Consider the following 72,089-nt stretch of genomic DNA (forward strand, 5'->3'; position numbering starts at 1 on the left):
ATGCTTCAACCAGTTGATTTTTAAAAAAAGGTCATAATCTTTGAAAAAGCTTTAACGCCTAAGGCCACCCGCCCCAGGTTGTCCATTGCTGGATTACAGGGCAGACAATGGACTGTGAGCCAGCTTCGGGGGCGATACCAGTGACGGCTCAGCAGCTTTTGATTGTGATTGGACGACAGGGGCTCTCATTGACCGCTTGCAGGGAAGCTCAGCTCAGCTCAGCTCGCCTTCTTTGAAGGAGTCCAAGTTTCCTCGAGGTTAATCGGTCTCTGGAAGGGATGGCAGGCGGAGCCCGAGGCGTGTTTCTGGCACGTCTGCTGTGTTTCTATCAGTTGCAAACAGCCCTGGCTGGTAAGTCCTCTTGTTGCGGCCGCTTTATTTAATGTCGACACGCACAAGACTCGTTTTATCGGATTATAGACTGCAACTGGCTGATGTTTTCAGTTTGAGGAATACTTTCTGTGCAAGTGAAGTGATTAACCCTACTCATTCTGTTGGGCCATTTTCTTCTATTTGCCCCACATTCCGATCGCGTGTGCGTGTGATGGTGCAACGTTTACCCTTGCTCCATGCGTAAAACTTGCATTTACATAGGGCCTTTCTCGGACGTCCCAAAGCTTCGGACCCGCAACATACATTATTCTGAAAATGTGAAATAGTACGTTACAGAGCGGTTCAAACTTGACATTGCAGGATTTGCCACGCAGGTGGCTTTCTTTGAGTACAGTGGGTACCGCACTATCGCCATTTCAGGTGATATTTACAATTTATATTTAAATTCCATTTCCAACATTTGTGGTGCATCCGCGCTGAAAGAGATTTAACTTCGGTGTAACCCCTTGGTGTGCGATGCAGGACCCTGACCCACGGAGTGGCTTCCCTTTTACAACCATTGGCGTGTTATTGAAGTGCACTCGCTGTTGTGATGTAAGGCAAGCAGCCAGCAATAGACCCAGTAATAACATTGCACTAACAGCCAGATAGTCTCTTAGTTGACGTCGTGTTTTTTTGCATTTCGGGGTGCGGGTGGCCTGTGATTTTAAATCCTCGGACATCGCCGGGTACAATGACTCTGGGAGCCCTTGTGGAGAGGGGACCTTCCCAGCACAAAGTCTCTCTCCCCCCCCGGAAGGAGAGACCCAATAACTGCTTTGAAATGCACAACATCGGACAGATTCAAGAACCAGGGGCTTCAGTACACTCCTACGCTCCAGCAGTGATAAAGCAGTATTTACCTTTTTCTCCAACTCAACATTCTTTTAGGCGAGAGAGTGATATCGCTACGGGGCTGTTTGCATTTCCCCTAACGCAAACTTTAAAGCTATGCAAATAGTTTCGTCTATTGTGACTGATTTGTTGTGATTAAGAATTGGCTGACTTTATATTCTCTCTTGTCAACACCATCTCTGGTCATCCTTCAAGTCTATGTGGATGTGGCACGTCCGGTTAGGGGGTCGCTGAGCAGTCGCACACAAGGTGCATCTCCTCTAGAGAGCTAGATATTAGGCACTTTTAACAGAAATTAGCCCGCAAAAACCGGACCAAGACACCCCCTCGCCCCTCTGCAACACAAGGACAGGAAGAAATGCCGTGAAGCAGGTGCTCTAGAGGTCGCAAAGAAACAAAAAGCAGCGGTACTGGACAGGAGAAGCGAGCGGGTCAGTGGACGCACGAGGTGGGGTCCAGCCCACACCCGAGAGAGGGAGATCAGCGACCCGAGCTCCCCTCTCCCCGCCGGAGGATGGTTACAAGAAGTTCCTCATGAAAGAGCTGAAGAAAACTAAAAGACAAAATCAAAGTCGAGATCAAGGCAGGGGTCAAGGTCACAGTAACGAATCGTCTCAACAAGGTAGAAGAGACTGGAGGCCCAGGGAAATACAAATAAAGACCTGAAAAAATAAAGAGGTTGGTGGCAACACTGAGGAACCTGAATGGGAAGGTGGAGGACCAGGAGAACTGGTCAAGGCATCAAACATCAGGATGGTGTGCCTGCCAGAGGGAACCAAGTGTAGGGACCCAACGGGCTATGTGGTCCAGTTGCTGGGAATCCTGGTGAGGAGGGACAGCTTCCCTAACGCACTGGAGATCAACAGCACCCATGGATCACATCATCCAAAATTCAAGGCTGGGGAGCAGCTGAGATCGATCATCGCCAAGCTAGAGCGGTACCAGGACCAGGAGAGAATCCTATGTTGGGCCAGCAAACAAAGGCCTGCAACCGGGGCAAGATCAAGGTGTAGCAGGACAATTGGGCAGACCTGGAAAAGCACGGGGCAGAATTTAATATAGTTGGCCCTGAACATGAGCGAAGTGAAGCTCGGGATGTTGTGCCCAGCCAGATTTTGGGTCATGTACCAAGGCAGGGAACATTATTTTACCACCCCTGCGTATGCAGATGAGTTCATCCGAAAGAATGGGCTGGGCAAACAGCAGCAGAGGCAGACGCCAGAAAGATGAAGAACAGTAAAAGGCCAATTTTTGTGGTCTGTACCGCCTCACTCTGAAACCGGGAACCAGTACACTGAAAGGAAGGGGCGACAGCAGCAGAGCACAGGAGAGGGTGAGGAGGAGACAGAGCAGAAATTAAGGCAGTGGGTGTAAGAGGGGGTTGGGCCAATCCCAGGACGGGGGTCACCACACTAGCAGGAAAGCTAGTGTCAGCAGGTTTGAATGAAGAGGGGGGTGGTGCATCCCCCATCAGGGAGGAGTGCCTGACATGGTGGAGGCAGAGAAATGGCTCCATAAACAGCCACTTTGGAGAATCCCCAAACAAAAGGAAAATCCGGAGTGCAGGGGTTCAACCACATGGCATACACATGGCCTTGTTGGATAGCTCCTGGACAAAGGAAAATCCCACAGCCAGGGGCCTGGCCTCATGGTGAGCACTGTGGCCTTGGCTGTTTTGGATGGTCCCTTAAAAAAAGGAAACCCTGGAGTTCAGGGGTTCACCCACACGGCATACATATTGATGGCAGCCATGTTGGGTGGTCCACGTAAAAAGGGAAACCCTGGAGCGCAGAGGTGTGGCCTCATGGTGAGTACGGTGACCAGGGCCATTTTGGATGGCCCCCTAACAAAAGGAAACCGTGGAGTGGAGGGGTGCATCCACAAGGTAAGTATGCTTCCCGTACCAGCCTCCCCGAACAGGCGCCGGAATGTGGCGACTAGGGGCTTTTCACAGTAACTTCATTTGAAGCCTACTTGTGACAAGCGATTTTCATTTAATTTAGATTCCGGAGGTGGCGGGGGGGGGGGACAAACCCCCCCTCCATCATAATAGTCACCTGGAATGTCAGGGGACTTAATGGACCAGTGAAAATATCCAGATTCTTTGTCCACCTGAAAAGTCTTCCTCCAAGAGACACAACTGCGGGAGAAGGATCGACTGCCCTTAAGAAAGGGCTGGTGGGACAGACTTACCATTCATGCTATGGGACGAGAGCTAGTGGGGTAGCCATACTGCTTAGTAAGAGGACAGCATTTACCAAGGCGAGGATGGTTACAGACCAGGGGGAACGGTACGTCGTGATTAGCGTGGTCCTGGTGAATGTGTATGTGCCCAACTGGGACGACATGGAATTTATAAAGATGGCCATGGCGGAAATCCCCAACATAAAAAACCCATAGACTAATCATAGAAGGGGGTGGACTTTAACTGTATACAGGACCCGCTGACACTGGTGAAAAAGGTGAAGACAGCAAACGTGGCAAGAGATCTAGGGACATTTATGGTGCAGTTGGGGGCAGTGGATCCATGGAGATTCAGGCATCCAGGGAGAAGGAGTTCTCATTCTTCTGACAGGTAGAGAGGGTCTATACTCATATTGAGTTCTTTGTGGTGGGGAAATTGGTGCTTCCAGGGATAGTAAGAATGGAATATTCCATGATCGCTGTCTCCGACCATGTTCCACACTGCAAAGATGTGAGGTTGGAGATGTGCCATGCCTAATGCCCATGGAGGTTGGACACAGCTCTCCTGGCCGACAAGGTCTTTTGCCAGAAAATATCACGGGCGATAGATGAGTACACAACTGACAACCAGAACAGAGAGGTCTCACCTCCACGTGCTCTCATCCCACGTACTCCCCGCATTGGAGATCTCTACTGCCTCCCGAAAATACATAAGGCCAACACACCAAGCCGCCCTATCGTTTCAGGCAATGGGACCCTGGGTGAGAACCTCTCTGGCTACATCTAGGGCATCTTGAAACCAATCGTACAAGGTACACCCAGCTTCTGTCGCGACACGACGGACTTCCGACAGAAACTCAGCACCCATGGACCAGTTGAACCAGGAACATTCCTCGTCACAATGGACGTCTCGGCACTCTACACCAGCATCCCCCATGACGACGGCATTGCGGCAACAGCCTCAGTACTCAACACCGACAACTGCCAATCTCCAGACGCAATTCTGCAACTCATCCGCTTCATTCTGGATCACAACGTCTTCACCATCGACAACAAGTTCTTCATCCAGACGCACGGAACAGCCATGGGGACCAAATTCGCACCCCAATACGCCAACATCTTCATGCACAAGTTTGAACAGGACCTACTCACCGCACAGGACCTTCAACCGACGTTATACACCAGATACATCGATGACATTTTTTTCCTTTGGACCCACGGTGAAGAATCACTGAAACGACTACATGATGACATTAATAAGTTCCATCCATCAATCAGACTCACCATGGACCACTCTCCAAAATCAGTTGCATTCTTGGACACACTCATCTCCATCAAGGACGGTCACCTCAGCACTTCGCTTTACCGCAAACCCACGGATAACCTCATGATGCTCCACTTCTCCAGCTTCCACCCTAAACACATTAAAGAAGCCATCCCCTATGGACAAGCGCTCCGTATACACAGGATCTGCTCAGACGAGGAGGAGCGTAACAGACATCTACAGACGTTGAAAGATGCCCTCGTACGAACGGGATATGGCACTCGACTCATCGATCGACAGTTCCAACGCGCCACAGCGAAAAACCGGACCGACCTCCTCAGAAGACTAACATGGGACACAACCGACAGAATACCCTTCGTCGTCCAGTACTTCCCTGGCGCGGAGAAACTACGTCATCTTCTTCACAGCCTTCAACACGTCATTGATGACGATGAACATCTTGCCAAGGTCATCCCCACACCCCCACTACTTGCCTTCAAACAACCACGCAACCTCAAACGAACCATTGTTTGCAGCAAACTACCCAGTCTTCAGAACAGTGACCTCGACACCACACAACCCTGTCATGGCAATCTCTGCAAGACGTGCCAGATCATCGACATGGATACCACTATTACACGTGAGAACACCACCCACCAGGTACGCGGTACATACTCGTGCGACTCGGCCAATGTTGTCTACCTCATACGCTGCAGGAAAGGATGTCCCGAAACGTGGTACATTGGCGAGACCATGCAGACGCTGCGACAACGAATGAACGGACATCGCGCAACAATCACCAGGCAGGAATGTTCCCTTCCAGTCGGGGAACACTTCAGTAGTCAAGGGCATTCAGCCTCTGATCTCCGGGTAAGCGTTCTCCAAGGCGGCCTTCAGGACCCGCGACAACGCAGAATCGCCGAGCAGAAACTTATAGCCAAGTTCCGCACACATGAGTGCGGCCTCAACCGGGACCTGGGATTCATGTCACATTACATTCATCCCCCACCATCTGGCCTGCAAAATCCTACCAACTGTCCTGGCTTGATACAATTCACACCTCTTTAAAAACCATCTCTGGATCTGTAAAGATTTAATCACCTACTAATGCTCGCATTCCTAGCATTGTTTGGCATCTTTGAATTTGTCTATATATGTGTTTCTGGAACAGACCTCTTCATTCACCTGAGGAAGGAGCAGCGCTCCGAAAGCTAGTGACATCGAAACAAACCTGTTGGACTTTAACCTGGTGTTGTAAGACTTCGTACTGTGCTCACCCCAGTCCAACGCCGGCATCTCCACATCATGCCTTCCACATTTAGGGATGCACTTAAGTCGGTGATCAAGGGTGAGATTATCACTTACAAAGTGTGCCGGGAGAGGGAAGACACCGAAGTTGATTATTTCTCTGGATGCAGAAAAGGCCTGTGACACAGTTGAGTGGAAGTACCTCATTGAGGTACTAGAGCCGTTTGCGCTGAGAACTGGGTTCACCTCATTGGTGAAACTCCTTTACAATGCCTACATGGCGAGCGTTTGGACCAACACCACCCTCTCTGAATACTTCCCGCTGCACAGAAGCACAAGGCATGGATACCTGCTATCCCCGCTCCTATTCACCCAGTCAATTGAGCCTCGATCGCCCTCAGAACAGCAATAAAAGGGAATCCAGAGAGGGGACAGAGATCCGAGTCTCACTCTATGCAGATTATGCTATCTGGGGACCCAAATTGCTCACGCTGGATACAGATCCACAAATGGAACCTGATCAATCTGGTGGAGGAAGTAAAAAAGTTCCTGCAGAGGTGGGACACACTCCGTAGCAGGGAGGGTGCCGATGATCAAGATGAGCATTCTGCCCAGGTTCCTCTTTAATCAATATCGATCGACATGCCCAAGGCCTTCTTCAACACAGTTGACAAAATGATCATGGTGGCTGGAGGGGGAGGGGGAGGGGAAGAATCCAAGTATCCCCAAAAAGGTCTTACAGAGGAAAGGAAGCTTGATATCAGTGGGGTTTGATTGAGTGGGCAGGGAAGTGGCTAATATAATTTAATCCAGAAAAAGCGATTTGTTGTGCATTTAGCGACGGCAAATAGGAGAGGGAGGGAGTGTTATACGACATTGGGTGGGGGAGGGGGTAGAGGGCTATTCCGATGTAAATGTATGGTCCTTTTATAAACTCTGTAAAAAGACCCACAAAAATCTCAATACAAATATTTAAAAATCCGTATGTGGGTGTGATCTGTATCTAGCCTCAACTACAAGTTTCCATTGTTCAACGGTGGTTAGCACTGCAGCCTCACAGCGTCGGGGGCCCGGGTTAAATTCCAACCTTGGCTGACTGTCTTTTTGAAGTTTGCCTTTCCTCCGGATGCTCTGGTTTCCTCCCACACTCCACAAAGGTGTGCAGGTTGGGTGAACTGGTCATAATCAATTGTTCTTTTGTACCAAAGGTGTGCCAGATGGACTGGCCGAGATCAATTGTTCCTTTGGTGTCGAAAGATATGAAGTTTAGACGGGGTTATGGGGCTAGAGCGGGGGAGTGGCCTGGAAAGGGTGCTCTTTCCGACGCTTGGTGCAGATTTGATGGCCAAATGCTCCTTCTGTGCTTTCAAAGAACAAAGAAATGTACAGCACAGGAACAGGCCCTTCGGCCCTCCAAGCCCGTGCCGACCATGCTGCCCGACTAAACTACAATCTTCTACACTTCCTGGGTCCGTTTCCCTCTATTCCCATCCTATTCATGTATTTGTCAAGATGCCCCTTAAATGTCACTATCGTCCCTGCTTCCACCACCTCCTCAGGTAGCGAGTTCCAGGCACCCACTACCCTCTGCGTAAAAAAACTTGCCTCGTACATCTACTCTAAACCTTGCCCCTCTCACCTTAAACCTATGCCCCCTAGTAATTGACCCCTCTACCCTGGGGAAAAGCCTCTGACTATCCACTCTGTCTATGCCCCTCATAATTTTGTAGACCTCTGTCAGGTCTCCCCTCAACCTCCTTCGTTCCAGTGAGAACAAACCGAGTTTATTCAACCGCTCCTCATAGCCCTCCATACCAGGCAACATTCTGGTAAATCTCTTCTGCACCCTCTCTAAAGCCTCCACATCCTTCTGGTAGTGTGGCGACCAGAATTGAACACTATACTCCAAGTGTGGCCTAACTAAGGTTCTATACAGCTGCAACATGACTTGCCAATTCTTATACTCAATGCCCCGGCCAATGAAGGCAAGCATGCCGTATGCCTTCTTGACTACCTTCTCCACCTGTGTTGCCCCTTTCGATAACCTGTGGACCTGTACTCCTAGATCTCTTTGACTTTCAATACTCTTGAGGGTTCTACCATTCACTGTATATTCCCTACCTACATTAGACCTTCCAAAATGCATTACCTCACATTTTTTTTCGGAATTGTATGGGAATGATTCTGTCAAAATGATCATCTTTAGCAGAGGTGCACATACATACCGCAAACTGTGGTCTAATCATTGAACAATGGTCGCGAGGCACAAAGGCAGATATGAAACTGTGGGCCTGACTAACTATCACTGTGGCAACCAGCTTTGAGGGATGCAGTACTGAATTAGAGGGATTTCACGAGATCTGTGGTAGCCAGCAGAATGCAAAGAGAGAGGCCCCATTTATCGAGGGGGATTTTCTGCATTCTCTGGGTGGCTGCCAGCAAGCATACATGCGGCAGGTCGACTGGCAGAAACTCCAATTAGATGTTTTCTTAACTTTCAGTGTCATCAGAATGGGCATTTCCCTGGCTGGTCACTAAACCTGAGGCACACATTTAACATCAAATTCACATGGGTGGCTAGATTGGGAAATTTGCAGATGACACACAAATTGTAAGCTGATAGTGAAAAAGATAGCTGTCATTTCCAGTGTGATATCAATGGATTTTGGTTGAGTGGGCAGAGCAGTGGCTAATGTAATTTGATCCAGAAAAAGCGCTTTGTTATGCATTCAGGGAGGGCAAACAAAGCATAGGAATACTGAGTAAATGGGAAGATGCTGAGGAAATGCATGTCCACAAGTCCTTGAAGGTGGCAGGGCAGGTCGACAACATGGGCAGGAAAGCACATGGAAGCTTTCCTTTGTTAGGTGAGGTATTGAACACAAATAGCGATGTAACGGTGAGACTGTATAGGACACTCGCTCGGCCACTGCTGGAGTTTCGTGTACAGTTCTGGTCATCACATTACAGGAAAAGCATAATTAGTCTGGAGAGGGTGTAGAGGTGATTTCCAAGAACGTTGCCAGAGCTTTAAAATTGCAGCTATGAGGAGAGATTGGGTAAGCTAATGGGTTCTTGTCCTTGGAACAGAGCCTCCTAAAGTTTGATCTAATTGAGGTATACTAAATGATGAGGGGCCTAGACAGGGTGAACAGGAAAGACTTGGATCCCTCTAGCTCCAGGGTCAATTGCAGAGGGCATTAAGTTTAAGGTGATTGCTAGAAAGATTTTACTTCAGGTAGTAACAGACATGCTGGACATCTACATTAAATATTGACAATGCAGAAAGTGCAGACAGAGAGGTTTGCTGATATTGAGAAAATGAGAAAAGAAAGACTTTCCCTTTTTGTCTTTTTGTTATTCACAGTTTCACATCTCAATTCTTGCAGTTGAGATCTGGGGCAGGATTTCTGATCCTGAGGCTAAGTGTTGACGCCGTCGTAAATGCCGTTGCATTTCCCGACAGCGTAAACATGGCCTCAGGATCAGCAATTCCGACCCCTACAGGGGGCCAGCAGGGCACTGGAGTGACCCACACTGCTCCAGCTGCCGATCCCAGTGTCAACTGGGCACTGTGGTGTCCGCGCATGCACAGTGGCACCGGCGCCAACGCGCGCATGTGCAGTGGCTCCCTTCTCCGCGCTGGCCCCGACGCAGCATGGCGTAGGGCTACAGGTACCGGCGCGGAACAAAGGAGGCCCCCAGCCCGAGAGGCCAGCCAGCTGATCAGTGGGCCCCGATCGCGGGCAGGCCACAGCGGAGGCCCCCCCCGGGGTCGAGCCACCCACTCCCCTCACAGGCCGCCCCTGGACCCTTCCACACTGATGTTGTGCTGGGTAAGACTAGGTTAGAACAGCACCGGTGGGACTCAGGATTTTTTGGTACGGCCACTCGGCCCATCCCGGGAGGTGAATCGCCGGGGCGGCCCGTAGAGCGGCCCCTGGCTGGAGCCGCGCTGACCGCTCTGCAGAGAGTCGCGTCGGGGTGGCGTGGCGCGATTCATGCCAGTCGCGGCGATTCTCCGTCCTGGCCCCGGGCTGAGAGAATCCCGCCCCTACCTCTGGTAGGAACCTCCTCCATTCTCATTATTGATTTGAATTCACCCACCTGAAACTTTCTTCCTCTACAGATGTTGCCAGACCTTCTGACCCTTCCATAAGACATAGGGGCAGAAATGGGCCATTCAGCCCATTGGGTGTGCTCCACTGTTCAATCATTGCCGATATATTTCACGTCTCCATTCTCTTGCCTTTCCCCCATAACCCTCTATTCCCTTATTAATCAAGAACCTATCTATCTCTGTCTTAAAGTCACTTAGTGACTCGGCCTCCACAGCTTCTGTGGCAATGAGCTCCACAGATTCACTACCCTCTTGCTGAAGAAATTCCTCCTCGTCTCTGTTTTAACAAATCGTCCCTTCAGTCTGAGGCTGTGCCCTCAGGTTCTAGTATCTTCTGTTAGTGGAAACATCCTCTCCGCGCTCACTCTATCTAGCCCTCTCAGTATTCTGTAGGTTTTGATGAGATCACGTCTCATCCTTTGAAACTCCATCTATTACAGACCCAGAGTCCTCAACCATTCCTCATATGACAATTTCTTCATTCCAGGTATCATTCCTGTGCACCTCCTCTGGACCCTTTCCAATGAGCTCATTGCCTTTCCAAGGCCAGCACTTCCCAGCATTTGCTGTTTATATTTCTGCTCTGTTGCTTTCTGCTGCACTTTTTTCCTTTTAACTAGTGAAAAAATTGCATTGGTTTGCCTTCATATCAAACAGCAAGCACCCTTCTTAAGGTTGTACAAGGACTAGACAACCCTGATAGATTGCAGGAGGTTAATATCCAGTAAGGTTTCTGGAGTAGCTCCAAGATATTGACCACTCACAGGCTAATCCCATGCATGGTGTATGAGATTGCTACATGCAATGTTAATGTCGCTGGTCTACTAATCCAGGGACCCAGAGTAATGCTCTGTGGGGAGCGTGTGTCCGAATCCCTCCAGGGCAGATGGTGAAATATGAATTAAATGAAAAACTTGATTAAAAGTCCAATGACCATGAAACCATTGTCAATTGTCGTAAAAGCCCATCTGGTTCACTAATATCCTTCAGGGAAGGAAAACTTCTGTCCATACCTGGTCTGGCCTAGATGTGACTCCAGACCCAGAGCAATGTGGGTGACTCTTGCATTCTGGCCCAGCCAACGATTCCCACATAAGAGAATGTTGAGATGTATTTCTGCTGTAGGTGGATTGAGCACAGATTGATACATTTCTGATTAACAGTGAGGTAGAGAGGTAGTGGGGGTAAAAGTCATTGAAGTGTCTGATCAGCCATGATGCTACGAAATGGAATGGTCTCCTGTTGCTATGTTCCGAACAAGAGTCCACAGACGCACGGCTTTCTTTAGGGAGCACCTGTACATTGTTGGGGGCGCTGTGTTTGTGCATATTATTGAACTAGTGACCCCCCTCCATTCCCAACTTCTGGACTAAGAGTCCAGGCACTAGTAGTGTGTGTGGCAATCTGAGAATTAGAATTAAAAAAAACTACATTCTGAAGTGAAAGTGTGAAGTTCTGGTTTGCATAAAAAACAAAGTGCTCTGTTGCTTTCTGCTGCACTTTTTTCCTTTTAACTAGTGAACAAATTGCATTAGTTTGCCTTCATATCAAACAGCAAGCACCCTTCTTAGTGCTCCTGCCTCTGTGTCTCTGACTTCCATCGTTGTATCGGTCTCTCTTTTTCCGCGATTGGCGGTATTTTTCGACATCAGGATGGTGCGTGGTCTGGAGGGAAACTTTCAGACAGTGATGTTCCAATACTTCTGCTTTATAAATGGGAGGGACCACGGGGTTAGTCAGTTGCTGGAGTGCATCTTTAATATGGTGTACACGTCATCGCTGCTGGAGGATGAGAGTGTTAAGGGTACAATCAAACTTTGTACTGGGTGGTGTCGGGCTTCTTGTTGGAGCTGCACTCATCCAGGCGTGGAGAATATTCCATCACACTCCTGACTTGTGCCTTGGCGATGGTGGTCTGGAGTTACTCACCATAGGTTCCCAGCCGCTGACCTGCTCTGGTAGCCACAGTATTTGTATAGTTAGTCAAGTCCAGTTTCTGCTCATTGGTAGCACCTAATTATTGATGGTGAGCGATTTAGTGATTGAAATTGCATTGAATGTGAAGGGTGGGGTTGTTAAATTCCTTCTTGCTGGAGAGGGCCATTGTCTGGCTTTTGTATGTAGGGTGAACGTTACTCCAGTTATTAGCCCAATCCTGTAGATTGTGCAGGCCTTACTACATCTGTATCTGGGCTGTTTCTGTATCGCAGAGGCAAGGATTCAGATGCAAAGAGAGAGATAGAGATGGGGAGAGAGAGAGGAAGAAGAGTAATAGGGGCATGGAAAGATATGGTGTCAGAGGTAAAAGGAGTTACAGAGCGAGAGATGGACATCGAACTAGACAATGAAAGAGATCCATCTACACAATGATAGAGAAAGAGAGAGAGGGTGAACGTGATCAAACACACACATATGCCACATTCTCCCTCCCACACAAACACACGCACCCTCTCACATACACTCACACAGAGACACACTCTGTCACACACACACACACAAACTCACACACTCACTCATGCCACAAGACCATAAGATATAGGAGCAGAATGAGGCCAGTTGGCCCATCTAGTCTGTTCCACCATTCGATCATAACTGATATGTACATCATTCCCATTCTTCTGCCTTCTTCCCATAACCCATGATCCTCTTTATAACCAAGAAATCACCTTATTGATCAAGAGCACCAGATTTGTGCTTGTGGTACTGTTACCTACAGGGCTACAGACCAAGAGTTGCAAGGTGGAATTAGACAAAATAATTGTTTCGTAGAGCATAAGAAAGTAAGAACAAAAAGCAGGAGTAGGAATTTAGCCCCTTGAGCCTGCACCACCATTCAGTACAATCACTGCAGATCTCACCATGCCTCAACTCCACCATCCTGCTCATTCTCCCTAATCTTTCGACCCATCACTATTAAAAATGTGTCTAACTCCTTAAATTTACTCACGGTCCCAGCATTCACTACACGCTGCAATAGCAAATTCACAGATTCACGACCCTTTGGGGAAGTAGTTTCTCATCTGTTCTAAATTTGCTACCCCTTATCATGAGACTATGACCTCTTGTTCTAGAACGCCCTACAAGAGGGAACATCTGCTCCACGTCTACTTTATCCATTTATAATCTAATGTACCTCAATTTGATCTCCCCTCATTCTTCTAAACTCGAGAGAGTATAGACCTAAACTTCATGCATGCGCACACACACTATCTCATACACACGCTCACACAAACACATTCATGCACGCACACACATACACATTCACACACATACACACACTCATGCACACATATACGCACACTCACATACACCACCTATATAGACACACTAATGTGCACACACACTCACATGTGTAAGAAACCTCTTTTAAATCTTTGTGTGATCCTGGTTTCCCTTTTTAATTCCAGTCCTGCTGGCTGATTCAATATTGCAGATTTTGGTTTTAATCTGAAACACCCTGGTCTAAGTTGTAATTTAGACTGGCCCAGGACATCCCCTCGGTGCAATGTGGCAGGGCCCTGTGATGTAATTTTGATGGACTTCGCTACCAGCCAATCAGCTCTTCTGAATTTGGGATTTATTAAATTCTTGATTTTGGTTGGTAGAGCCCTTTAGTAGGTTCTGGAAAACATAACATGCAAGCTCCATTTTGCAAAGTTTAACTTTTCAGTTTTGTACAACCTTGGAGAGCAGCAATAAGAAGGTTTAAAACACTCTCCCTCTATCAGCGCTCTGCCTGGCAATTTAAATGCTTTCAGCCAGCCTATGAAAGTAACTCCTAATTGAAATGCTGCAAGCAGTTTCCAAGCCTGTGAAAGTTTAATTATCTGTTTGAAAGGTTGGGAAAAGCCCAGTCTGATACATCTCTCCTGAGAACCCTAGAAGTGTCCCGAAGACTAAGCCCTTCTCTGTCCCTCTTCATAACACAGCTGGAAATCCTGCACAAAGGATAGACAAGCAGTTGAAAGGTAGAGTGGGCAGAGAACCTGCTGTAAACTCTTAGGTAGATAATCCCAATGTTGACTCAGTGGGGGTGGTAGTCTATCTGGTGGACGCAAATTTGAACTGCACCGACCTGAGGGGAATCTTCTCTGCGAATCTCCAGGTCAGTAGAAGTGAAGCTGACTCTCAGATGAAGCCTTATAGATTGAGAGTTCTAATTGATGGTTCCAGTTCTAACCCAATTGGTAGTTTCAGCACTTCATGTCCTGAGAAGACCGTCACCTACAAAGACCACAACCTCAACAAATCTTGTGCCTGTAAGTCATTGGAGCAGTTGAGGGTCAAAGATCGCAGGAAAATATACAAATTACTGGTTAATTCACTGACATTGGGACTCCGGGGCTTGTGTGGCTGGAATTAACCGCACACTAGCCAGGGTGTCAGAACACCTGCGCGCACACACACACATGCACACACACATTCTCTCATGTGCACACTCTCACATACATTCACATGCACCCTCACACACAAACACATTCTTTTCCTACCACTCTGATCCTCCCAACAATTTCAAGTTTTCCTTTGCTCATGAACAGTTATTTTTCAACCCCACCCCTCCACTCTCTTCCCATTTCACCCCTTAATCACCTCATTCACTCCATCCCTCCTCCTCCTCTCCCTCACTCTTCACACTTCACACTTCTCTCTCCTTTGACTGTGCCTCTTGCATCTCCTTCACCTTTTAATTCTCTGTCTCTCCTCTTCAATGTCTGATTGTGTTTATGCTACCCTTCATCTCCACCCTTCTCTTCCGCTCACTCTGCCTCCACGATGCTTCTCCTCCGCTGTCCCTCTTCTCCACAGCACCTCTACTCTTATTTCCCATCCCTCAAATGTGAAATGTACCAGGGTAATTTTCAATCAAGTCTAAAGGAGGGAGACAGCAGAGAAAGAGGCACACGGGGAGAAAGAAAAAGATGTGAGAAAGCAAAATGATCGAGATAGCACCCAGGCCAAAGCAGCCCATTCGATTGACCCCCCTTCTACAAACACACCTTCCACAAACATTCACTCACTCCACCACCAGTGCACAGTAGTAGCATTGTGAACCATCGACAAGATGGTCTGCAGGAACCCACCAAGCCTCCTTAGGCAGTAAGTTGCAAACTCACAGCCGCTACTATCCAGAAGGACAAGGCCAGCAGATATATGGGAACACCATCACTTGGAAGTTCCCCTCCAAGTCTCTCACCACTCTGACACAATTCCTTCCCTGTCGCTGGGTCACAATTGTAGAACTCCCTCCCTAATAGCATAGTGGGTGTATCTAAACCATGTGGACTGCAGCAGTTTAAGAAGGCAGCTTACCACCACATTCCTGAGGGTGATTGGGGATGGGCAATACATTCTGGCCAAGCTGGCGAAGCCCACATCCTGAAAACATGAATTTAAAAAAGTAATACAGAAACCGAGAGAGAGAGAGAGAGAGAGCACAAGGAACAGAAGGTGAATGCAAGATGCAGGAAGAGAGGTGAAGTGACAATGACACAAGGATAGAGAAAGATCAAAGCACATGAAGTCAGGGGATAAGTGGTAGAATGGACAGCACGTTGCCTACAACGCAGAAAATGAGTAGGGTTCAAATGTGGTTATTCTGATTGCTGGAAGGTGGGAAGCAGTACTTCACTGCGATCAGTGCTGGGGTCACTACCAATTCACTATCTAAACCAACGTTTTGTACAATTTCGTTTTCTTAAGTTTAAAGTACCCAATTCTTTTTTGTCTAATTAAGGGGCAATTTAGCGTGGCCAACCCACCTACCCTGCACATCTTTGGGTTGTGAGAGTGAGACCCACGCAAACACTGGGAGAATGTGCAAACTCCACATGGAAAGTGACCTGGGCCTGGGATGGAACCCGGGTCCTCAGCGCGGTGAGGCAACAGCACCACCGTGCTGCCCAGTTTTGGGCAATTTCAACATTTGCCGATTATATCAAATTGGGGTTAAAGGTATTATTGAGGAATAATGTGGAATATGATTACATGTGGAGCAACTGGGCTCTAGCATCAATTTTTTTAAAAATGATGAGATAAACAAGTACATGCTCAATGCAGGAATACAAGGATCGTACTAACAAGGTTTGATTAAATAGCTCTCTATACTTTTTTTTGAAGAATGTTTTTATTGGGTTTTTATTGGGTTTTATACATGGTATATTTACAGATGTACACACAGCGAAACCAAAAAGAAATAACAAAAGCTAAAAAAACAAGGGGAGGGAATATAAAACAGGGGAGGTGTATACACAGAGAAGCAACAAACAGAAAATATAATTATACATGTCAATTGGGAGGGGGGGGGCAATTGGGGGGCTTTCTCCTCCCCCTTCTTTACTGTTTTAAAATATATATATATATATATATAATACAACAGAACAAGCAAAACAGAACTGGGTGGGCGGGGTGCCTGGACAGCTCCCCTGATGTTACTTGCTTCTCCCAATCAGTTTTTGCTGTTGTGTGTTTACCTCAGCCTCGGCCGTCTGTCGTTCCTTCCTCCGTACTTTCTTACTCTCTTTTGCCCTGCTGTGTTTGTTGTGGTCATTGTCGTTTCCCATGCTCTCCTTCCAGTTTGTGTTCCCTCATCTTTCCTCCCCTCTCGCTCCCCTCCATTATTCTCGTTCCCTTTCCACCCCTCCCCTCCTCTCCCTCTCTGCAGCTCCCCTTTCTTTTCAGCTGTGTTCGACTACCCCCACCCTTGGTAACCTCCCTTCCTTCCCTCTCTTTCCTCATGTCTTGGCTACTTTCCCCTGGCTCTTGGCTACTTGTTTGTTTGTTCATTGGCCACGAACAGGTCCCAGAACTGTTGGGTGAATGGCTCCCATGCCCTGAGGAAGCCATCATCTGACTCCCGGATGGTGAATTTGCTTTTCTCCATTTGGAGGAATTCCAATAGGTCGGACAGCCAGTCTGCAGCTTTGGGTGGTGCTGCTGATCGCCAGCAAAGCAGGATTCTACGGCAGGCGATCAGGGAGGCAAAGGCAAGGGCATCCGCCCTCCTCCCCATGAAGAGATCTGGCTGGTCTGAAAACCTGAAGACCGCCACTTTCGGGCATGGCTTCACCCTCATCTCCACCACTTTGGACATTGCCTCAAAAAAGGTTGTCCAGTACCCAGCAAGTCTGGGGCAAGACTAGAACATGTGAGCGTGGTTGGCTGGGCCTCCTTGGCACCGTTCACATCTGTCCTGCTCTCTATAATTTTCAAGTGTCTCACTGAATTCTGCGCGAGTGAACTTCAAGGAAATGTGTGATGAATGTGTAGGTATTTCAGAAATATTGTATTATATTTATTTGGTGCAGTAAGAATTAAAAGACTTGCTTCGTGCATGTATGACTATTGGAGGAGTGTTTTTTAAAAATCCTGTTTAACAAGACCGCTCGGCTGTTTGGGAGCCAGAGGTGAAAATAACGCTTTGTAAAAAATTTGGCTAATTTTTTTTTTATCTTGAGAGGGTTTCCTGTGGAGTAGTTAATTAAAAACGCTGTGTTCAGTTTAATGAGATGATGTAGTTAATGGGAGGAACCAAGGGATTAATCAGTCAGATGTTAAGGTGTTACAGAGTTAGTTGTGGTTGGAACTTTCTGAATAAATACCTCCAGAGATCCTGCATTTCTCTGACAGGGTTCAGGCCTACCTTTTCAAACAGTCTCAAAATACCTGTCTGTACAGCAGTCATTCCTGAGTGCTAACTGTGTTTAAATGTGGATTGGGATCTGAGGTGGTTTTGTTGTTTAAGTGGAAATAAAGGTAGCATTTAAGGGTTATTGTGTCACGATATTCATTAGCATTGTTTAAGAGGTATTGTAAGCAATTTTCTCATGTGATATTAAAGACATTTTAAAACTGTGTTCGTAATAAAGTTTTTTTTACTATACCCTGATGCTTTTTGAAATCACTCCATGAGTGAGGTATTCTTTCCTCACAGTCTTACAAAATTAAAATAAAATATTGGGGTTTCTGTCCAGTATCCTAGCCACTGTTGGGGTCAGGTCCGGGGTTGTCATAAATGAAAGACACACAGAGACAGGGAGACAGCATTCCACATTCTCGCATTACATTGAGTGAACAAGCTATTCCTCCAGCGAAATTGAACTGGCCTAGATTAAAATTCTCCATTTATGAAAATCAATTTCATTTAATTTTGGGACATTTTTGACTGTGGAAGAAAATGCACATAAAAGTCCGTTTCTTGCAAGGAAACATACTGGTGCAAAGTTGTCTGGGTGCAAGATCAACAAGCAAAGCAGGCTAATCAATATTGTCACGTGGATGCTGATTAACAAAGCAATCTATTGACATACGGAGCTATACCATAATACAATTCACTAGATTCGTGACTGGTCAATGTTCTGTTTGGGAGTAGCATTTAGTGTGTCGTTTTCCAGGTTTTGTTTCCCTGGCCCCTGTTTGATTTTTTTTTTTAAACGCACAAGATGGACATACCCTATAGCTATGAAATTCGAATCCATGTTTACAGGACACAGTCATCCCTCAGTGTTCCATTGATATCCAGTTCAGATTGATGGGAAGACGGTCTCTTTGCTGTCACTGCATGAGTTCCATTCTATCGATAAGTTATGTTCGCCCCGATTAACACCTATTCCTCAAAACATCAGAGTGAGTACATTTCAGGCTAAAAGTTGGCAAAATTGTCATCCCTAATCCAGTGGTGGTCATGGAGATTTCATCCTTCCACCTCCGGGGGACACAATCCATTGGGAGCATATGCACGACATTCAGCTGCTTAGATACCATGTTCAGGAAATAATATGTCCCTCTGCTATAATTGTTTCCTAATGAAAGAGATATATTCGTTTTTCAAGTAAATGAAGCATATAATATAAATGGTGAGAGGTCGCAGTGTTCTGAGGTGCAGATTGCTTTGGGTATCGTAGTGCATGAATCATTAAAGGCCGGTATACAGGTACAGCAAATAATTAGAAATGCTACTATATGTTATCACTTATTGTGATGAGAATTGATTGCAAAGATAGTGAGGTTGTGTTTCAGTTGTACAAGGAATTGATGAGACCACATCTGGAGTATTGTGTGCAGTATTGGTCACCTTGTTCATGGAAAGATATAAGTGCATTCGAAACAGTTCAGAGAAGATTTGCTAGACTGATAACAGGGTTGTCTAATGAGAAAATGTTGGATTGGGTAGGTTTGTATCATGTAACATGAGAGTTCAGATGAGAAAGAAATGACTTGATGGAAACCTTTCAGATCTTGAGGGGTATTGGCAGGGTGGATGTGGAGAGGATGTTTCCTCTTGTCAGAGAATCTAGAACTAGGGTTCATTGTTTAAAAATAAGGGGGCGCTCATGTAAGACTGAGGCAAAAAAAAATTCTCTCAGAGGGTAGTGAGGCTCTGGAACTCTCTTCCTGAAAAGTGGCGGGAACAGAGTCTTGGAATATTTTTAAGACAGAGCGAGATAGATTCTTGATTAACAACGGAGCAAAATGTTACGTGGGGATGCAGGGAGGAGGGTTAGGAGGAATTAATGTTGAAGTTACAGTCAGATCGGCCACATTCCTATTCATAATTTGTACGTAATACCTGTTGGATTATATGAATGGTCAGGCCCTGGTTGAAGAATACAAGGTGGCAAATGAATGAATGTCGAGATGATGTAGGTTGCCACCTTCTGATGAAGATTGTACGGTTCGATGGTAGTTCTTGCGATTAACACGCATCCTTGTGCAGTGAATTGCATTCTTGGTGGTTTGTTGAGAACAACCTCCAGAGAACTCTCACTAACGTCATAAAAATTAATGTGACGAAGTTACTGACATGGCCAAGAAGGGATTTTCTATGAATGTTATTTACACTGACTTCTAGAAGGTACGAGGACAGTTCCATGTAGAAGGCCATTGACAGAAAACAAAATCTTGCAGATTGCAAACAATTGGAGGATTGTGCAGCAAATTAGTGAGGAGGTAGGAATCCGACAAGAAATCTTACAAATAGCCAAGGACATGATGAGTGGAAGCTAAACTCTTTGATGATAGCTAAACCTGAAAGACTAGAATGATACATCAATGCATTTTTCAATTACTCCATTTTGGGGGTCGTCTGTTTAGTAAATAGCAACATAAATTTATTAAAATACATTGATAGACTAAGTGAAAGTGCAGATCTATGGCGGGTAGAACAATCTTTTTTTTTAAATGCTTCTAAGTGTCCAAAGGTTAGGTGGGGTTACAGGGTATAATTGATAATCTAGAAAGATGTGTCATTTGAAACATGGAAGTCTGGAAATACCTGATTTAAGAAACCTGAGAGGATACAGGGAAAGATCCCATGAAGGGTTAACAGCAGATGCAAAGAGCAGGATTATAAAATGCAGATTCCTTCTCACAAACAGGCTTAGCAAACAAACAGGATTTTTGTATGAAGCTAAAAACAATGGTTCACACCTTCATTGAAATTAACTATCTTAGTAAGCATCTGGAAAAGCGTGGATGAGGGTTTCAGTTAAGTTAGGTGATAAATGTAAACCTTTCATGTTATAAGCAAGTGGATTTTTAGCATTACGCTAAAAGCAATGATTCACACCTTCATTGAAGTAAAATCAGCAGATGGAAAAGAATGACTAGGGAGACAAATATATAGATGTGAAGCTCTGCAGAAATCAGGTAAATTAAAGAAAATTGGAGACAAGCTGTCTACAAGAACACAAATTATACCCAAATCAAAGTCAAAATTATGAGCTGGGGACACAATTCGATAATAAAACTATAGAAATGACAGGAATTAAAAGTAACACCCCTTTGAAATCAAAGCATTTTGAACATCACAAAGGAAACAATGTAATCAGAGACCTGAGAGGTGAGGTCAACTCAAAATGAATACTTAATCGTGTTAGAAAAATTCAGATTAAAGGTACCTTTTACAATCCAAATGAAATAAAAGTTACTTTACAATAAAGTCATAAAAACTTAATAACTGTTAGAAAAATATATAAACCTGAAGAAAAGGGGACAGCCAGCAGAGCCAGCTCTCTCAGCTCGGTACATGGGAAAGATAGGACATAGCAACCGAGCAGAACAGTGAATACATCTAAAGAAGACCAGATTTTAAAAAGAAGATTGATTGTCAAATTGGGCCTGAAGGTTCCTTCAACCAACCAGAAGGAAGATCTTTTTACTTTTCTGTAAAGTCCGTGCTTGCATCTTTTAAAAGAAAAAAATATATAATAATAAAATAACTTAAAAGTTTTAACCTGAAACAGTGGTTATTAGCCTACTTTACTTACTTAGCAACGCAGGACCCAGGATATCAATGCTACTAAGTGATAAGTAGGTAAAATTCTTCTGTGAAGGTATGGGTTATATCGGGGGATAACTTGAAAACATAGTTTGACCTGAATAGCACCCACTGAAGCCTGCATAGGAGTCAGGGAGTGAGAATCCCTGTTCAGCATTTAGAATATCAACCCTTTTTGGTATAGGGGGAATTCTAAGACTAGTAGTGAGTTTTTAACTTCAAGGGTTATGAGGATAGAGTGGGGGATTGGGCCTGGGGGGGGCTCTTTTGGAGGGTCGATGCAGACTCGATGGGCCAAATGACCTCCTTCTGCACTGTAAGAATTCTATTATTCTATGAATACAAGTATGTGGTTATCCACCTGGGACATAGATAAGATAGAACAGAGTGTGAAATGGCAAGTAGCTGGATCTGAGCATAATAGAGAGAATTAGAAAGTAGCATGAGAAGTACATAAATTGCTAAAAAATGGTAAAGATATACAAATAATAATTAAAGAGGTTACTGGACCTTTATGTCATGATAGCTGGAAAACAAAGAGATGGTTAAAATGCTTGAAATACTGAACAGACTAAGTAAAATCTGTATAGAAATGAACAGGTTTAATTTATCAGGTCCATAACCTTTCTTCAGAATTGTTGCTGCCTGTCTGTTGATTATTTCCAGCAATTTCTTTTAATTTCAGATTTCCAGTATCTTCAGTGTTTTGCTTTTGCAAGTCATAATTATGCCACAGTTCTATTGGGTACATTAGGTTTGCAGTAATGCAATCAATTCTGGGCACTACAGCTCCAGAAGGCAGGGCCCCAACACATTTAAAAATGGGAGACCGAGTTCACGGTCTGAAGTTGCTAAACTCACTTTTGAATCTGGGAGGCTGTAAAACGCTTCACTGGAAGGTGCGGTGCTGTGCCTCCAGTTTGTGTTCGGTTTCGCTGAAACGTTGAAGCAGGTCAAGGACAGAAATGTGAGCATGAAAGCACGATGATGAACTGAAATGGCAAAGGGCCAGAGGGTCAGGTTATCTCTGTAGACTGAGCGAATTATGGAGATTGATCACCCACAAGTCTGCATTTGGTCTCCCCGATATAGAGTAGACCACATTGTGAGCAGGGAACCAGAACAGTGGGCCATTAAGTGTCGTGATTGGGGGGGACTGAGCTGGAAATAAACACAGCGCAGAGTAATAGCAGGCAGAGGAAAGAGCAGAAAAATAAATCGTAGCAATTGTGGGCGTATGAAGGAGAAAGATTAATAGTTGCCTATCCGCATCCAGTGCCCTGATTTTAAGTACAGTAAGAAGTCTTACAACCAGGTTAAAGTCCAACAGATTTGTTTCGAATCACTAGCTTTCGGAGCACTGCTCCTTCCTCAGCTGAACGGCCGATTTTTAAACTTTGAGCTTTCGAACCGGCGTTTGCGGCCACGTGGCAGCCTCCAGCTTCACCCACCCCCTTGGAGACCCTTCGCGTACCTCAGTTTGGGAACTCCTGCTCTATGGCTTAGTATGATAAAACTGGGCGCATTGCCACTCTAAGTCAATAGAATCTCCCCATATCTGAGCTATGAAGGTAGACAAATTAGACTGTCATAACTTATTCGAACCACCGTATTCATCGTTGTTATCTTAGAAATGTAAATATTATTGAAAGTGAGTAGAATTTTCTATATCCGGGCCGTTAATATATTGACTCATCACGCGAGTGCAGACATTTTTTTGGTGTAAATTATTCGGATTTGACTCATTTGAAGCTCTTTCCCAAGTTGTCCCTCAAGCTGATGTTTCTCTGTTTGATCTGTCAATGATAATTGTGTCCTTTTTAAAAACAATATTTGTCCTAGCGTCTCACTCGCTCCTCTATCAGTACATCCTGAACCATGGGGTTGCGGATCTCCCGGAGTACAGTGTCATGGGAGTTTTGGATGGCTGCGAGGCAGACTATTATGACAAAAATATGAACACAACTGTTCCAAGGCAAACATGGATGGCGGAAGCGTTTGACCAGCACTACTGGGGCGAGTGCACCATCACTGCAGCTGGTTTCCACGGACTCATTAAGGGACAGCTGGATAGATGGTTGCAGAAGGAAAACCAAACAGCAAGTGAGTCAAATAGTTTGAAGTCAATGGAGTGAGTGACAAGGGTATGTTTTTTTAAAACTTTTGGGGAGAGTGGGCCGTCCATTGTACTCCCTGCCTGAATGTCCATGCCTTTGACGTTAAGGCGCCCTCGTTTGCTTCTCACAGAATTGTTATTGTAAGAAAGGAGGCTCTTTGGGCCAGCTTGTCCGCACCAGCGCTCCGATTGAGCAACTCATCCTTTACCAATCCCCCGCCTTCTCCCCGTAACCCTGCACTCGCCTCCTTTTCCGAAGACAGTCTCATTCCTTTTTTGAAGAACCTGCCTCCACCACATTCTCGGGCAGATCGCTGCCTGAGGAGAAAGGTTTTTCTCATATCACTTTTGCTCCTTTTCCTAATTACTTTAAATCTGTGCACGCTCCTTTTGGATTCATCCACCAGTGGGAACAGCTTCTCCCTATTCTACTCCGCCCAGGCCCCTCGTGATTTGGAAAAGTTCTATCAAGTTTACACTTGACCCTTTTCGTCGGGTGAACTGTTGTAACTCATCCCAATCTGTCTTCATAATTGAAGCTCCTCGTCCATCAAGTTATTCTTGTAAATGTTTTCTGCACCTTCTCCAATGTCATCAAATGCTGCCCACAGTGTGGTGTCAGAACTGGACGCAGTGCTCTCGCTGATGCCGAACTGGTTCCATATTCATATTCATATTCAACATAACCTCTTTTATTCTACCCCCCGCCACTAATAAAGCACAGGACGGCCTGCATTCTCCAACTTTCCTGCCACCTTTAAATAACTGTCACACATCTACACCTAGACCTTTCCGGTCCCCTTTTAGAGTCATTTCCTTTATCTTATACTGTCTCCTCATATTCTTCCTGCGAAAATGATCACTTCACATTTCTTTCCATTGTACCTCACCTTCATTTAAATTCACTTCCAGGCATAATGGCCCTGGGGTACAACTGATGGGTTTCCGGCTACCTGTCGTTTTGTAACCCAACTGAATTGGAGCTTTATTCCAGGAGAAATGTTCAGTACCGACAGCAAGTGAAATACAGACGGCCGTTCAACAGACTGCTTTACACACCAGTCATTAATTGGGCATACGGGTATTGCATATGGCGGTGCCTTAAGGGAGACATTGGCTGGGATGGTGTTAGTTGCTTATAGTTTTGAGTACCCATTACAGCTTTAATAGCCATCGGAAGGCGATGCACGAGAATGAGCTTTAATATTTATGAAAACAGACTCGAAAATAGTACATTTTTACAGTTACAGACAAGGTTCATGGAGGTCGTGAGAGGCTTTCGAAGTTAGGAAGGAGAGTTAGCAATGAATGTTTTCCGTGAATTGTTAATAATGGGCACAGAGGTACAGGAAAATGAAAGGTCGAAATTGGGATTTCCCCCATTATAATCCGCGATGTCATAGATTCATAGTATTTACAGTGCAGAGGAGGCCATTCGGTGCATCGAGTCTGCACCGGCCCTTGGAACGAGCACAGTACTCGGGTCCACGTCTCCACTCTATCCCCGTTACCCAGTAACCCCACCTAACATTATGGACACGAAGGGGCAATTTAGCATGGCCAGTCCACCTAACCTGCACACCTTTGGACCGTTTATTTTAGAATGGAGTTTAATACATACATGAGAAGTAAGATTATCTAATGAAATGAGCATAAGCAGAGAAACAAACAATGATTGGAGCTAACAATCATTTTGAGTTTAACTTGTGATAAATGTAGGAATTTTTGGATATATTGTATTACAGGTATTTGCTGCAGTTAGGGTTAAAGGCCTGGGTTAGTGCGTGTATGACTGTTGCAGAAGTGCTTTTAAAGAATTCTGGTTTGAAAGGTTTCGGGAGCCAGAGGTGCAATGACTGCATCATAAGCAGCGTGGGTCAAAGGAATTTTGTTTGGATTAAGGGGATCCCTGAGGAGGTAACTAGATTTCAGCTATGTGAGATGATGTAATTACAGAGAGGAGCTAAGATATCAGGCACTTTGTAGAAAAGCCGTTTCAGTTGAGTTTTACATTGAGAGGTGAGCAGAGGTCAAACATCTGCTCTCATCAGTTCGGATAAAGATATGTCTGTGGACAGATGACCAGTTTCTTTACAAGCAGTTCAGAATTGTGTGATTGGAAGGTGAGGTGAAACAAGCCGTGAAGTAGCTTCTGAAAAAAATACAGCCAGTAATAATCCAGCCAGACTTACTGTGTGGTTCTGACATTTTTCTTTTAAAAATATTTTTATTCTCCTTTTTCACATTTTCTCGCAACTTTGCACCCACCAACAATAAACAATAAGCAGTAACGAATATAATCCCCATATCAATAACAACAATCCCATTCTCCCACCAACCCCCAAACAAGTGCTTGCATGCTAACATAAACAAAATAACAAAAGGCAATCAGGAATCGCCCATAGTCGCCATTAATACACACCGACTCCCTCCAACTAATGTTCGCTGTTATCCAATTCTTGAAACTACATAATGAATAACACTCATGAATTGTAGAACCCCTCCATCCTTCCGCTCAGGTGGGTGAACTTGCAGCATGTGTTGGTACCTGGGACTTCGATGTTGTGGCCATTTCGGTGACATGGATAGAGCAGGGACAGGGATGGTTGTTGCAGGTGCCGGGGTTTAGATATTTTAGTAAGCTCAGGGAAGGTGGTAAAAGAGAGGGAGGGGTAGCATTGTTAGTCAAGGACAGTATTACGGTGGCAGAAAGGACGCTTGATGACGACTCGTCTACTGAGGTAGTATGGGCTGAGGTTAGAAACAGGAAAGGAGAGGTCACCCCGTTAGGGGTTTTCTATAGGTCTCCAAAAAGTTCCAGAGATGTAGAGGAAAGGATTGCAAAGAAGATTCTGGATAGGAGTGAAGGCAACAGGGTAGTTGTTATCGGGGACTTTAACTTTCCAAATATTGACTGGAAACGTTATAGTTCGAGTACTTTAGATGGGTCCGTTTTTGTCCAATGTGCGCAGGAGGGTTTCCTGACACAGTATGTAGATAGGCCAACGAGAGGTGAGGCCATATTGGATTTGGTACTGGGTAATGAACCAGGATAGGTGTTAGATTTGGAGGTAGGTGAGCACTTTGGTGATAGTGACCACAATTTGATTACGTTTACTTTAGTGATGGAAAGGGATAGGTATATACTGCAGGGCAAGAGTTATATCTGGGGGAAAGGCAATTATGATGCGATAAGGCAAGACATAGTATGCATCGGATGGAGAGGAAAACTGCAGGGGATGGGCACAATGGAAATGTGGAGCTTGTTCAAGGAACAGCTGCTGCGTGTCCTTGATAAGTACCTGTCAGGCAGGGAGGAAGTGGTCGAGCGAGGGAACCGTGGTTTACTAAAGCAGTCGAAACACTTGTCAAGAGGAAGAAGGAGGCTTACGTAAAGATGAGACATGAAGGTTCAGTTAGGGCGCTCGAGAGTTACAGGTTAGCTGGGAAGGACCTAAAGAGAGAGCTAAGAAGAGCCAGGAGGGGACATGAGAAGTCTTTGGCAGGTAGGATCAAGGATAACCCTAAAGCTTTCTATGGATATGTCAGGAACAAAAGGAGGACTCGGGTAAGAGTAGGGTCAGTCAAGGACAGTAGTGGGAACTTGTGCGTGGAGTCCGAGGAGATAGGAGCGGTGCTAAATGATTTTTTTTCGTCAGTATTCACACAGGAAAAAGACAATGTTGTCGAGGAGAATACTGAGATTCAGGCTACTAGACTAGAAGGGCTTGAGGTTCATAAGGAGGAGGTGTTAGCAATTCTGGAAAGTGTGAAAATAGAGAAGTCCCCTGGGCCAGATGGGATTTATCCTAGGATTCTCTGGGAAGCGAGGGAGGAGATTGCTGAGCCTTTGGCTTTGATCTTTCAGTCATCTTTGTCTACAGGAATAGTGCCAGAAGACTGGAGGATAGCAAATGTTGTCCCCTTGTTCAAGAAGGGGAGTAGAGACAACCCCGGTAACTACAGACCAGTGAGCCTTACTTCTGTGGTGGGCAAAGTCTTGTAAAGGTTTATAAGAGATAGGATGTATAATCATCTGGAAAGGAATAATTTGATTAGAGATAGTCAACACGGTTTTGTGAAGGGTAGGTTGTGCCTCACAAACCTTATTGAATTCTTTGAGAAGGTGACCAAACAGGTGGATGACGGTTAAGAAGTTGATGTGGTGTATATGGATTTCAGTAAAGTGTTTGATAAGGTTCCCCACAGTAGGCTACTGCAGAATATACGGAGGCATGGGATGCAGGGTGATTTAGCAGTTTGGATCAGAAATTGGCTAGCTGGAAGAAGACAAAGGGTGGAGGTTGATGGGAAATGTTCAGACTGGAGTCCAGTTACTAGTGGTGTACCACAAGGATCTGTTTTGGGGCCACTGCTGTTTGTCATTTTTATAAATGACCTGGAGGATGGCGTAGAAGGATGGGTGAGTAAATTTGCATATGACACTAAAGTCGGTGAAGTTGTGGACAGTGCGGAAGGATGTTACAAGTTACAGAGGGACATAGATAAGCTGCAGCGCTGGGCTGAGAGGTGGCAAATGATGTTTAATGCAGAAAAGTGTGAGGTGATTCATTTTGGAAGTAATAACAGAAAGACAGAGTACTGGGCTAATGGTAAAATTCTTGGTAGTGTGGATGAGCAGAGAGATCCCCGTGTCCATGTACATAGATCCCTGAAAGTTGCCACCCAGGTTCAGAGGGTTGTTAAGAAGGTGTGCGGTGTGTTAGCTTTTATTGGTAGAGGGATTGAGTTTCGGAGCCATGAGGTCATGTTGCAGCTGTACAAAAAACTCTGGTGCGGCCGCATTTGGAGTATTGCATGCAATTCTGGTCGCCGCATTATAGGAAGGACGTGGAAGCATTGGAAAGGGTGCAGAGGAGATTTACCAGAATGTTGCCTGGTATGGAGGGGAGATCTTATGAGGGAAGGCTGAGGGACCTGAGGCTGTTTTCATTAGAGAGGAGAAGGTTAAGAGGTGACTTAATTGAGGCATACAAGATGATCAGAGGATTGGATAGGGTGGACAGTGAGAACCTTTTTCCTCGGATGGTGCTGTCTAGCACAAGGGGACATAGCTTTAAATTGAGGGGAGATAGATATACGACAGATGTCAGAGGTAGGTTCTTTACTCAGAGAGTAGTAAGGGCGTGGAATGCCCTGCCTGCAACAGTAGTGGACTCGCCAACACTAAGGGCATTCAAATGGTCATTGTATAGACATATGGACGATAAGGGAATAGTGTAGATGGGCTTTAGAGTAGTTTCACAGGTTGGCGCAACATCGAGGGCTGAAGGGCCTGTACTGCGCTGTTATGTTCTATGTTCAGTTCAAACTTAACTTTCTCAAGAGTCAAGAATTCCAACAGATCCCCCCGCCACGCCAAGGCACAAGGTGGAGAGGTTGCTCTCCATCCCAACAGGATCGGCCTTCGGGCGATCAATGAGGCGAAGGCTCATCTGTCTCTGCACCTGTTTCCAACCCCGGCTGCTCCGACACCCCGAATATGGCCTCCCGAGGGCCCAGGTCCAGTTTCATGTGCACCACTTTAGAGATTACCCTAAAAACCTCCTTCCAGTAATCCTCCAGCTTGGGACAGGACCAAAACATATGAACGTGCTTTGCAGCCACCCGCAACTTTCACACACATCTTCTACCCTCTCAAAGAATCGGCTCATCCTCGCCCTTGTGAGTTGTGCTCTACATACCAACTTCAGCTATATCAGCCCCAACGAGGTGGAGGCATTCACTCTCCAGAGCACCTCCCGCCAGAACCCCTCCTCCATACCCTCTCCCAACACTTCCTCCCACTTTGTTTTGATCCCTTCCAGTGGTGCTTTCTCCTCTTCCAAAATAGCCCCATAAACCGCTGACCCAACCCCCTTCTCCAGTCCCACTGTCGTCAGCACCTCCTCCAGCAATGTGGAGGTCGGCTCCACCGGGAAGCTCTGTATCTCCTTCCTGACAAAATATCGAACCTGCATGTATCTAAACATTTCCCGCTGCTCCAGCGCACCTTTGCTTCCAGCTCCTTCAATCCTGCAAACCCAAGAAACAAATCTTTTAGTGTCTTTATCCCCTTCGCCTCCCATTTCTGAAAATTTCTGTCCCACTTCCCTGGCTCAAATCTGTGGTTCCCCTGAATCGGCATTTCCCTTGACCCTGCCCCCAACCCGAAGTGTTGGCAAAGCTGCCTCCAAGTTCTCAATTAAGCTATTATTACCGGACTCCCTGAGTATTTCCCCGGGGCCATCGGGAGCGGCACTGTTGCTCGCACCTTCAATCCCGACCCCCTGCACAAACTCTCCTCCATTATGACCCATTGGGAATCAGCCCCTCTGACCCAGCTCTGCACCTTCTCCACATTCGCCACCCAATAATAATACATCGGGTTCGGAAGACCCAAACCCCCTGCCTTCCCCTCTGTAGCAGCACCTTTCTAACACTTGAGTGTGGTTCTGCCATGATTCAGGTCTTTTCTTTAAAGCAGTGTCACGATGGCACAGTGGTTAGCACTTCTGTCTCACAGTGCCAGGGACCCTGGTTCGATTCTAGTCTTGGATGACTGTGGGGAGTTTCACGTTCTCCCCTTGTCTGCGTGTGCTCGAGTTTCCTCCCACAGTTTAAAGATGAGCAGGTTAGGTGGATTGGCCATGCTAAATTGCCCCTTCGTACCTTTAAAAAATAGGTATGGTTATAGGAATAGGTTAGGGGCATGGGCTGAGGTAGGGTGCTCTTTCATTGGATCGGTGCAGGCTCAATGGGCTGAAATGTCCCCTTCTGCACTGTAGGTATTCTATGGTTCCATTCTAAAAATCTCTCTTTCTCAAAGTAGAGTATTGAGATATCTCTGTACAGCAGGTATTCTTGAATGTTAGTTGTATTTGAAAGTGGATTGAGAACTGGGACGGTTTTTTTGTTGTTTGAGTGGGAAAATAGATAGCAGTTAGGGATTATTTTGCTACATAGAACAACTGTTTTGATTAGTTTAGTTCAACTGGCTGGACAACTGTTTCATGATGTAACGTTATTCATGAAGCTTGTCCCTCGCCTGAGGTGTAGTGAACCTCAGGTTAAATCACTACCAGTCAGCTCTCCCTGTAAAAGGGGAAAGCAGCCTATGGTCATCTGGGACTCTGGCGACTTTACCGTTTTATCTTTACTAAATTAAAATTACACATTGGGATTGATGTCCAGCATCCTAACCACTGTTGGGATCCAGTGATCGTAAGATCTGTTCTGTAAATTCAACCTCCCCATTTATTGAGACGTGTTTTCTGCACTTTGCTTAAATTCTACCGACAGCAATGAATGGATTCGATGGGAGGTTGAAGCGAGGAGAAATTCTCAAATTTGCTGTGGATAGATGTGGTAAATGTCAAAACATCGATGGACTGAATTGATATTTCAGGTACCCATTTCGTACAAGGACTGTTTGGCTGTGAACTGAATGGTACCAAACCCAGTGGCTGGATTCTGAAGTTAGCTTACGATGGGATTTATGTTCTGAGCTTTGATAAAAACACATTGGTTTGGACTGCACATCAACCAATCGCTCAGGAAATGAAAGAGAAGTGGAATAGAGAAACAAAGATGAACCTTTATTTCAAGAGCCTGCTAGAAAAGGACTGTGTGAATCTATGGTGGACGTATTATGCCGTTGGAAATACATCCCTCATCAGGAAAGGTAAGTTGAGGACAATGTGGAGGTTATTTTCAAGCCTGTCGTAAAGAATGCAATGGTTCCATATATTGGCCCTTATTCTGTCGGAGGCCTTTTCGTGCTCAAATCTCTTTAACTGGGGCTGATTCGTTGCTGCCTGAGATAAACTTGTGGCAAAAAGCTATGCTTCCCTCATAGCTTTATAACCATGATTTGCGTTGACCGTGAAACTAACTGTCATTATGCCATCCAGTTATTCCCGAGGTCTCGGTCAGTGCCAGGGATGGGTCAGGTTGGTGTCTCCAGTGCACCGTGCGTGGATTTTACCCACAGTCCATCGATGTGACCTGGCTGAAGAATGGGGAACACGTTCCCGAGACCAGATCGACTGGCTTGCTGCCCAATGAAGATGGGACATATCAACTGACGACAGTCCTCCAATTTGACCCATATGACGGGAAGCAGTATTCTTGCCACATTGAGCACAGCAGCTTGCCGGATGGGAAGACTGTCCCTTGGGGTAAGAGCAATTTCCTGATGTTGTAGTCCAGCATATGCCAGACTCACTTGTTTCTTTGTTGTTGTTGTTGGATATATTGCTTTATGTCTTAGGTATACAAGTTTGATCATCAAATAAACACCTTTTCCTATATTAAACAACTTGTCCCATAAACCGTGAATAGTCAAATCCCCTGATAATTCACTAACAGTTGCATAAGGTTATGGAATAACATGAAGAGTCAGGCATGTCTGTGAGTTGACCTTACTCCTTCTTGGGCAAGGCAATTTTGAAAAGTTTCTGGACAACATAATACTGTACCCTCAACAGTGAGGCCCATGACTAACCCGTGGAGCACTTCGTCCACCTCGCCACCTTTTTAAATGCACCGGCATCCCATTTACTGCCTGGAATATCTTCTGATTCTCGGGAACCTTGTTCTCCGGTCACCTCTAGGCTGTCGTGCTGAATGTCCCTTGTGAAAGTTGCTGAAAAGCCTGCATTTCCAGGCCCCCAAACCTTCCATCAAGTAATCCCATTCACCGGCTCATTAAAGAGCTGCCCATGAGAGCTGCTCATTGAGCTGCTTCCTCCACACTTTCATCTTTATTTCCGCATGTCGGTCACCCTATCTTAAAAATGGGGAGCGCAGTCACGATTTCAGAATTGCTGCACCAAATAGTCAACGTAACATTATTGTGACAGATTGACTGCGATAGGGTGGGCACCTAATGTTGCATCACAGCACAAAATGTCTTTTAGCATTATGTTCTATGTCAGTACAATACTGAACAACACAAAACTGACCAGCCTCCTGCACCTATCCCAACCCCTCCATGACCCCCAAAGTCACTAGAGCCACCAAGCAGAGTAACTCGCCTTCTCTCCCCTTGACCGTCATGAATATTTTTATAGAATCCCTATAATGCAGAAGGAGGCAATTCGGCTTATCAAGTCAGCACCAATCCCATAAAGAGCACCCTATCTCTGCCCACTCCCCCGCCTGACCCCTGTAACCTACGCACATCTCTGGACTCTAAGGAACAATTTTAGCATGGCCAATTTACCTAACCTGGACATCTTTGGACACTAAGGGGCAATTTAGTGTGGCCAATACACTTAACATTGATAGATGCAGGAGGCGGGTCAGAATTGCTGTTCAGTATTCAACATAATGCTAAAAGTTGCTTTGTGCTGTGATGCAACATTAGGTGCCCACCTTGTACACTAAGGGCCAATTAGCCTGGTCAATTCACCTAAACTGCACATCCTTGGACTGTGGGAGGAAACTGGAGCACATGGAGGAAGCCTACGCAGATACAGGGAAAATGTGCAAACTCCACACAGTCACCCAGGACTGGAATTGAACCCGGCAACAGTGCTACCACTGACACTATACTGTGCAGACTGAGCAGAGCTGTGGATGACTTAAGCTGACCATGTCCCAGCATTGAGTAGAGAAACATTTCCTGATCAATTCAATCTTACCTTTTCTATCTCCCTTCCTTCTAGCCATCTTTCCCTACTCCCTCCTACTGATTCATAGACAGGTTCATAGACGTTACAGCACATGAAAGAGGCCATTCGGCCCATCCTATCCACTCCAGTCAACAAAGATCAACCACACTAAACCCATTTTCCAGTGCCTGGCCTACAACCCTGGAGATTGTGGCAGTGCAAGTGAATATCTAAATGATTTGTAAATGTTACGAATGCTTCCATTCTAAAAGCTACCCACACTGGTTCCTCATCCTTGACACTGATACCAATGGGCTTGTGGAGTACGCTCGTAATCGTCCCATTAACTTTCCTAAAATATGTCTAGGGCACAAAGATCAGCAGGTTCTGAAACACAAACAGATGCATCAGCAACACCTCATTTTTACTCTCTGGACCCGACCAGCCAATGACAATGGCAGCATATCCTACATCTTAAAGTCTGCCAACCGCGCAAAATTCAACTTTCGCAGCTGGGCCAAACTACACACCACTTATATTCCAGGATAACATTTCCACACCCCTACCAGGCGAAGCCGCAACCTCACAACTCCTCCGCTGTGCCCAGGCATTAATTGGGAGTATCTCATATTTTCCCATGTTGAGCTTATACCCTGAAGGGAGACCAAACTCCCCCAAAATCTCCTTGGTCCTGTCAAAGCTCCCGACCGTGTCCGAAATATACAACACGGAGTCATCCCCATACAAAGAAACTAGGTGCTCTGCCCCCCTCTCCCCACTCAAAACCCCTCCACCCTCCTTGAGACACTAATTGCCATTCCCAATGGCTCAATTGCTGGGGCAAAGAGCAGCAGGAGAGCAGACACCCTTGCCTTGTCCCCCAGTGTAACCAAGAAATACTCCAAGCTGAACCTGTTAGTCCGAACACTCGCCTCAGATGCCCTATACAACAACGGACCCAGTCCACGAATCCCTGTCGAAACTCAACTCCCCCCCCCCCCCCACCCCCAGCACCTCGAATAAGTATGCCCACGCAATCAAAAGCTTTCTCCCTGTCCATCGCCACCACCAATTCCACTTCTCATCCCTCCGAGAGCATCATAATTACATTCAGTAACCTCAGGATACTCATTGACATTGACTGTCGTCCCTTCACAAAACCCTTCTGGTCCTCACCTATCATCCCCGGTACACTATTGTCTCTCCATGTCGCCAGTACCTTCGCCAATAACTTTGCATCCACATTTAGCAGTGAAATTGGGTATAGGACACACTGTTCTGGGACATTATCTTTCTTTAAAATGAGTGATATCGAAGGCTGAGACAACATGTGTGGGGGCACGGGCCTGGTGGAGCTCTCCCCTCGCCATCAACTCCGTATACATCTCCACTAACACGGGCCTCAGATCTGACCCAAATTTCTTGTAGAACCCAGCTAGGAATCCATCTGGACCTGGGGCCTTCCACAACAGCATCAACTCCATGCAATGCCTTACCTTCCTACACCCGATCGGGGCCCCCAGTCTCTGCACCTTCACTTCCAACATCCTTGGGAACCCCAGTCCATCCAAAACCGTCTCATACCCTCGTGCTCCACCAGAGGCTCTGAACTATACAGTTCCCAGTAAAAAGCCTTGAACACCCCATTTACCTCCTCCGGATCCATTACCACAGTACCCCCGCCATCTCACATCCTCCCAATTTCCTCTGCCACTGCCTGCCTCCTCAGCTGATGCACAAACATCTTGCTGGCTTTCTCCCTATTTTCATATACTGCCCCTGGCCTTCCGCAGTTACTCCACTGCCTTTCCTGTTGTCACAAGCCCAACTCCATCTGGAGCTTCTGTCTCTCCTTCAACAGAGCCTCCTCAGGTACTGCTGAGTACCTCCGGGCAACCCTCAGAATGTCCTCCACCAGCCTCAATTGCTCACACTGCTCTATCCTCTCCTTGAGAGCCCGGATCGAGGTAAACTCTCTCCTTACCACTGCCTTCAGCGTCTCCCACAACGTCCCTCGTATTGTACTGCTCCATGGTTCTGGCTAGCCACCCTTATCTTTTCGCAAACCTCCTGAGACGCCAATAACCCCACTTCCGACCTCTTCTGCGGCCTTTGGGGACTCGCAATTCTACACAATGCGGCACAGGGTCAGACACCACAATCGCCAAATACTCCAATCCAATCCCCCCACCAACAGCGCCTTGTCCAGGACAAAGATGTCATCCAGGAGTACACCTGGTGGACATGCGAGAAGTACAAATATTCCTTCTCCCTCGGCACCATATGGTGATGGGATACTATTCATATTAAACCATGTATCAACGTATGGCATTGGGTGTCATAAAGGAATGCCTATCTGTATGTCCATAGAATATCTACAGAGCAGAAGGAGGCCATTCGGCCCATCGAATTTACACTGACCCTCTGAAAGAGCCCCCTATCTAGGTCCTCTCCTGCACCCTATTCCTGTAACCCCAACTAACCTGCATATCTTTGGATATGCAGACACAATTTTTAGCATTGCCAATCCACCTAACCTGTACATCCAGAATGAAACCCTCTTTGCAATATATTGCAGAAGGAAAGATGAAGAAAGACAGACACGTGGGGCTGATTGTCGCGGGTGTAGTGGTGTCGCTGGCAATCATTATTCTAATATATCTAAAATGGAGAAGGCAAAGAGGTAAGACGAGGGCATTTAAAAAATATCGCACAGCAACTTTGCACAACAAATTTTCTCACCCGGACCCATGGTTAGATTTGATTTGTGAATATTAGTTATAGCAGAGTCAATTAGCCCATGGCTTAAATTGCATAAGAACTGCAATATCATCACTGAACTGTTTCCTGTTGGGATCCTGGGTGTCATCCAAAGAAATGTAGAATATGAAAGTCATGAAGTAATGACGAATCTGCGTGTAAGCTTCATACGAGCTCAGTTAGAACACTGTTTGCAGTGTTGAACTTCCCATGGCAGGGGCACATTGAGCTTCAGGAAAGTGACAGACAGGATTCACTGTGATAATGCCTACCGAATGGTGTGCACTGTCTTAAGTAGCTGATGTCTCAATAACAAAGCCCATCCACAACAGGTAAAATTATTTAGACAGAGACGAGGAGTGAAAAAAAACTTGAGGCAGGGCCTCTGCCAACATTTAAAGAAGTGCTCCAGGAATGAAAAACTTCAGTTATCAGCATAGATTGGAGACTTTGCGAATATTTTCCTTCGAGAGAAGAAGGCAAAGAGGGGATTTGATGGAGATGTTCAAAATCATGAGGAGGCTGGACAGAGTAGATCGAGGAAAACTGTTCCTGCTCCTAAAAGTATCAAGAACGACTGGGCACAGATTTAAAATGATTTGCAAAAGCAGAAAATGTGATGCGAGAAAAAGCTTTTTCATAGCGAGTGGTTCAAATCAAGGCATTCAAGAGGGCATTACATGATTATTTGTTGTGCAGGGGTACGGAGAAAAGGCAGGGAAAATGGCACCAAGTCATAATGCTCATTCGTAGAGCTGGTACAGACACATTGGGCCAAATGGCCTCCTTCTGTGTCATAACAGTTCTGTGATCCTGTGATTTAAGATTAGATTGGTCAGATGATGAAGGAAAAAGTAGTTGAAGGAATATCAGAACAGGGTCAATGCGATTGGGAATATTTGCTCACCTGAAGAAAACATGACTGTACAATTGATGGGGCTGAAGAATGTCCCGTGTTTAAGTGGGTAATTTGGAATCTTTGTGGTCTATGTACAGTGATTTTGCGATTAAATTCTTTATCAACGGATTCAGGATGTGAAATTGATCTTGGTTGCGAATGCAACATGCCAGCTAATGACTCGGTCGATCTAATTCATTAATCAATCGAACGAGAGCGGGAAATCTGTAAAAGTGGCGATTGGGGGAGGCATGAGGGAATTTTACTATTTAGTCACAGTGCAAAACGGACGATTTTCCACCGGCCCTGTATTAACTTTTATTTTGTGCACTTGACAACAAGTCTGAAACCAGGCCAGGTATGGCAAATATGTGGTCATTAGTGACACGACAGTAAATCGGGCAATAGTTAATGGCCGGAAAGTTGGCAAGAGTAAAAAGAAACATTCATTGGAAGTCGGCCAGCACTTATTAAACTGAGTGACGTCCTGGGTAATTTAACAGTCAACCACATTAATAAGGATCTGGAGTCCCATGGAGATCAGACCAGGTCAGGATGGCAGAGTTAGCTGACCGGCAGTTACCGGAGAGGGATGAAGCTGGCTTGTCTGTTCAGACTGGATGAATGGAGAGTGCCACTTTCTCTGGGGCTCACTGGTGTGTTCTTATTTCTGAATTTGCCGTTGACACAAAACTCAGAAATATTGCGCACTGCAATGGTCATTCTGATGGACTTTGAATGGACGTGGCGAAGTTGGTGGAATAGGCGAACTAGAGGCAGAGAAATTCTAAAGCAGAGAAGCGGGAAGTTGGTCAAAAGATTTGGAAAGGCAATGTCAATTATTTGGTTCAATGTTGAAGCGGGTTCAGGAACCTTGGAACACGTGCCAAAAATATTGAAGCTGACAGGGCTGATAGAAAGTAAAAGCTTAAAAATGTTGTGCTTTCCAAATCGAGGCAGGAAAGTATAAATCAAGAAGTCTGCAAGGTGGTGGCGTAGTGAGGTAGTCATTTGACTCTGGGTTCGAACCCCACCAGGGCCGATGGTCGATATGAATGAATCTAATAAAAGTCTGGAAGTACAAGTTAATGGTGACCACAAACAATCAGCTGTCATCAAAATCCATCTGGTTCACTAGAAATCTGTCATCTTTACCTAATCTGGCCTGCACGTGACTCCCGACCCACAGCAATGTGATTAAACCTTAAATGGCTTCTCAATTCAAGTGCAACACATGAAAAAATATTTGGAACAATTATGATGAACATTTATAAAAACGCGTCGCCTGCAACGGGAGTATCCAATTCTAGTCTCCGCACCTTAGGAAGGATGTCACAGCTCCATCGAGATTTACAAGAACGGTTCCAAGATTGTTAGCTTGCAGAAACTGTGGGTGTTTCAAATGAAGGTTTGAAAGGGGATTGTATAGAATTATTCAAAATCATGCAGTTTGGCCGGGAGAAACTGTCCTAAGTATGCAAGGGGTGAAGACCAGATGACATCAATTAAAAAAATAATCGATTAGCAACACAGCAGCACAAGTGGCTTGGAATGCAGGAGCGGAGAATGTGGTGGAGACCGATTTAATCGTGGTTTTCAAAAACGAATTTAGGTAAACCCCTTCAGAGAAAAAATAATCAGTGCCGGATAGCATGAATAGCCCAGCTGTTCTAACAGAGCCAATCGCCTGCTGCTGCGCTCTAACCCTTCTGTGATTTGACAACTCTATGCAGTTATAGCCTCATGTCGGAAGGATGCTAACATCAAACTGGGGTGTTGAAAAATCTGCCTCTAAATCTATATACTACCACAATTCTTTCTTAATCTGGGTTGGTGTTACATTTGTCTCGTGAACTCTGCCGTTGCAGGCCCAATTCTGCCCCAATGCTAACAACACGTTGGGCTTAGACGAGGACAATAGTTCATGCCAACGGGTGTGGCTAACCTGATGGCCTCGAATATCGAAGTATTTTAGAATCAGTAATTTCACACCCGCAATGATTATGCTTCAATTAAGCTTGAAATTATTGAACGACCTGGTGGCCATTCACTAGTGTCCAATCGAATCTTCATTCCCCTGCTGCGTGATGCAGATTGTTTTCAGTAACTTTCTTTAATATCGCACCATGGGGGCTACGAACGAGACATTGCCAGTTGAAAATCCGTGTGAGGTGCTAAGATGTCTCTGACTCAACTGAAACTTCCATTCGACCCGCAGCAGGGATAGTGAACTCCATGGAACGGGCTTTTTCTGATCACTTTCTTATTTTCCTGGGGCAACCTGATAGTTAGTTACCAGGGACTTGTAACCTTCATCCATCCGCTCGAAAGAGACACGCATCGGGCAAATTTTATGGATCCTGTAAGAGCTGGAGTAGGGTGACTGAATTAGGCGGGATGCAGATTTACAATTTCCTGACCATGGGGTGAGCTGCACGGATTAAGTCAAAACGGACGTGTTGGACCTTATGCCATCGTGTGGCGGGTTGACTATTCATGAACGTGAAGCTTTAAAACAATACATCCTGCCTATAATGGGACCAACGAGAATCCTTTGCAATCTGGCTCAGCCTCTCTTCAATGTGGCATGCCCTTTGAAATTAGTAAAACAAAACTTATCTGTCCAACTCCATTTTCATTGACATAAAACTTGAGGAAACAAAGGTGACACAGGTGATCTTCAAATGTATGCAGTTGTGTCTGAGGTCAGCGGGGTTCCTTGTTGAACTCTGTGGAGGGGAGCAGTAAAACCACAGCTTTCATGGAGATATGTAATTGGAAAGTGCGAGTTAGGATGCTGGTTGATAGTTAGGGGCTCGGGTGAATGGTGGAATGGAAAAGTGTTCCAAGGGGTGCAAGATGATGGGGTTGATGGAATGGACAAGAGAAGAGGGAAGGACTTGATATTCGGATTGTTGTGGGGACAATGAAGTGAAGCATTGCGGGGTCTAAGAGGGTAGGGTGTACGGATGTTCACAAATGTGGGTCTATATCAGGGTGATGGCTGGCAGAGTCGTCACAGGCTAGTGAATCCATTTACGTTTCAGTGATCCCCAATGAGAGAGATCTCAGGCTAACTCCTCACACGGTCAGCGGAACCTGCGGATTTAGTCATATCCCATGAGTGACGAATACAACACTGGAGTGACGAACATGAACGCTCAATCTGGAGATGAACATGAACACTCAATAAAGAATGAACAAAAACACATGGTTTCTTTCAGAATGGAGGAAATGTTGCCAACTCCCCTGTACCTGTCATCAACGCATGCTATCCATGAGACACACATTTAGATCTTTGACTAAGTTCCTTTCATTAAATAGCGCATTAAATTCCTCTCATTAAATAACATATGAACGAATTGAAGCCAATGCAATATGAAGTATTTACAAGTGCATTTTAAATGTGCAGATCACAAGCGCTACCTTTAATAGGTCTTTTGTTAAATGACAATGGACTTGGAGAGTAAGATTTATTTTGGCTCTGATGCAGGACCTCCTCAACGGAGGCTCTTTTCTAGTCCAGCTGAAGCTATAGTATTGTCAACTGATGGCGGCTTTCGAAACTCCCTCTCCGCAGAATCATAGAATCTACAGTGCAGAAGGAGGCCATTCGGCCCATCGAGTCTGCACCGGCCCTTAGAAATCGTTCCCCACTAAAGCCTACACCCGTAACCCAACCTAACCTCTTTTTTTGGACACGAAGGACAATTTAACATAGCCAATCCACCTAACCTGCACATCTTTAGACTGTGGGAGGAAACCAGAGCACCCTGGGGAAACCCACACAGACACTAGAAGAATGTGCGGAGTCTGCACAGTCAGCGACCCAAGCCCGGAATCGAACGTGGGACCATGGAGCTGTGGAGCAACTGTGCTCACCACTGTGCTACCGTGTCGCCCACTCACACCCATTGCACTTTACATTTGAAATGTAATCAGATTGGGAAGGCGAAAAAAACAAGGGGTGTGGAGGTAGAACACTTCCGGTTCTACCAATAGTGCGTCACCGGTAGAATTCCCCAGACACTTGCCGATATGACTTCCGACATGTCTCATCAGGCCACAGTAATCACTGACTGGTTATCAGGAACTGCATCTCAATCAGTTGTACCCCTCTTAAGCCCCAAGCTCCATGTCTAATATCAGCTTCCTGACAACCAATCCAGCGGTCAACCACTGCACCCAGACATTCCCTCTACGTCATGGCTCAGTAGGAGTAAGGCGGGATCCGCTTCTCGCTCATATTTGTAAAGAATAAATCCCGCTGCAATCTTTGCACTGATTAGAAACCCTTGTTAGAATGCGGGCGTCCAACTGGCAGAAGGTGACAGGTTGTAGGGAAGTATTGGTGAAGGACAGGACAGGTTAATTCATCACGTTTAAGCAGAAGCTGCGAGTTAAAGATTGCCAGATGTTCCATCAGAGATGGCGATCGGCACATGGTCACTGAACGCAAATTAGAAATTAAATTATCCAACTTACTGCAGCCGAATTGACAGAAAAATTGGGAAATGGCTATTTGTAGTTGCACTCGTGCAGTTGACCAAGGAGCTATCTATAGTGGAAACATCAAGAAATGGAAATTACCAAGTGACTTCATTCACCAGACTGCTCTGCGCTACTTCCACTGGGTTATCTAACACTTATTTTTCACCCCCTAGATTACAATACCGTTTAAGACATACTTGCAAGAGGGTTAAACTCCAGACTTGAACTGGAACCAAAGACACATCGATAACAGAGAATCAATCGTTTTTTGAGGAAATCGAATGCACTTCTAGGAACATCTTACGCATGCTTTAATGGTTTTATTAACGGATTGCTCCATTGCTTAATGTCAAAGACACTTGTACAATTGCATAAATTGTACATCAGAATTAACATGTCAGATTACACAACATATTACACAACGATATTGCGGAACCAATCCATTCCTGGCAATTAAAATATGATTCGTGAATATTGGTTTCCTAATTCGCAGAAGCTTGAACATGGGTCTGATGTGTTAAAACAATGGATATCGAAATTCTCTTTATTCACTGAATTTACAACGGAGCACGATCCTTCCCACATCCTCACAGTTCGTCAGCTGCATCCGCAATACCCAGAGACGACTTCACCCCGGTAACTGAGGGGGGGGGACAATGCTGCTAACCCTACGATTGCAATCGGAATTAGTACAAAACATGTGGCGTAACTTCTTGGCAACTCCAAGAAGCCAAGTGCAAAAGTTAAAATGCCGGAAGCTGCAAATGGATGAAGGGAACATCTTAGCGAGAAGGTGAAACATCGGAGTGGGGCATAGCTGTAAACTTACGGTTGTATTGACTTCGCCTGTTCCGGAGACAGATGTTCCACTCGACCAGGGCTAGTAGATCGGTCGCTTATCACACACCCCACCCCACCTTCCACTTCATGTTTTTATCTATTTTGCACAATTAAAATGGAAGTGAGTCTCACTTTAATTGGACAATTATTGTTACACTCAATGCTTAACATAATTTCCCTAACTTAATAATTAGAGTCACCGGATAATTAAACAGGTTCTTTAACTCCTCTCTGAATTTAGTCTGGGACACTGCATAAATGATGGTGTTTGAGCAGGAACTCAGATGCTGCAGCATATATCCTGTTTGCTCCATTATGGTGAAAGGATTGTTATAGTCTTCGTGCAGGTATTGGATTTCCATAATCTGTACTAATATATAATGAATAAAAGTTACCAGCCATAACATTATAAAGCTGCCAGATATGGCCAACAGTAAAACGATGGACTTCCTTCGGTTTTCCATTTCTGGATCACTGTCACTGTTCCGGAGACCTCTCCTGATCCTGCTTGTCAGTACAATATGCCTGATGGTCAGGCCATTGAACATGAGAATCAAGAGAAAGGGAATAAATGGCATTAAAGCTATGTCCACCCATAAGAATGTAACCCATATAGGTTCAGTATATAGGCTAAATTTTATATCGCAGAACCATAATATATTGTTGATTATTATGCGGGGTTTAAAGGTAAAGTAAATTGGGATGTTTTCCAGAATACTCAACCCCCATATTGTCGCTACAATGACTCCCGCAGTTTTGGCAGTGCAATATTGTGTCCATATTTTTTGGCAACAAATGGCAACAAATCGATCAAACGTGAAAGCAACAGTTAACCAGACGGAACATTCAATAGAAGCAAAAATTAAGAAGAAATTCAAACTGCAGACAGGAGTGAAGTCCAGGAAGGAATCTGGAAAATAGATTTCATTCATCTCATACACGATCACGTCAAATATCAGGACCAGTAGATCTGCTGCTGCCATGGACACTAGGTAAATGGTAATGCATTTGGAGAGGCCACATTTTCCCCGGGAGAGGATCACAATGGTCAACAGGTTGGCTGAAAATACGATGGTAATGAAATAAATCAAATTGTGAATATAGGCTTGAAAAATCATTTGCTCTCGAGAACTGCAATAATAATAATCGCTTACTCTCTGCCTATGTAATTATGTAAATTCTGATTAACTATTTAGCCATTAATAAAACAGGCCTGAGTTGCCTTAAAAAACTAATAAGATGCGATGAAAGTGAACTTTAGATCTCTCATTTACTATTTTTTTGTTCAGTCAACTTTAGACGCAAATCAGTGGACACACATTTTATTGTAGCACCTTAATTTTGTTAATACTTTGTTTACACTTTGCCTCAATATACCCCCACAGAAAGCTGTATTTATGAATATTTCAAAAATAACACTTGTAGAGCCTGGGAACATTTATATACAGAAGGAGCCCCATCAAATCCATGTTTGCCCTTGTAGAGTTAATCCCCGTAGTATTTTAAGATTAGTTTTAACAGATAAAAGCCGAGCCTGTCCAACTTTCCTCATAAGGCATAATGCCCGTTCCAGATATTTGTCCAGAAAGCCTTCCCTGAACTGCTTTCAATGCATTTATATTCTTCCTTAAACAAGGGGACCAATTCTGCACATAGTTCTCCCGATGCAGTCTCACACATTTCCTGTATGACTGCTTACGTTTATATTCAATTCCCCTTGCAATTTACCACTTCATTCTGTTAGCTTTCTGAATTAATTTCAATACTTGCATGCTAAGCGTTGGTGATTCATGGACTAAGTCATTCAGATTCCTCTGCAACTCAAAGCATCTCCTAACATTTAAGTAAGGGGCTGTTTTAGCACAGGGCTAAATAGCTGGCTTTTAAAGCAGATCAAGGACGGCCAGCAATGCGGATTCAATTCCCGTACCAGCCTCCCCGAACAGGTGCCAGAATGTGGTGACTAGGGACTTTTCACAGTAACTTCATTTAAAGCCTACTTGTGACAATAAGCGATTTTCATTTCATTTCATTTTCATTTAAATTTGCTTCTTTTTCAATCTTCCTGCCAAAATGGGCAGTTACATGTTTTCTCACATAACACTCTAATTGCCTGTCTTTGTTAACCTCTCTAAATCCCTTTGTAGTTTGCTATGTCCTCTTTAAAACTTACTGTCTGAACTATTGCGTCATCAGCAGACTTAGCAACCTTACCCTTGGCCCTTCGTCCAAGTAATTTATTCAAATTATAAAAAGTTGAGGCCCCAGTACTGATTCCTGTGGCACACCACACACTTTATCTTGTCAACCAGAAAATGATGCATTGATGCCAACACTCTGATACCTGTCTTTTGTTCATGCCAATATATTGTACCTACACAGAATCTTTTATTTTCCTTTTTTGGGAAATGTTTTTAACCGAAGTTTTTCATTTTATACATTGCACAATAAATAAAGCTATGTGGATCGGTACAATTTATAACAGTACAACATTTGAACACACAATAACCCTAACTCCTTAGCCCCCATGTCCCCAATTTGTTATTAAGATATTTTATTGGAATACATATTTTACAAAAGGTGATTGTCATTTATTTACATATGTATAGTTCTTCTCTCTCCCCCCCCCCCCCTCCTCCCCTATATGTTTTAGAGATTACTTTGTGGTCTTGTTCTATTTCATTTGATTTGCTTGTGCCTGCCTCAGCTGGGCGCTAGGTTTTTTTGGTCTGCCGGTTGGGATGGACTTTTCTGCCGGGGGTTGGGGGGGGGGGGGGGGGGGGGGGGGGGGGGGGGGGCGGGGAGGGGAAAGAGGGGGTTGGTGCCTCCCTCGTGCTGGGTGGTTCAGACTTAACTGGCCCTATTCTGCCCTGGGGCCCTTTGTCCCTGGTGAGCGCCCTGTCTTTATGGCCTTGTCCTTGGCCCTCCCGTTGTCTATTCCGGCCGTTCCCAACACCTCTGCTCTGCCCCTGCGCTCTCCCTCCCTTTCCTCCTCTCTCCCTCCCTTCCCTCCTCTCTACCTGTTTCCAGTTATTTTGTTGGTCTTTGTGTGCTGCACCTCCTCTCGCTTTATTGGCTATTGAGTTCAAAAAAGGTCCTGGAACAAGTGTGTGATTGGCCTCCACATTTTGCAGAAGCCCTCCTCCAACCGAATTTGATTTTCTCCAGGTGGAGAAAGCCCGACAGGTCTGCCAGCCAGTCTGCAGCCTTGAATGGTGCTGCTGATCGCTAGCCGAAAAGGATTCTTTTTCTGGAAATTAGGGCAGCAAAGGCAAGGGTTTCAGCCATTTTCCCATAAATACTTTTGGCTGGTCCAATACTTTAAGGACTGTCACTTTCTGGCCTGGCTCCACCCTCGTCCCCACAACCTTGGACATTGCTTCAAAGAAGACCATCCAGTACCTGAAGTCTGGGCATGCCCAAAACATGTGGGTGCGTTGGCTGGGCCTCCCTGGCACAGTTCACATTTGTCTCCTACCTCTGGGAAGAACCTGTTCATTTGGGACCTTGATAAGTGCGCTCTGTCTGTGCACCACTTTCAATTGCATCAGGATTATCCTTGCAGAAGAGAAGGTGAAGTTGGTCCTGTTCAATGCTTCGCTCCAGAGTTGGCATGTGGCATAGTGGTTAGCACTGGCACGTCATAGCACCAGGGACCTGGGTTCGAAACCAACCTCGGTGACTGTGTGGACTTTGCACATTCTCTCTGTCCCTGCATGGGTTTCCTTTCGGTGCTCCGGATTGCTCCCACAGTTCAAAAATTTGCAGGTTAGGCAAATTGGCCATGCTAAATTGCCCCTAATTATCCAAAGGTTAGATGGGGTTACAGGGATAGGATGGGGATTTGGTCTGTGCAGGGTGGCCTTTCAAATGGTCGGTGTAGACCCGATTGGCCAAAAAGTCTCCTGCTGCACTGCAAGGGTTCTCTGCGTCCCCACCCTATTTCTATCCCAAATTCTTCCTCTCTCTTTTCCCATGTTTGGTTCAGTGGGGAGTGTGCCCTTTCCTAATAGTCATCCACACAGGTCCTCACAGATCCCCCCTCCCAGGTTGCTCGTGTCCAATAGTTCCTCTAACATTGTGTGTTCCCGGGTGTGTGGATATTTTGCCGTCTCCTTGTGGAGGAAGTTCTTTCCCTGTTGATGTCATAGTTCATTCCCGTTGGGTACATATAACATAGTGCAGAAGGAGGCCAAGTGCAGAAGGAGGCCATTCGGCCCATCGAGTCTGCACCGAGCCACTAAAGCCCTCACTATCCCCGTAACCCAATAACCCCTCCTAACCTTTTTGGTCACTAAGGACAATTTATCATGGCCAATCCACCTAACCTGCACGTCTTTGGACTGTGGGAGGAAACCGGAGCACCCGGAGGAAACCCACGCAGACACGGTGAGAACGTGCAGACTCCGCACAGACAGTGACCCAGCGGGGAATCGAACCTGGGACCCTGGCGCTGTGAAGCCACAATGCTATCCACTTGTATTAACATGCTGCCCCTAATTTTTAATCTTTCTGTCAGTTCTCTGAGGTTGCTAGCTTGTCCTCTGTGTAGACGTCCCTAACAATCAGCGTCCCCCCATCCTGTCTCCACCTCCTAAAAGTGGCGTCTAGCATGGCTGGCGCCAACCTCTGGTTGCCGCGTTTGTGGCCATGGTGGACATTTTGATGAGGCTGAAGTACTGTCTCATTCGATTGCACTTTCGGAGTCTGGGTATCACCACTGGGCTTGTTGAGTGTTTGGCTGGTGGCGATGGGAGTGCTGCCATGGTGAGGGCTCAGAGTGTTGTCCCTGTGCAGGAGCTCTCCTCCATCCTTACCAATTTCATTTTTCCTTCTCTCACCCATCCCTGCACTCGTTCTGCAGTGGCTGTCCAGTGGTATTACTTTAGGTTTGGGAGGGCCAGTCTCGTCATGTTTATTTTTCTTTGTAGGACCTTTTTGGGAATCCTTGGGTTCTTCCTCCCCATCCCCCCCCCCCCCCCCCCCCCCCCCCCGGCCACACACACAGAAACACCATAATAATTTTATTGGCCGAGTTAAAAGAAGGCATTGGGCATGTAGATCGGCATGGATCTGAACAGGAAGAGGAACCTGGGCAGCACTTTCATCAGCGGGAGTATCACATCTCTGCAGGTCCTTTGACTTCCTCCGCCACACTGGCCAGGTTCCACTTGTCGATTCGTGTCCAGTCACAGGCAATCTGTATCCCCAGGTAGCTGAACTTGGTTTGGGCTTGTTTGAATAGTATTCACGGCAGCTCTGCTCCTCCCCCTTTCAGATTCACAGGGAAGACGTCACCCTTGTGCAGGTTGAGCTTGCAGCCCGAGAAAGTTCCAAACTCTCTCAGGAGCTTCATGATCCCTTCTTTGCCACTTACTGGATCCGAGATGTTGAGGAGCAGGTCATCCGCATAGAGCGAGACGCTGACCTCTCTGTCTCCTCTTCATAGAACATAGAACATAGAAAAATACAGCACAGAACAGGCCCTTCGGCCCACGATGTTGTGCCGAACCTTTGTCCTAGATTAATCATAGATTAACATTGAATTTACAGTGCAGAAGGAGGCCATTCGGCCCCCTGAGTCTGCACCGTCTCTTGGAAAGAGCACCCTACCCAAACTCAACACTTCCACCCAACACCAAGGGCAATTTGGACATTAAGGGCAATTTATCATTGGCCAATTCACCTAACCCGCACATCTTTGGACTGTGGGAGGAAACCGGAGCACCCGGAGGAAACCCACGCAGACACGGGGAGGACGTGCAGACTCCGCACAGACAGTGACCCAAGCCGGAATCGAACCTGGGACCCTGGAGCTGTGAAGCAATTGTGCTATCCACAATGCTACCGTGCTGCCCTTGAGAACAAATAAATCTACACTATCATTTTACTGTAATCCATATACCTATCCAATAGCTGCTTGAAGGTCCCTAATGTTTCCGACTCAACTACTTCCACAGGCAGTGCATTCCATGCCCCCACTACTCTCTGGGTAAAGAACCTACCTCTGATATCCCTCCTATATCTTCCACCTTTCACCTTAAATTTATGTCCCCTTGTAATGGTTTGTTCCACCCGGGGAAAAAGTCTCTGACTGTCTATCTATTCCCCTGATCATCTTATAAACCTCTATCAAGTCGCCCCTCATCCTTCTCCGTTCTAATGAGAAAAGGCCTAGCACCCTCAACCTTTCCTCGTAAGACCTACTCTCCATTCCAGGCAACATCCTGGTAAATCTTCTTTGCAACTTTTCCAAAGCTTCCACATCCTTCCTAAAATGAGGCGACCAGAACTGTACACAGTACTCCAAATGTGGCCTTACCAAAGTTTTGTACAGCTGCATCATCACCTCACGGCTCTTAAATTCAATCCCTCTGTTAATGAACGCGAGCACACCATAGGCCTTCTTCACAGCTCTATCCACTTGAGTGGCAACTTTCAAAGATGTATGATCATAGACCCCAAGATCTCTCTGCTCCTCCACATTGCCAAGAACTCTACCATTAACCCTGTATTCCGCATTCATATTTGTCCTTCCAAAATGGACAACCTCACACTTTTCAGGGTTAAACTCCATCTGCCACTTCTCAGCCCAGCTCTGCATCCTATCTATGTCTCTTTGCAGCCGACAACAGCCCTCCTTACTATCCACAACTCCACCAATCTTCGTATCGTCTGCAAATTTACTGACCCACCCTTCAACTCCCTCATCCAAGTCATTAATGAAAATCACAAACAGCAGAGGACCCAGAACTGATCCCTGCAGTACGCCACTGGTAACTGGGATCCAGGCTGAATATTTGCCATCCACCACCACTCTCTGACTTCTATCGGTTAGCCAGTTCGTTATCCAACTGGCCAAATTTCCCACTATCCCATGCCTCCTTACTTTCTGCATAAGCCTACCATGGGGAACGTTATCAAATGCTGGATTCACATCCAGTTTTCCGCCTCTCTGTGGGTGATTGGCAATGGCTCAATTGCCACAGCGAATAGCAACGGGGACAGCGGGCATCCCTGCCTTGTGCATCGGTGGAGCTGGAATTATTCGGAGCTTGTGGTGTTGGTCTGTACCTCGTCATGGGGGCATCATAGACGAGTTTCACCCATGAGGTGAAGCCTGCCCTCAGCCCAAAGGACTCTAGTACCTCAATGAGGTACTTCCATTTGACTCTGTTGAAGGCCTTTCTGCTTCCAGGGTAACAATCACCTCTGGTGTTCTGACCCCGGGTGGGGTAGTTATCACATTTAGCAGTCTCCTGATGTTCACTGTTAGCTGTCTTCCCTTAAGTAAGCCCGTCCGGTCTTCAGTGACCACCTCTGGTATGCAGTTCTCCAGTCGCTTGGCCAGGATTATTCTGAGTATCCGCACATGCACATTGAAGAGCAATATGGGTCAGTAAGATCTCCTTTCGGTTGGGTTTGTGTCTTTCTTCTGTGTCAGCAATAGAGTGGCTTGTGTTCGCATTGGAGGCAGGGTGCCTCTCGCTATCGAGGCCAGTGCTGTGCTAATTTTTTTTGTGCATGTCTGCTGGAAACTCAGTGGATCCCAACACCTTCCCCGCCTGCATGGAGCTCACAACTACTTCTCATCCAGAAGCAAGAAGCTGCATGGGTCCATAGCTGCCATCTGTTCCATAAATATCCCTAGTTCACAGACATGCTTGCTGCTTTCCCTTTTTGGGGGTTTGATCTGCCCTGTCAGAGGGTCCTGCACACAATTAAAGTTCCCCCCCCCTAATGAGCAGTCATTGCACATCTTTGTTCAGGATTTCTACCATGGTCTTCTTTACAAAGTCCGTGTCGTCCCAGTTGGTCATGTTCATGAGGACTACCAGTGCCCTGTCCAGGAGCTGCTGATTATGATGTACCATCTCCCGGAGTCTGTAACCATCTTTGCTGCATGAAATTCCGTTCTCTTGCTCAGTAATATGGCCACCTCTGAGCTCTCATCCCGGAACATGAATGGTACATATGTCTCACCCATCCCTTTCTTACCTGCCGTCTTACCTTCCCCCACAGGTGTATGTCTTGGAGGAAGAGTGTCACTTTTCAGGTGGGCTAAGACTATAGAGTTTTAATTTGGCTGTTAAGTTCCCTGACGTTCCAGGTGACTGTTCTGATGATAGGCTTTTGTTCCCTGCCCCCTATTGCAGATCAACCATACCTACCTTGTAGATGCGCCACTGCATTCCAGGGTTTTCCTTTGTTAGGGGGCCATCCAAAAAGCCACAGTCACCATACTCACCGTAAGGCCAGGCACCTGCACTCCTGGGGTTGCTGCACCCAAAATGGACACCAGGTATGTGTACCCCACGTGGGTGAGCGCCTGCAGTCCGGGGTTTCCCTTTGTTCCGGGACCCTGCAAAGTGGTTGCTTGCGGTGCCATTTTGTTCCACATTTCCAAGAGTGGCCTGTTGAAGCCGGTCTCAAACCCTTCCCTCCGCCATTTTGTTCCCCCCTGTGGATTGTTCCCCCTCCTCTGCTACCCCCTCTGTCCCCCCCGCAGGCCCCCTCCAATTCCACCCCCCCACCCCCGCTTGCTCCTCTTGTTCCCCCCCTCCCCTGGTGGTGTGCCCTCCCCCCATTGCCTGGCGCTCTCTCCCTGGTGGGAGATGTGCCACCCACTCGCTCATACTCCTCGTGCTAGCTTTCCCGCTCATGAGGTGGCACCCCTCCTGGGGTTGGCCTGACCTCCTTCCTGTGCCGCTATGTTGGTTTCCCCTCTCTTGTTTAGCACAGGGCTAAATCGCTGGCTTTGAAAGCAGACCAAGGCAGGCCCGCAGCACGGTTCAATTCCCGAACAGGCGCCAGAATGTGGCCACTAGGGCTTTTCACAGTAACTTCACTTGAAGCCTACTTGTAACAATAAGCGATTTTCATTTTGTCATTTTCGTTTCGTTTCATTTCTCTCCTCTTCATCCTCTCCTGCACTCTGCTGCTCACACCTCCTCCTTTCTGTGAACTGGTTCCCCTGTTCATAACGTGGCTGTACAGTCCCGCGCAAATTGTTCAATAGTTTTGTCTGCCTCCTCGGTGTCCGCCTCATCGCTGTATCCCTCGTTGCTTGTCCAGCCAATTCTTTTGGATGAGCCTGTCCGTGTCTGGGCAGTGATATGGAGTTCTTTGTTCTGTGAGTTCTCCCAGTGAGCCAGAGAGAAGACAGAGCCAGGAGTGAGACACAGCAAAGAGTGAGTTTGGGAATTTGAGTCGAGGTGGGAATTGAATTGAATCAGTAAGGCAGCTCCTTTTAAATTTCAGGAGTTTAAATTAATTTATATTAAGCTAGTATTGTGCAGTGTAGGTTAACAAGGGCTGTCCCGCCCACTCACATAACTGGTTGGCAGTTAAGTGTCAGTCACTTTAATCTACTTTGATCTGAAAGCAGGTGGGGGAGGGGAGTCAATTCAGGACAGTTTAAAAAGAGCCACTTGTAAACTCACTCCCAGTGAGTTCTCCCAGTGAGCCAAAGAGAAGACAGAGCCAGGAGTGAGACACAGCAAAGAGTGAGTTTGGGAATTTGAATCGAGGTGGGAATTCTAAGCTGGGTGGGGAGGAAGTGTTTTTTTATCCCTGGTAAGTGACTGGTAAGTAGTGTTTCTGTTTTTCTGTTTCTTTTCATTGGTATATTTATTTATTTTTTTCTTCATGTTTATTTGTTTATTTAAATTTTTTTTGGGGGGAAATTGAAATTGTTGAAGTTAACCGAAGGTTTAAGACATGGCAGGAGATCTCAGACCCGTGTCATGCTCCTCGTGTGCGATGTGGGAGCTCAGGGACACGTCCACTGTCCCTGGCTCCTTCATGTGCATGAAGTGTGTCCAGTTGCAGCTCCTGTTAGACCGCTTGACGGCTCTGGAGCTGCGGATGGACTCACTTTGGAGCATCCGTGATGCTGAGGACATCGTGGATAGCACGTTTAGCGAGTTGGTCACACCGCAGGTGAAAGGTACTGAGGGAGATAGAAAATGGGTGACCAAAAGACAGAGCAAGAGTAGGAAGGCAGTGCAGGTGTCCTCTGTGGTCATCTCCCTGCAAAACAGATATACCGCTTTGGATACTGTTGAGGGAGATGGCTCACCAGGGGAAGGCGGCAGCAGCCAGGTTCATGGCACTGTGGCTGGCTCTGCTGCGCAGCTGGGCAGGAAGAAGAATGGCAGGGCTATAGTGATAGGGGACTCAATTGTAAGGGGAATTGACAGGCGGGTCTGCGGACGCAATCGAGACTCCAGGATGGTATGTTGCCTCCCTGGTGCAAGGGTCAAGGATGTCTCAGAGCGGCTGCAGGACATTCTGTGGGGGGGTGGGGGAGGGTGAACAGCCAGCTGTCGTGGTGCACATAGGCACCAACGATATAGGTAAAAAACGGGACGAGGTCCTACAAGCTGAATTTAGGGAGCTAGGAGTTAAACTAAAAAGTAGGACCTCAAAGGTAGTAATCTCAGGATTGCTACCAGTGCCACGAGCTAGTCAGAGTAGGAATGTCAGGATAGAGAGGATGAATACGTGGCTCGAGAGATGGTGCAAGAGGGAGGGATTCAAATTCCTGGGACATTGGAACCGATTCTGGGGGAGGTGGGACCAGTACAAACCGGACGGTCTGCACCTGGGCAGGACTGGAACCGATGTCCTGGGGGGGGGGGGGGGGGGGGGTTTGCTAGAGCTGTTGGGGAGAGTTTAAACTAATGTGGCAGGGGGATGGGAACCGATGCAGGAAGTTGGAAGGTAGTAAAACAGGGACAGAAATAAAAGGCAGTAAGGGGGAAAGTGTAAGGCAGAGAAGCCATAGTCAAAAATCAAAAAGGGCGACAGTACAAGGTACAGTGACTGAGGGGAGCTCAGTGAATAGGACCAGGAATACTAAAAGAAATAAAACGGGAAGTGAAAACATTAATGGTAAGCGATGCGGCAGGTTGTTACAGGACGACGTGGGTTCGACGACAAGGAAAATTAGGAGAAAGGTTAAGAGGAAATATAACTTAGGAGAGGTTACTGATCGAGGTGTTAAGATTCAGAACAGAGGTAAGAAAGCCAACATAAGTGTACTTTACCTGAATGCTCGTAGTATTCGGAATAAGGTAAATGAGTTGATGGCGCAAATCATCGTGAATGACTATGATTTAGTGGCCATTACTGAAACATGGTTAAAGGATGGTCACGACTGGGAGTTAAATATCTGAGGGTATCAAACTTTTCGGAAGGACAGAGTGGATGGTAAGGGAGGTGGTGTAGCTCTGTTATTTAAGGATGACATCCGGGCAACAGTAAGGGATGACATCGGTGCTATGGAGGATAAGGTTGAATCCATTTGGGTGGAAATCAGGAATAGTAAGGCGAAAACGTCACTGATAGGAGTAATCTATAGGCCACCAAATAGTAACATTATGGTGGGGCAGACAATAAACAAAGAAATAACAGATGCATGTAGAAATGGTACAGCAGTTATCATGGGGGATTTTAATCTACATGTTGATTGGTTTAACCAGGTCGGTCAAGGCAGCCTTGAGGAGGAGTTTATAGAATGTATCCGCGATAGTTTCCTCGAACAGTATGTAATGGAACCTACGAGGGAACAAGCGGTCCTAGATCTGGTCCTGTGTAATGAGACAGGATTGATTCAGGATCTCATAGTTAGGGATCCTCTCGGAAGGAGCGATCACAATATGGTGGAATTTAAAATACAGATGGAGGGTGAGAAGGTAAAATCAAGCACTAGTATTTTGTGCTTAAACAAAGGAGATTACAATGGGATGAGAGAAGAACTAGCTAAGGTAGACTGGGAGAAAAGACTTTATGGTGAAACAGTTGAGGAACAGTGGAGAACCTTCCAAGTGATTTTTCACAGTGCCCAGCAAAGGTTTATACGAACAAAAAGGAAGGACGGTAAAAAGAGGGAAAATCGACCGTGGATATCTAAGGAAATAAGGGAGAGTATCAAATTGAAGGAAAAAACATACAAAGTAGCAAAGATCAGTGGGAGACTAGAGGACTGTGAAATCTTTAGGGGGCAACAGAAAGCTACTAAAAAAGCTATAAAGAAGAGTAAGATAGATTATGAGAGTAAACTTGCTCAGAATATAAAAACAGATAGTAAAAGTTTCTACAAATACATAAAACAAAAAAGAGTGGCTAAGGTAAATATTGGTCCTTTAGAGGATGAGAAGGGAGATTTAATAATGGGAGATGAGGAAATGGCTGAGGAACTGAACAGGTTTTTTGGGTCGGTCTTCACAGTGGAAGACACAAATAACATGCCAGTGACTGATGGAAATGAGGCTATGATAGGTGAGGACCTTGAGAGGATTGATATCACCAAGGAGGTAGTGATGGGCAAGCTAATGGGGCTAAAGGTAGACAAGTCTCCTGGCCCTGATGGAATGCATCCCAGAGTGCTAAAAGAGATGGCTAGGGAAATTGCAAATGCACTAGTGATAATTTACCAAAATTCACTAGACTCTGGGGTGGTCCCGGTGGATTGGAAATTAGCAAATGTGACACCACTGTTTAAAAAAGGAGGTAGGCAGAAAGTGGGTAATTATAGGCCAGTGAGCTTAACTTTGGTAGTAGGGAAGATGCTGGAATCTGTCATCAAGGAAGAAATAGCGAGGCATCTGGATGGAAATTGCCCCATTGTGCAGTCACAGCATGGGTTCATAAGCCTAACTAATTTAGTGGAATTTTTTGAGGACATTAACAGTGCGGTAGATAACAGGGAGCCAATGGATGTGGTATATCTGGATTTCCAGAAAGCCTTTGACAAGGTGCCATACAAAAGGTTGTTGCATAAGATAAAGATGCATGGTATTAAGGGGAAAGTAGGAGCATGGATAGAGGATTGGTTAATTAATAGAAAGCAAAGAGTGGGGATTAATGGGAGTTTCTCTGGTTGGCAATCAGTAGCTAGTGGTGTCCCTCAGGGATCAGTGTTGGGCCCACAACTGTTCACAATTTACATAGATGATTTGGAGTTGGGGACCAAGGGCAATGTGTCCAAGTTTGCAGACGACACTAAGAGAAGTGGTAAAGCAAAAAGTGCAGAGGATACTGGAAGTCTGCAGAGGGATTTGGACAGGCTAAGTGAATGGGCTAGGGTCTGGCAGATGGAATACAATGTTGACAAATGTGAGGTTATCCATTTTGGTAAGAATAACGGCAAAAGGGATTATTATTTAAATGATAAAAATTTAAAACATGCTGCTGTGCAGAGAGATCTGGGTGTGCTAGTGCATGAGTCTCAGAAAGTTGGTTTTCAAGTGCAACAGGTGATTAAGAAGGCAAATGGAATTTTGTCCTTCATTGCTAGAGGGATGGAGTTTAAGACTAGGGAGGTTATGCTGCAATTGTATAAGGTGTTAGTGAGGCCACACCTGGAGTATTGTGTTCAGTTTTGGTCTCCTTACTTGAGAAAAGACGTACTGGCACTGGAGGGTGTGCAGAGGAGATTCACTAGGTTAATCCCAGAGCTGAAGGGTTGGATTGCGAGGAGAGGTTGAGTAGACTGGGACTGTACTCGTTGGAATTTAGAAGGATGAGGGGGGATCTTATAGAAACATAAGATTATGAAGGGAATAGATAGGATAGATGCGGGCAGGTTGTTTCCACTGGCGGGTGAAAGCAGAACTAGGGGGCATAGCCTCAAAATAAGGGGAAGTAGATTTAGGACTGAGTTTAGGAGGAACTTCTTCACCCAAAGGGTTGTGAATCTATGGAATTCCTTGTCCAGTGAAGCAGTAGAGGCTCCTTCATTAAATGTTTTTAAGATAAAGATAGATAGTTTTTTGAAGAATAAAGGGATTAAGGGTTATGGTGTTCGGGCCGGAAAGTGGAGCTGAGTCCACAAAAGATCAGCCATGATCTCATTGAACGGCGGAGCAGGCTCGAGGGGCCAGATGGCCTACTCCTGCTCCTAGTTCTTATGTTCTTATGTTCTGGTATGTTACACAGATGCTAAATGGATCCCGAATTTGATATTGTTCTTGTCTAGGTGCGACTTTGCTCTGTGAAATTCTGCCAGGAGCTTTGCTAGGTCTGCCCCAATGTCCTGAGAGACTCTGATCTTGTGTCCTCTCAGCCGCAGTCCTTCGTTAGTCTGGCCCAGCGGAGGATCTTTTCCCGGGGCTGGTATCTGTGCAACTTGCAATGATTGCTCTCGGCTGCTCCCCTGCCTTAGGTTTTTTTAAACTTGTTTCTTATTCAAAAATCAATTGAATCTCTTGCTATCTGTCTTCATGTTTCTAGCTAACTTTTCCTCCTACTCTAATTTCCCCACGTTATTCTTATTTTAGTCATATTTTGTTGTCTTTATATTCTGTCTAATTTTTATACATACCGCCTTTTATATGCCTTTTCTCTAAGTTTCAGACCATTTGTTTTTAGTTTACCATGGATGGTGAAAAATGTCTTTCTCAGTGAAATACATCTATTCTCGGTGTTCTGTAATATTCCCTTAAATGTCTGTTACTGCATCACCATTGACCTTATTGGCTGGTTGACTTGTATTTATGAATCAGAGACCCATGCGCCGCGACAACCACTCTCTCAATATGTTTGCCACCTTTAAATGTCATTTTCATAATCATAGAATTTACAGTGCAGAAGGAGGCCATTTGGCCCATCGAGTCTGCACCGTCTCGACTTCCAGTGGTGGCCATGGAGGAGTAGGTCGCACATTTGGTAGCTCCCGCTTGTGATGGAATTGATGCACCTTTTTTCCAGTTTGTCGGAAATTCACTCGATAAATCGCAGAGTGAGACAGTGAGGAGCAATCCCCCACCAGTGTATGGAAAGCTGGACTAGAAGTGACCGTGTAAGGAGACATAGTCAAGCAAGGAAGACGCAGGTAGAGCCAGCAGCACAGGAAAGCCTGGTGGAGACACACGACCCTGGGGAGGTGGCACAGTGGTCGACGGTACAGCTGGTGAAGTGTGAAGAGTGCTTCGGCAAGCGAAAGAAAGACACGCTGGACCCGATTAAGGCACTGATTGATCTGGTGGAGCAGGGTCTAGAAACACACGAATGGGCGATTCAGAACGTGGAGAAAAAGGTGTCCCAGCATGAGGAATATATAGTCGAGGTGGGGCTGATGAACGACCACCAGAAAAAATTACAGGAGAAGCTGGAGGACTTGGAGAACAGGTGCAGGAGACAGAATCTGAGGGCAGGGACGGTTCAGATGCGATGACATATGTGGCAAGTATGCTGGAAGAGTTGATGGGGATGGGGCAATTACTCGACCCCTGGAAATGGATAGAGCGCATAGAGCACTTGCGAGGATGCCGCAAGCAAACGAACAGCCGAGGGCGATGGTGGTGTGAATGCAACGGTTCCTGGACAAGGAACAGATTTTGCGGTGGGCCAAGCAGGTATGGAGCAGCAAGTGGGGAAACTAGAGTTGCGCATCTACCAGGACCCGAGCGTGGATCTTGCAAAAAGTTGAGCCGGATTTAATAGGGCAAAATCGACCCTCTTCAAGAAGGGGTGAAGTTTGGGATGTTGTATCCAGCGCGTCTTTGGGTCATGTTTGAGGACCAGGAACTTTACTTTGAATCACCAGACGAAGTAATGAATTTTATCAAGGACAAAAGACTAGCTCGGGACTAAAGACACTGAACCTTGCGGTAGGGCACTGTGGTGGCGATTTGGTGACTATCACTTTTGTGCTGTTCTGAATATATAGTGCTCGATGCAACAAGTGGTCATTTCTGTTTTTTAAGTTAACCTTGTTCTATTAGGAGCTGGTGGTGGGATTTACTGCACTGCTTGTTTACTGGGAACTGTGCTGCTTTGAATGTGTATGTCCAAGAGAGGGAGGGGGAGGATGGAGAACAATGTGGAGATAGGATATCTGTCACAATGGGCGGGAACTATTAGGTTCGCTTGGGTAGCTAACTCACGGAAGCACAGTGGAGGGCGAACAGGTGATAAGTTTGAAATGGGGGGTTGGGATTTTGGTGCTGTTACTGGGAGGGGGGGGCGGGGGAGGGTGTTTGCTCTGCTGATAGTGGAGGAACTGTTACTAGGGGACAAGTGGGAGGTCGAGGATGGCGGATGCCCGAAGGTGAGCTCAAGGAGGCGAGGGATGCGAGCTGGAGGCTGGCCTAAGAAGGGTAATAGCTAGTCTGCAGGGAGGGGGGGGGGAAAGGTTATACCACCCCCCCCCCTCCCAGACTAGGCTGATTACTTGGAATGTCAGAGGGCTAAACGGGCTGGTTAAGAGGGCTCACATGTTCGTGAGGACTGAAGGCGGACGTGGCAATTTACAAGAGACACACCTAAAGGTTATAGATCAGAGCAGATTGAGGAAGGGGTGGGTTGGACAGGTATTCCATTCAGGGCTGGACTCTAAGACCAGGGTGTTGCAATCCTGAATAACAAACGGGTGGCATCTGAGGCAGGGAGAATCGTGGTAGATATGGGGGGCAGGTATGTAATGGTGAGTGGGAGGCTTGAGGGGATGCTGGTGGTACTTGTGAACATATATGCGCCAAAGTGGGATGTGGTGAAATTTATGAGGGGGCTGTTAGGTAAGATTCAGACCTAAAGTCGCATAATTTGATCATGGGGGAGATCTCAACACAGTCATTGATCCAGGATTGGACCGGTCAAAATCTACGACAGGTAGGGTACCAGCCACGGCAAAGGAACTAAAGGGGTTTATGGAGTAGATGGGGAGGGGGAGGGGGGAGGGGGAGAGGGGGGGGGGGGGGGAAAGAGGGTAGACCCATGGAGATTTGGGCAGCCAAGAGCGAAGGAATTTTCTTTTTCGTCCCATGTCCACAAGGTATATTCTCGTATCGACTTTTTTATCCTGAGCAGGGCTCTACTGATTCAGAGTACTTGGCAATCGCGGTGTCAGATCATGCCCCACATTGGGTGGATCTACGGGTCAGTATGGAAAGAGGACAGCGCCCATTATGGCGGGTGAATGTGGGACTATTAGCAGATGAGGCGGTCTGTGGGCGGGTGAGCAAGTCCATCCAGAATTATCTGGAAATTAATAAGACCATAAGACATAGGAGCGGAAGTAAGGCCATTCGGCCCATCGAGTCCACTCCGCCATTCAATCATGGCTGATTTCAACTCCATTTACCCGCTCTCTCTCCATAGCCCTTAATTCCTCGAGAAATCAAGAATTTATCAACTTCTGTCTTAAAGACACTCAACGTCCCGGCCTCCACCGCCCTCTGTGGCAATGAATTCCACAGACCCACCACTCTCTGGCTGAAGAAATTTCTCCTCATCTCTGTTCTAAAGTGACTCCCTTTTATTCTAAGGCTGTGGCCCCGGGTCCTAGTCTCCCCTGTTAATGGAAACAACTTCCCTACATCCACCCTATCTAAGCCATTCATTATCTTTGTAAGTTTCTATTAGATCTCCCCTCAACCTCCTAAACTCCAATTAATATAATCCCAGGATCCTCAGACGTTCATCGTATGTTAGGCCTACCATTCCTGGGATCATCCGTGTGAATCTCCGCTGGACCCGCTCCAGTGCCAGTATGTCCTTCCTGAGGTGTGGGGCCCAAAATTGCGCACAGTATTCTAAATGGGGCCTAACTAATGCTTTATAAAGCTTCAGAAGTACATCCCTGCTTTTATATTCCAAGCCTCTTGAGATGAATGACAACATTGCATTTGCTTTCTTAATTACGGACTCAACCTGCAAGTTTACCTTTAGAGAATCCTGGACTAGGACTCCCAAGTCCCTTTGCACTGCAGCATTATGAATTTTGTCACCGTTTAGAAAATAGTCCATGCCTCTATTCTTTTTTCCAAAGTGCAAGACCTCGCACTTGATAATGATACGGGGGAAGTCTTGGCAGCAACAAAGAACACATAACAAAGAAAAGTACAGTACAGGAACAGGCCCTTCGACCCGCCAAGCCTGTGCCGACCATGCTGCTGGTCTGAACTAAAATCTTCTGCACTTCCGGGGTCCGTATCCCTCTATTCATGTATTTGTCAGGATGTCCCTTAAACGTCACTATCGTCCCTGCTTCCACCACCTCCTCCGCCAGCGAGTTCCAGGCACCCACTGCCATCTGTGAAAACCCTCTCCTTTTACATCTCCTCTAACCCTTGCCCCTCGCACCTTAAACCAACGCCCCCTAGACCCCTCTACCCTGGGGAAAAGCCTCTGACTATCCACTCTGCCTATGCCCCTCATAATTTTGAGACCTCCATCAGGTCGCCCCTCAACCTCCTTCGTTCCAGTGAGAACAAACCGAGTTTATTCAACCTCTCCTCATAGCTAATGCCCTCCATACCAGGCAACATCCTGGTAAATCTCTTCTGCACCTTCTCTAAAGCCTCCACATCCTTCTGGTAGTGTGGCGACCAGAATTGAACACTCTACTCCAAGTGTGGCCTAACTAAGGGTCTATACAGCTGCAACATGATTTGCCAATTTTTATACTCAATGCCCCAGCCAATGAAGGCAAGCATGCCATATGCCTTCTTGACTACCTTCTTCACCTGTGTTGCCCCCTTCAGTGACCTGTGGACCTGTACACCGAGGTCTCTCTGACTGTCAATGCTCTTGAGGGTTCTACCATTCACGGTCTATTCCCTACCTGCATTAGACCTTCCAAAATGCATGACCTCACATTTGTCCGGATTAAACTCCATCTGCCATCTCTCCGCCCAAGTCTCCAAATGATCTAAATCCTGCTGTATTCTCTGACAGTCCTCATCGCTATCACCAATTCCACCAACCTTTGTGCCGTCTGCAAACTTACTAGTCAGACCAGTTACATTTTCCTCCAAATCATTTATATATACTACGAACAGCAAAGGTCCCAGCACTGATCCCTGTGGAACACCACTCATCATAGCCCTCCAATTGCTACTCTCTGCCTGCTATGACCTAGCCAGTTCTGTATCCATCTTGCCAGCTCACCCCTGATCCCGTGTGACTTCACCGTTTGTACCAGTCTGCCATGAGGGACCTTGTCAAAGGCCTTACTGAAGTCCACGTAGGCAACATCCACTGCCCTACCTGCATCAATCATCTTTGTGACCTCTTCGAAAAACTCTATCAAGTTCGTGAGACACGACTCCCCTTCACAAAACCGTGTTGCCTCTCACCAATATGTCCATTTGCTTCCTAATGGGAGTAACTTCCCTCCCACTGACGCAAGGCTCACCGGCCTGTAGTTCCCTGGATTATCCTGGCTACCCTACTTAAACAAAGGAATAATGGCTATTCTCTAGTCGTCCGGGACATCACCTGAAGACAGTGAGGATCCAAAGTTTTCTGTCAAGGCCTCAGTAATTACCACTCTAGCCTCCTTCAGTACTCTGGGGTAAATCCCATCAGGCACTGGGGACTTATCGACCTTAATATTTTTAAAGACGCCCAACACCTCGTCTTTTTGGATCTCAATGTGACCCAGTCTATCTACACACCCTTCTCCAGACTCAACATCCACCAGTTCCTTCACTTTGGTGAATTCTGATGCAAAGTATTAATTTAGTATCTCCCCCATTTCCTCTGGTTCCACACATAGATTCCCTCGTCTGACCTTTAGTGGGCCCACTCTTTCCCTCGCTACCCTCTTGCTTTTTATGTACGTGTAAAAAGCCTTGGGTTTTCCTTAACCCTTTTTGCCAATGACTTTGTGACCCCTTTTAGCCCTCCTGACTCCTTGCTTAAGTTCCTTCCTACTTTCCTTATATTCCACACAGGCTTCGTCTGTTCTCAGCCTTCTAGCCCTGACAAATGCCTCCTTTTTCTTTTTGGCAAGGCCTACAATATCTCTCGTTATCCAAGGTTCCCGAAATTTGCCGTATTTATCCTTCTTCCCGACAGGAACATGCCGGTCCTGAATTCCTTTCAACTGACATTTGAAAGCCTCCCACATGTCAGATGTTGATATACCCTCCAACATACGCCCCCAAATCTAGGTTCTTCAGTTCCCACCTAATATTATTCTAATTAGCCTTCCCCCAATTTAGCACATTCACCCGAGGATCACTCTTATCCTTGTCCACCAGCACTTTAAAACTTACTGAATTGTGGTCACTGTTCCTGAAATGCTCCCCGACTGAAACTTCTACCACCTGGCCCGGCTTATTCCCGAATAGCAGGTCCAGTATAGCACCTTCCCTCGTTGGACAATCTACATATTGTTTTAAGAAGCCCTCCTGGATGCTCCTTACAAACTCTGCCCCATCCAAGCCCCTAGCACTAATTGAGTCTCAGTCAATATTGGGAAAGTTAAAGGCTCCCATCACAACAACCCTGTTGCTTTTACGCCTTTCCAAAATCTGTCCACCCATCTGCTCCTCTATCTCCCACTGGCTGTTGGGTGGCCTGTAGTAAACCTCTAACATTTTGACTGCACCCTTCTTATTCCTGATCTTCACCCAAATAGCCTCGCTGCCCTCTGAGGTGTCCTCCCGCAGTACAGCTGTGCTATTCGCCCTAACCAGTAGTGCAACTCCTCCACCCCTTTTACGTCCCCCCTATCCCGCCTGAAACATCTAAATCCTGGAACGTTTAGCTGCTAATCCTGTCCTTCCCTCAACCAAGTCTCTATAGTGGCAACAACATCATAGTTCCGAGTACTAATCCAAGCTCTAAGTTCATCTGCCTCACCTGTCATACTTCTTGCATTAAAACATATGCACTTCAGGCCATCGTCCCGCTGTTTTCAGCAAATCTCCCTGTCTCCTCTTCCTCAGAGCCATACTGGCCCTATTCCCTAGTTCTCCCTCAATATTTTCACCTTCTGACCTATTGCTCCAGTACCCATCCCTCTGCCATACGAGTTTAAACCCTCCCGTGTGACACTAGCAAACTTTGCGGCCAGGATATTTTTGCCCCTCCAGTTTAGATGTAACCCGTCCTTCTTATGCGGGTCACACCTGCCCCAGAAGAGCTCCCAGTGGTCCAGATAATGGAAACCCTCCCTCCTACACCAGCTGTTTAGCCACGTGTTTAGCTACTCTATCTTCCTGTTTTTAGCCTCACTGGCACGTGGAGTAATCCCAAGATTGCAACCCTAGAGTTCCTGTCTTTTAACTTTCTGCCTCGTTCACGGAACTCCTGCTGCAGGACCTCATGCCCCTTCCTGCCTATGTCGTTAGTACCAATATGGACAACAACCTCTACCTGTTTGCCCTCCCCCTTCAGGATGCCCGCTACCCGTTCGGAGATATCCTGGAACCTGGCACCAGGGAGGCAACATAGCATCCTGGAGTCTCTTTCACGTCCACAGAAGCGCCTACCTGTGCACCTGACTATAGAGTACCCTATGACTATTACTCTTCTGCGCTTTGACCCTCCCTGCTGAACATCAGAGCCAACCGTGGTGCCACTGCTCTGGCTGCTGCTGTTTCCCCTGATAGGCTATTCCCCCCCAACAGTATCCAAAGAGGTATATCTGTTTGAGAGGGCGACAACCACAGGGGATTCCTGCACTGACTGCCTGCCCCTTCTGGTGGTCACCCATCTGTCTGCCTGCATCTTGGGCGTGACCACATCTCTATAACTCCTATCTATGACGCTTTCTGGCACCTGCATGCTCCTAAGTGCATCCAATTGCTGCTCCAACCGAACCACGCGGTCTGTGAGGAGCTTCCATTGGTTACACTTGCTGCAGATATAGTTGACCGTAATGCTGGAAGCATCACAGATCTGCCACATCTCACAGTTGAGTGATATTTAAGCACTAGTTAATTAATTTTAAATAAACATTTGAATTATTGGTTGATTGAGTTACAATTAACTATATGGCCCTGACGCTAAACGATTTTTACTGTAAAATTAAATACCGATCTCTGCCCTCAGGTTTAGTTACTCCACTATCTAGTTAATCAATTAGATTTTTTTTTGCAATATTTTTTTTTTTTCAAATTTAACAGATTCGCTTCCAGCCAATCAGGTCACAGCTTTACTGTGATGTCACTTACAGTCCCCGCCCCCCCTCCACACACAAAATTTGAAAAGGTAATATAAATAAAATAAAAATATCTTACCTTCCCAGGATGTTCTCTGGTCCTCTCCCCCAGATTAACAGTTGCAGGCCAGAAGAAAGAGAACAAAATGGAGGGAAAAAGCACCGCCTCCCAGTCTGCACTGAATTACCTCACTGCAAATTACCAATTTCCAATTCCCACTCTGGATGTGCCTCACTCACTCAGGATGTGTCTACTTCACTTGCGCAAAGCTTACTGAGTACGCTTTCTATCTGTTTTTATACAGAACTCAGCTAACCAGGGTGACTCACACCACTTAAGCTTCAAACAGAAGAATACAATGTACACCCTTGTGCCACTAAACAGGCCTCAGGTGACTGACAGATAACTGCCTCTCAGCAATTAAGGTGGGGGCAGCTTCAGCCAATCAGACACTAAGCTACACTTGCACTTTTAACTGGAAAACAGCAAAATTAGATTTACCACTTCCCTTTCCCTATTACCTCACTGCACCAAATTACCAAGTTCCAATGCCCACTCTGGATGTGTCTCACTCGCTCAGGATGTGTTTCCTTCACCTGCGCAAAGCTTACTGAGTGCGCTTTATGTCTGTCTTTTATACAGAACTCAGCTAACCAGTGTGGGAAGCTCTGAAGGCGTTGGTTAGAGGGGAATTAATTTTGATGCGGGCCCATAGCGAAAAGGTGGCTCGAGCAGAGAGGGACAGGTTGGTTGGGGAGATATTCCAGGTGGATAGGAGATGTTTGGAAGCCCCAGATGTGGGGTTACTGAAGGAATGGTGGAGGTTACAGGTGGAGTTTGGGCTGTTATCTACAGGGAAGGCTGTGAAACAACTGAGGAAGGCAAGGGGAGTGGTGTACGAGTACAGGGAAAAGGCAAGCAGAATGTTAGCACACCAGCTTAGGAAAAGGGAGGCAGCCAGGGAAAAAGGGAGAGTAAAGAACAGAGGTGGGAATGCGGTCCTGGACCCAGTGGGGGTAAATAAGGTGTTTAAGGATTTCTACAGTAAATTATACGAGTCAGAACCCCCGGTTGGGGTTGAGGGGATGAGGCAATTCCTGGCTCATTTGAGGTTCCCGAGGGTGGAGGAGGAACTGGTGAAGTGCTGGGAACCCCAATTGAAATTGAGGAACTAATGGAGGGGCTGGAGGTCATGCCGTCAGGCAAGGCCCCGGTGCCGGATGGCTACCTGCTGGAAATCTACAAGAAGTTCTCGGAGATATTGGGCCCATTGCTGGTGAGGACGTTTAATGAGGCAAGGGAGAAGGGAGTCCTTCCTCCAACAATATCACAGGCCTTGATTTCACTGACTCTGAAACGGGAGAAAGACCCTGAGCAATGCGGGTCATACAGGCCAATCTCCCTATTGAATGTGGACGGCAAACTGTTGACTAAGGTACTGGCCACAAGGATAGAGGACTGTGTCTTGGAGGTGATATGGGAAGACCATACGGAGTTTGTAAAGGGCAGGCATCTCACGGCCAATGTTAGAAGGCTCATAAACGTTATTATACTGCCCTCAGGGGATGTGGGGGGTGGGAAGGAGATGGCGGTAGTGGTAGCGATGGATACGGAGAAGGCTTTTGATCGGGTGGAGTGGAATTACTTGTGGGAGGTGTTAGGAACGTTCAGGTTTGGTCAGGGCTTCATTGACTGGGTGCAGCTGCTGTATCAGGCACCAGTAGCAAGTGTGCGCACAAATCGATTGAGGTCGGACTATTTTAAACTGCACCGAGGGACAAGGCAAAGGTGTCCCCTCTCCCTGCTGCTATTGCTCTGGCCATCGAGCCATTGGCTATGACGTTAAGAGCTTCTAGGAACTGGGAAGGGCTGGTTGGTGGTGGTGGTGGTGGGGCGGGGGGGAGGAGGCTGGAACACCGGGTCCCGCTCAACGCGGTTGACTTGCTCCTGTACATTTCAGACCCATTAGAGGGGATGGGGGACATTGTGGATTTTAGGGGAATTTGGCAGGTTTTTGGGGTATAAATTGAACATGGGGAAAAGTGAGATGTTCGCGATCCAGGCGAGATGGCAGGAGAGGAGACTGGGAGACCTGACACTTAGAATGGTAGGAAGGAGCTTTCGCTATCTGGGAAACAACGTGGCTTGGGAATGGGAGACATTGCACAAGTTAAACCTGTCCCGGGTCATAGCAAAAATGAAGGAGGACTTTAATAGATGGGACATGTTCCCGTTCTCACTGGCGGGCAGGGTACAGACTGAAAATGATGGTCCTCCCCAGATTCCTGTTTGTCTTTCAGTGCCTCCCCATCTTATCCAGAGGGCCTTTTAAAAATGTGTGAAACGTGTGATCCCAGGTTTCGTGTGGGCGGGTAAAACCCCACGAGTGAAGAAAGTGTTGTTGGAGCGTAGTGAGGGGAGGGTGGGTTGGCGCTGTTGAACTTTTGTAACTACTACTGGGCGGCTAATATAGTCATGATTAGGGAGTGGGTAGTCGGAGGGGGGGGGGTGTCGGCATGGAATAGAGTAGAGGTGGCATCATGTAAGAACACAAGTTTGGGGGCACTAATAACGGCTCCTCTTCCGTACTCGCCGGCCCGATACTCCAAAAGCCCTGTGGTACTAGCTGTTCTGAGAATTTGGGGGCATGGAGGAAATACAGGACAGCGGAGGGGGAGCATCGGTTTGGGCCCCGATATACAACAACCATCGGTTTGTTCCGGGTAGACTGCATGGTGTGTTCCGGGAATGGCAGAGAGCAGGAATTGTGAAGATGGGAGATCTATTCATAGACGGGAGATTCCCTAGGTTGAAGGCTTTTGAGGAGATATTTGAATTGCCAGCAGGGAATGGGTTTAGATATCAGCAGGTATGAGATTTTTTGAGAAGGCAGGCTCTGACCTTCCCGCTCCTGTCACGAGGGGTATACAGGACAGGGTAGATTCCAGAACATGGGTGGGAGAGGGGAATGTATCAGATATCTACCAAGAAATTATGGAGGCGGAGGAAACTCCGAAAGAGGAACTAAAGAGCAAGTGGGAAGGTGAGCTTGGGGGAAGAGGTAGAGGCGGGTCTGTGGGCAGATGCCTTAAGCAGGGTTAACACATCCTCATCATGTACCAGGCTTAGCTGGATACAATTTAAGTTAGTTCACCGAGCACACATGACGGTGGCCCGGATGAGCAAGTTCTTTGGGGTAGAGAACAGGTTTGCGAGGTGTGTGGGAGGCCCAGCAAATCATGTCCACATCTTTTGGGCATGCCCGAAGCTTTGGCACGGTTTTGCCAAGGCGAGGTCCATGGTACTTAAAACACGGGTGGTGTTGAATCCAGAGGTGGTGATCTTTGGAGTGTCGGAAGAGCCAGAAGTCCAGGAGTGAGAGAGGCTGATGTTTTGGCCTTTGCCTCCCTGGTAGCCCGGAGACGGATACTGTTAATGTGGGAGGACTTGATGATTCCCCAATTAGAGAGCTGGGTTAGTGACATGACTGGGTTGAGAAAATAAGGTTCGCCCGGAGAGGGTCAATGTTAGGGTTCGTCCGGAGGTGGTAGCCATTCGTTGACTTTATCGGAGAAAATTAAAATGTCAGCAGAGGCAGAAATGTAGACCCGGGGGGGTGGGGGGGGGGGGGGGGGGGGGTTGAAGCACGGGATAGGGATGGAAATGTTTTAGGTACCTTGTTTATGTTATTATTATAAAAACTACAAATACCCCAATAAAGTGTAAAAAAAAAAAAAGTGTCTGCACCGGCTCTTTGAAAGAGCATCCTACTTAAGCACCACACCTCCACCCCATCCCCGTAACCCCACCTAACCTTTTTGCACACGAAGGGCAATTTATCATGGCCAATCCACCTACCCTGCACATCTTTGGACTGTGGGAGGAAACCGGAGCACCCGGAGGAAACCGACACCGACACAGGGAGAACGTGCAGATTCCCCACAGACAGACATTGACCCACACAAGGAATCGAACCGGGATCCTGAAGCTGTGAAGCAACTGTGCTACCGTGCTTCATGGACACTCTTAAGAATTGTGCCATCAAGTCTATATTGCCTCGTCGTATCGCCTTTGCCAAAATGCATCGCATTCACACCAAAATGCATGCACACTTCTCGGTATTAAATTACATCTGGCACTTCGCTGCCCATTCTGCAGTTCTATCATTGCAACATTTCAGGCGATGCATATCTTTCTCACTGTTTGCATCTCCCATAAGTTTGGTATCAATGGTAAATTTTGAAATTTGTCTCCATCTTCCACAATCTAAGTCATGTATATGTATTATATATACGGATGGTGACACAATGGTTAGCACTGCTGCCTCACAGCGCCAGGGACCTGGTTCCGATTCCGGACTCGGGTTACTGTGTGGAGTTCGCACATTGTCCCCGTCTCAGCGTGGGTGTCCCCTGGAAGCACCGGTTTCCTCCCACAATCCAAAGATGTGCAGGTTAGGTGGATTGGCCATGCTAAATTGCCCATTAGTGTCATGAGATCTGCAGTTTAGGTTCCGCGGATTTCAGGATAGAGCGGGAAGGTGGGCTTGGATGGAGTGCTCTTTCAGAGTGTCGGCGCAGACTCGACGGGCCGAATGGTCTCCTTCTACACTGCAGGGATATGAAAACAATATGAAAACCCACTCCTATTCCATAGGCCTCAATTTTGTGAATCAGCCTCTTATGTTTCAAACATTTCTTCATAATTCAAATAGGCAACAGCCATCACAGTCCTTTCACCAACCTTCACTGCTAATTCATAGACAAAGGCCCATGTCTTTTCACGTTGACATATAATTGTGTAACAACAATAATGACAACTTCATATGTAATGCTATCGTTTAAGCAAATACGGTTAAATAGCGAGCTGGTTGACATTCTGTTGATTAACGCCAATATATGTCCAACAAGAGCTAAATGCCTTGGCCTAACGACATGTTCAATGATTTCGAACTGGATTGTCGGGTACCGCCATGCACCCAAGAGTTCAGGCGCACCCCCGTCTCCCAGCGCCCTTGGCCACTTTATGTATCCGATTTGCGTTTCGTCAGAGCACATCACAATTCCTACAACAGCCGTGTGTTCAGAGATAACAACCTGTCTAATTACTTAAATCCCTTTTCGACACCTGTAATGTTGCAGCCAAATCAACTCAGGAAGGTGATGCGCTTGCCAAAAAGTATGTCCGATTCGGCGTGGGCTGCAGAGGGTGCACTGACACTGCACAGGTTTGGACCTTCCGAAATAAAAAAGAACAGAATTCTGGAAATAAGCAACATGACTGGCGATACGGGCAGAGAGAGAAACAGTGTTGCCGTTTAAGGTCGTAATCTTTCACCTGATGTTAACTCTGTTCCCAATGCCAACCCGGTGTTCTTATGTTATGGGAGATAACAAAATAGGAGTCATTTGGCGGGTTTGACTGCAATTTTATGTCGACAAAGTATGAAACAGGAAGGAAATCAGGCGAGTGTAATGGACCGCACCGCTCAGTTTGTATTCTGGGCAAACGACAAATAGGCTACAATCTCTTTTAGATCAAATACAAATTAATAGGGGAAAGGAAACGAGGCCAGATGTGCCATGGGTGCTATCATTAATTTTGCATTAAATTGACTCGCTAGTGACCTAACAACCCCCACACCACAAACCCGCCCGTGAGAAAAGAAATTCCATTAAATCTCTTCTGACCCTAACTCCAACCAGCCCCAGACCACAGGTACACCTGAGTCGTGAAACGCTGTTCGACCGCAGAGCCACAGCCCTCCAAAACTGCATCTTTAAAACCTTAATGGGTTGCAACCTTTTAAAAAGGTGCATTGGCAATAAATACGGCTGATTCTGAAGAACAGACATACAGTTCGGATCTGCGTTATCTCCTCAACATTTTCTCGCAAATTAGAAATCCAGGATTAAATGGCAGCGAATAAATTTTGAAGGTGTAATGGGAGAGTACTTCTCTCTTTACCCCCCACCCCCCCCCAACGCAGAAATTTGCAGCAGAATTAATTCGGCGAGGCATTGAATTTAGGAAGTTTAGGAAGCTTACCTAAAACTACTTTGTTTAATGTAATTTAGTGATCAGCAGGAATTGATGACACTTTTTGCACATGTCCTGTTCCATTAAATTTAACAAATAGATACTTTGATGCCATATTATAATTACACAGGCAGACAGAAGTAGTAGAGCACAGCACTAGCAGATGTAAGAATTACTGAGAATATAACTTACCAGGAACGCCAAGCAGTGCAAGGGCAGGGTAGTAAATTTCTTGCACCTGTATAAGTATTGGACCTCCCATTTTAAAAAAAAATTTTTTTTGCGAGCCGTGAGGAAGCTGGTTGGACGCACTGTCGTGGTGTTCCCAGACCAAGTTCTCTTATATATCCAAGGAAAGTCCCGTGAGATAATTAAGTTTCATTGTAATTAACGTAGGGAATGATTTTCACCCCACGAGAGATGCAAACCTCACAATAAAAACAGCTGTAATGCCACGTTGTCACTTCCAAAGCTTCTTGAAGCATACCTAAATTAACTAGGACCAAAGAGAAAATGCTGGAAAAGCTCAGCAGGCCTGTCAGCATCTGTAGGGGGAGAAAATAGTGTCAAAGCTCAAAGGGTCACCTGGACTCGAAACGTTAGCCCTTTTCCTCGCTACAGATGCTGCCACACCTGCTGGGATTTTCCAGCATGTTCTCTTTTAGTTTCAGAATCCAACATCCGCAGTAATTTGCGTTTTAATTAACTGAGAGTTGTATATCACATTTCCTGATTTCCTTCAACAAAACGGCCACATGACACACGCGTGAAGGGCATTTTTGTAAGGGCCCCGAAGAATCCAGCACGAGTTTTAAGGATACAAAATAATAAAGTTTATTTACTATAACAATATATACATAGCAGTAACTTCCCTTGCTACCTTCTCCTTCCTGCTGGTTCCTGGACTGGCCAGCTTATTTATACTAGGAGTTTCTCCGCCCCCTCATTGGGGAAGTTCATACTCCCATAGGATTGTGGGATAATCATTAGTCCCCAGCCAATCGTCAGTAGGCAGGTTATAACATCCCTCCCCCCCAAAGTCCAAGGAATCCACCGTAGGCCCTGGCGAAGGGAGGCGTCAAACTCGTTTGGCCGCAGGCCGGACGCCATTTGCACGCGGCGCTGGATCAGGCGGCGTATAACGAGACGGAGACCGGCGCTTCCGTGATGAACGGCGCGGTTGTACATCCACGGCCTGTGGACCCGAGGATTCCCCCTCTGATTCACCCTGTGTCTCCATCTCGGAGTCAGAGTCTGCTGCCTTCGTCATGTCAGCGTCTCTGTCCCCATTCGGTCCCGTCATGACCTGCGCAGGCTTTGAGTGAGGCACCAGTGGAAGATTTGGAGGACTACTTTCCCTTGTTTCTGGTCTTTGCCGCTGTTGAACTGAGCTCCGGGGGCGGGGAATCTTTTGTGGGGATGATCTTCTGGACCGGACGTGGTCTACATGTTTTCGCTGGAGACGACCCTGGGCTTGCACTTGGTACGATATAGGGCCCGTTTGGCGAAAGATTACCCCAGGAACCCATTGGGCACCACCAGCAAAATTCCGCACGAATACTGGGTCACCGGGCGCAAACTGCCGAATCGGACGATGCCGAGACAATCCCGGTCCCTGCCGTTCTTGTGTGCGGCGTACTTTTGCGCCAATGTCCGGGAAGACCATACTAAGGCGGGTGCGAAGTCTCCGGCCCATTAGGAGTTCTGCGGGAGCTACCCCAGTCACTGTATGGGGGGTGGTCCTGTACGTAAACAAAAACCGAGCCAGTCTCGTGTCCATTGATCCGGAAGACTGCTTCTTTAGGCCTCTTTTGAATGTTTGCACTGCACGCTCTGCCAACCCATTTGAAGCCGGGTGGTAAGGGGCAGTGCGGATATGGCGGATGCCGTTCATCTTTGTAAACCTAGCAAACTCCTCACTCGTGAATGGAGTGCCATTATCCGTGACCAGCACCTCGGGGAGGCCATGCGTGCTAAATGATAAACGCATTTTTTCAATTGTTGCGCAGGACGTTGTCCCCTGCATCTTATGCACCTCCAGCCATTTGGACTGGGCGTCAATTAGTAGGAGGAACATGGATCCCTGAAAAGGGCCTGCGAAATCTGCA

At 46.4% G+C, this 72,089-nt stretch overlaps 1 protein-coding gene across 2 annotated transcripts; it reads left to right on the plus strand.

Moving 5' to 3' along the window:
- Nucleotides 1–201: 201 nt before the first annotated feature.
- Nucleotides 202–43,278, plus strand: LOC140390226 (class I histocompatibility antigen, F10 alpha chain-like). Of its 2 annotated transcripts, XM_072475197.1 has the most exons (6): nucleotides 202–351; nucleotides 23,161–23,421; nucleotides 30,843–31,118; nucleotides 31,348–31,614; nucleotides 35,630–35,734; nucleotides 41,374–43,278. In XM_072475197.1, the coding sequence occupies exons 1-6, from the start codon at nucleotides 279–281 to the stop codon at nucleotides 41,388–41,390; spliced, it is 999 nt and encodes a 332-aa protein (XP_072331298.1). In that variant the 5' UTR covers nucleotides 202–278; the 3' UTR covers nucleotides 41,391–43,278. The 2 variants fall into 2 exon arrangements, with proteins under 2 accessions (XP_072331298.1, XP_072331300.1); XM_072475199.1 differs by lacking the exon at nucleotides 35,630–35,734.
- The last annotated feature ends 28,811 nt before the right edge of the window (nucleotides 43,279–72,089 follow it).

The sequence above is a fragment of the Scyliorhinus torazame genome, chromosome 14 (assembly GCF_047496885.1).
Source record: "Scyliorhinus torazame isolate Kashiwa2021f chromosome 14, sScyTor2.1, whole genome shotgun sequence".
NCBI lineage: Eukaryota > Metazoa > Chordata > Chondrichthyes > Carcharhiniformes > Scyliorhinidae > Scyliorhinus > Scyliorhinus torazame.

Coding starts and splice junctions, on each gene's coding strand:
- LOC140390226 (XM_072475197.1), top strand. CDS start 279: ATGGCAGGCGGAGCCCGAGGCGTGTTTCTGGCACGTCTGCTGTGTTTC. Junction 23,422..30,842: donor GAAGGAAAACCAAACAGCAA/GTGAGTCAAATA, acceptor TTGATATTTCAG/GTACCCATTTCGTACAAGGA. Junction 31,119..31,347: donor TACATCCCTCATCAGGAAAG/GTAAGTTGAGGA, acceptor TATGCCATCCAG/TTATTCCCGAGGTCTCGGTC.